The 64,162-nt window shown below is 46.6% G+C and overlaps 1 protein-coding gene across 8 annotated transcripts; it reads right to left on the bottom strand.

Moving 5' to 3' along the window:
- Positions 1 to 4,400: 4,400 nt before the first annotated feature.
- Positions 4,401 to 32,412, bottom strand: STX16 (syntaxin 16). 8 transcript variants are annotated; one of them, XM_063659067.1, is made up of 9 exons: positions 31,446 to 32,354; positions 23,953 to 23,964; positions 15,933 to 16,040; positions 15,411 to 15,551; positions 14,082 to 14,244; positions 12,934 to 13,025; positions 12,240 to 12,383; positions 10,218 to 10,298; positions 4,401 to 7,724 (listed from the first exon to the last, which is right to left on the bottom strand). In XM_063659067.1, the coding sequence occupies exons 1-9, from the start codon at positions 31,575 to 31,577 to the stop codon at positions 7,620 to 7,622; spliced, it is 978 nt and encodes a 325-aa protein (XP_063515137.1). In that variant the 5' UTR covers positions 31,578 to 32,354; the 3' UTR covers positions 4,401 to 7,619. The 8 variants fall into 8 exon arrangements, with proteins under 8 accessions (XP_063515137.1, XP_063515138.1, XP_054322812.1 ...); XM_063659068.1 differs by having other exon boundaries at positions 31,497 to 32,354; XM_054466837.2 differs by lacking the exon at positions 23,953 to 23,964 and adding an exon at positions 16,212 to 16,328 and having other exon boundaries at positions 31,497 to 32,352.
- Positions 32,413 to 64,162: the final 31,750 nt, after the last annotated feature.

The following is a 64,162-nucleotide window of genomic DNA, read 5'->3' as shown; positions in this document are numbered from 1 at the left end:
GGATTACAGGTGTGAGCCACCGTGCCCGGCTGAAGTCTTTTTCTTTTCTTCTTTTTTTTTTGGAGATGGAGTCTGGCTCTGTCGCCCAGGCTGGAGTGCAGTGTTGCAATCTCTGCCTCCCGGGTTCACGCCATTCTCCTGCCTCAGCCTCCTGAGTAGCTGGGACTACAGGCGCCCGCCACCATGCCTGGCTAATTTTTTGTATTTTCAGTAGAGATGGGGTTTCACCATGTTAGCCAGGATGGTCTCGATATCCTGACCTTGTGATCCACCTGCCTTGGCCTCCCGAAGTGCTGGGATTACAGGCGTGAGCCACCGTGCCTGGCCGAAGTCTTTTTCTTAATGCACTGTGAATACACAGTAAATACACACTATAAAGTACTATTTTTAAAACAGGATTTATTTGTTACATTATAAACTCAGCAGCACACAAAACCAAGTAGTGAATACATCTTTTTCCCCCCTTTTACTCAATGCTCTTGGGGCCACAGAAAAGAGGGCCAGGTAGATGGAAGGACTCAGCACTGTGGGGTGGGGGGTGCTTCGGGGAACTAAGTGGAAGAGGTGATAGGGCCGGTGGTCAGCTCAGGGACTCCCCCAGATGGGGTCCAGGGTCTGCTGGTGTATCTGTACCACTGCTGGGACTTTGGTAGTTCAGTGTTGTGCAGATACAAAATGTATGCCTCTGTGAGGCACACGATGTAAGTGCTGAAGTTCTGTGCAAATTTATTAGCACGAACTGAAGGTACTGTCATTGTTTAACTCATCCGACCTTTTAAATGGATAACCAACCTTGAGGCTTAATTGGATTTAAAAAAAAAATCAATTTCTAGCCATTGCATAGTGTTAAAATGAAGTGCTGCATTCTCAGGCAATTGTAAAATCAGTTTTGCTCAGGACTATTTTTTATTATTTACCACTTTAAAATGACATTATCCATCTTGATAAACGTTTTATGTACACACATACCTTTCATAAACAACCACAAACATACACGTACGTACACTGACTCACGTCACAAAAGAATCATTATTTTCTGTTGAGCAGCAGGCTGATTCATCAGCAGCAATCTCTTCACACCAATTACACAAAAAACTGAGCTGGGGATAATGACATACCACTGCTTGCAAATCTCTCTCAGCCTCAGCCGGTCTCATCTTTGTAATAAGAAAAAAATCCTTGAGGAAGCTTTTTACCAAATCGCATCTTGACCATTAAATCTTTCTTGAAGAAGGTCATTTAATTTTATGGGAAGAAATGAAAAATTAAAATGGCATAAGCAGAAATAGTCCTGATCTGGAAATCAGAAAGCTGACGATTCTAGTTCTAGTCCTGTGGCCTTGGCAAGAGGGAAACTTGGGTCTCAGTTTCCCCCTCTGGAAAAGGGGGATGTTGGGATGGGGCGTGTTGTTCTCATTCCCCCACCATTGATGAAAATGGAGGTCTATTATGGTGTTGTGGGTCAGAACACCAAGTTAAAACACACACACACACACACACACACACACAACATTTGATCCCTCAGCACTTCCTCTGAGAAAAAGAGACCAAATGATGCATACGAGGGTCTTCTGCCTCCATTACAACATGTAATCATTTGGATGATTAGCTAAAAGCAATTATAGAATTATAGTTGACAAATTGAAAATGCTAAGCCCAGTGGTCTCTTGTAACTGAGCCTCATTTAAATGTGCATTGTGTTGAATGGAGCCTCATTTAAATGGTCCATCTTAGCCAGATTACGGAACTGAAGTGGAGAACCACACAGTTACCCTGAGCATTCAGGACAATCCAGAGAGCTAATTTGGACAATTGGACAAATGATTATTTTCTTTTGCCTCAATTGACCAGATAATTGTACACAAGTCTCTGCCAGTTGACTCCATGGAATGTCCCTTTGTGTAGTAAGAAAGCCTGGCCATAGACTGGTATCATGACGTCTGTCCGAGGGTGGCATGGAGTTGGGGACAAGACACACGCAGCTGACACCCACTATCTAACTCCGAGTCCTAAATCAGAAGCACTTTCATACGTGCTAAAAGTCTCTGCTTGCACCCAGGGTTCTAATACCCATCACTTGGGAGGAGGTTGTTTTCAAAACAGAATTAAAGAAAACCATCAGGCAACAAGGTTAGAAGTGGCATCTGGGTGGTCAAGAAAATTAGGTTTTTTTTTTTTTTTTTTTGAGATGGAGTCTTGCTCTGTTGCCCAGGCTGGAGTGCAGTGGGAAATCTCGGCTCACTGCAAGCTCCGCCTCCTGGGTTCACGCCATTTTCCTGCCTCAGCCTCCCAAGCAGCTGGGACTACAGGTGCCTGCCACAACACCCTGCTAATTTTTTTTATTTTTAGTAGAGATGGGGTTTCACCATGTTAGCAAGGATGGCTTGATTTCCTGACCTCGTGATCCACCTGCCTCGGCCTCCCAAAGTGCTGGGATTACAGGTGTGAGCCACCGCACCCGGCTTTTTTTTTTAGACGGAGTCTCGCTCTGTTGCCCAGGCTGGAGGGCAGTGGCACAATCTTGGCTTACTACAACCTCTGCCTCCCGGGTTCAAGCAATTCTCCTGCCTCAGCCTCCCTGGTAGCTGGGTTTACAGGTGTGTGCCACCACACCCAGCTAATTTTTGTATTTTAGTAGAGACAGGGTTTCACTATGTTGGCCAGGCTGGTCTCGAACTCCTGACCTCAAGCGATACACCTGCCTTGGCCTCCCAAAGTGCTGGGATTATAGGCATGAGCCACTGCACCCGGCCAAGAAAATTAGTTTTTAAGAGCTAATATACACCAAGATACACAATTCTAGGGATGCATTTATGTGCATGCACAGCACTAGGTTCTGAAGTATAGTTCATGTTTGATGAACCAGGTCTGCCTACCTAAATCTTAGAAGGAATGGAAACTTACCATAACTAATCGATGAATTAGAATCATAGAGAAGCAGGAAGGCTTTGCGATGAGCTGTCTTCTCTACACCCAACTAGGGACATCCCTTCTGTGAAAAGATCTCTCCGCATGGTCCCACATGGCTTGACTAGAGTAAGGGATGCTGATGATCACAATTAAGGCCACATGTAGAATGACATGCTATCCTATTAGATTTAGATAGAAATGGTGCTAGGCTAGGTAAATTTTGTTGTGGCTACAGAACTATGGCAGACGGACCAGGAAGGATTCTAGATTGCCCAAACATTGGATCAGGATCAGACTTCTTATAGGATGGTTGCTAAATTTCACAGAGGAAATCTATATCCAGCCTGTTTACCTGCTGTCAAAGTGAGCATTCAAAGGGACACCCCAGTGGCCCCCCACTTCCAGGCCTCTTGGCAAGTCATGCCTCCAAGTCATTGGTGGCATCCTGCAGCTCTCCACTGACAGCAATGCTTCTTCAGACTGCGTCTGCATACTCTTGTAGTGCGGGTTCAAGACCGGGCCACCAAAGCCTCAGCTGAGAACATAACCCAAGAGATCACCAAAGAGGTGTTGCCACCTTTATGTGGTCCCCTTCGGGATGGAGGATTTCTTCAATGTTATTAAATATCATTGCCGGTCAGAATATTCTTGAACCCTATGGCAAACATCTCTCCCTTGAGAGTGGATTTGATTCTTAGACAGAGCCAGTGGCCAACATGCGAGTTGGGGAAATGTAATTTCTAAACAAAAAACAAGGTGAGAGTGCAAGAGGAGGAGGTTGTTTCTTTTGTGTGGTTTGTCGACAGGCTCTGAAGGGTACTGCTGTTGAGTCGCCGCAGCACCTCAGGACCAAACGCCAAGTGCGCCAAAGAGACTTGGCATGACAGCTACTATTTTTTGTTTGTATAGGTTCTGGTGATGAAACCACACACCCCTACCATCACTCAGGTCCACATCTCCCACCAGCAAAACAAATGCATCAAAGTCAAGTTTCAGGACAAAGGTCCTCCTTGGAGGACCCCAGGACACGCACAATCAAGGGGAAACACAGTCTTGGCTTTGAGTTAAACTGGCAGACACTTGTCTCTGAAGTTTTTGGTGTAACAGAGTAGGAAACAAAGTCATTTAGAAAGTCAAGTCTCCTAGAGCCTGTGTGTAAGAATTGCTTCTCAACAAGGCACATCACAGTTTTATTTGGAGATTTCCAAATGTTTCTTGGTATGTATATAAAGCATATATTTTCATAAGAAAAATAATTATCTGCCTTTTAGGCAGCTATTCTTTTTGTATATCAGATAGCAAATGGATTGTCCCTTTGAAAGCATCCATTAGATAGATCTACTTTCAGACACTGAGGCAAAGCCCTCAGGCACAAAACAAAGATTCAGGGGCCCAGAGGATCACAAAATTGGCCAAGCCTTCCCCTAACACAAATGCACTGGAAGAAAACATGAACCCATTGTTAAAATTAATACTAGGATTGCAGGATGTTCTTTAATCTGCATGATTGCTTTATTGTACAAAAAGTTTCCAGTAACAGTAAATTGGTTTTAAAAAAGGACAAAAAAGTCATTTTGGATAGAAGCGCTTCACTAATTGCTTTATTTAAGCATACATGAAAAAAAGTTTTATCTGACCAATTACATTGGAAGGGTTTTATTACCTTTAAGAAGCCATTAGCTAGGATAAAACACTGAAAGCACTTGTGTCAAAACAAATAAATAATGTAAATAACGCTCTCTCAATTAGCAGAGAAAACAGTGAATCCGTTAAATCAGAGACACACATCACTTCACAAGCATGGCCCAGCCAGCACCACCACCCCCGAAACGAACAAAACAAGAGACAGCAGTTTTCAGTTACAATCTTGGGAAAGATCAGGAGCTTTGGAAAACGCATGGTAAACATGTCTGTTTCTCCTTCTACCTGCACTCAACCTGAGCCACCCCGGACACTTTAAAGGAGGCATGTGTCCAGAGGCTGTATCCAGGGATGCCCAGAGGGAGCCTGCCCTGCTAGGCCTCCTCTCAGAGGACGCATCCCAGGCAGAGGAGACTGGCCTGGGTGATCGTTACCTCCATGGCCCAACAGAGTGCGGAAAAGCATGAGGTGCCCACAGACAATGGCTGCCAGCGAGTAAAGGGAAAGAAACCCTGAGGTACCGTGATTCTTTTCTCTTACTTCCTCAAATGCTACTGATCTCTCCCCAAGTACAGGCTCAACAGAAAAATATAGTGGCTTGAGGACCCCAAGAAATCAGCACACAGGCCCGGGGACAGCTCCAGGCTGGGTCTGTCTCTCTCCCACCTTGGGAAACCCAGCGCTAAAACAATTTTTTTTTTTTTTTTTTTTTTTTTGAGACGGAGTCTCGCTCTGTCACCCAGGCTGGAGTGCAGTGGCATGATCTCGGCTCACCGCAACCTCTGCCTCCCAGGTTCAAGCGATTCTCCTGCCTCAGCCTCCTGAGTAGCTGGGATTACAGGCGTGTCCCACCCGGCTAATTTTTGTATTTTTTGTAGAGACGGGGTTTCACCATGTTGGCTAGGCTGGTCTCAAACTCCTGACTTCGTGACCACCTTGGCCTCTCAAAGTCTGGGATTACAGGCCTGAGCCACCGAGCCCAGCCCCTCCTTAAAACAGTTTCTAATCAGATCCGTTATTTTACCCAAATGGGTTGAGGGAACAAAAAACCAACCCTCATCACCCTATTTGGTGAAAATAAATATAAATAAATGATGATCCTCTCTTAAAGGGTCACTTTCCTTCAGGGGTTTGTAAGACTCAGCACTTTAAAAAGCTTGAACAGAAATCTGGTATTGCCACTGTGGACTGTTTTTGAGGCAAGTTCCCTAATTTGGACAGCCCCACTCCTAAGAGCAGCAGATCTAACTTGGAACGTCTCAACCATGGGTTAAAGTCAGCCGGGATGAAAGAACACCTGCAGTGACTCTCAACAGCTATGGAAGTCTCACATTGCAGGGCTGACGGATGAGGTGCCGGCTTCTTATTCTCCGGCCCTCTTTCCTAAACAATGGTGGTCAGGGAATAACAGGTCTGCTTCCTGAAACGCCAGGGCCCCTCTAGGACCTTATCATTCCACAGCTACATCAGTAAGAAGAAAACCACCAATGGCTACCTGGAGGTGGCACCAACTTGGAAAGGGAAGGCTGGGCAGGGGTTTGGACGTTAAGCCCATGAGCTGTTTGGACAACTTCAATATCTGGAATTGAGTTTAAATTTCTGTAAACAACTTCAAAGTCAATTCTAGAGAGACATTTTATGTGACCGGTCCAAATAAAACATAGTACATTTAATGAGGTCATATTCTTCTTAAACTTTTTAAGAGAAGCAAAAACAATGGAAAAGCCATTAAAATTTACACAAAGACCATTAAAACTCTACTGGTGTCAATTAAAACAAAGCCAATAAAACATGAACAACTTCAAAGTTACCATCACTTTCCACACTATTCTATAGTTATAGGAATATATTCAAGCACCATATTGATGATAGGTAGGTAAACGATGAAGTCCTACTTTGGCGATCTGACCCACGCTAACACAAACGAGGAGCTTCCTAGTCAAGATGCCTCCAGTCCTTGGCAATGTGCCTGCTTCCTGGGCATTGCTCAGTGGCAATGGAAGAGCCAATAAATCAAATCACTGGTGGAATATTTTACTTTGAAATGGAGTGATGTTTGGTTAATAATTTGAGATCCACTAATCCTAAATGGGGTGACCCATTTAAAATGGCCTCTGTGTAAATTCACAGTTCATTAAATAGAGTCTGGTTTGAACAGGTCATTATGTAGTTAGTATATAAAGTAATGGATTGAGCAAGGATGGCTGGGGACACCCATGGGGACACACTGGCTGAGTCTGGTGGCTTTCAGAACACTGTCAAGCTTTCTTTTAATGTGAGATTCATTTAAATCACCAACTTAAATTTAGGTGGTTTTGCTTAATAACCTCTTTTGGTTTACAGTAGAAAATGCAGTGCAAAAATTTTAAATGAGGAATATTCCATTTACAATTAATTTAAACTTATGAAGCTGTTTTAACTGTCCCATCTAAATGTGTTAATTAACATCAATGATGGTTTCTTATTTTTCACACTTTGTTACTCTGATCATTAACAGTGATGGAAAAGCTAAATTAAGTTAATGGGGAACGGATTATAAATTCTTAAAGGACTTCTTAGTTTGTTTTCAACTGGAAAATATATAGAGAAAGATGAAGGGGCATTTTTGCCTCTACTCATCAATTTTTGGTACCAAATTTCTTAAAAACCAGATGGTTTAAAGAAAATTTTTCCAAAAATTATTTTAACATTCTGCTCAGACATGGCTGCTAAAAAAATAGCATATACACATATAATACTGAACAGCTTCTGCAGTGCCTGTAAACTCTCAGCTCATTTTCTCTTTCTAAAAAAAATATATATTATAACTGATCCCAGAACTCAATCTCTATTGTGCAGCAGTATCAAAGGTCCTTAAATTCTCAACAATGAAGGAAAAACAAAAACCCATTCCCCGGACCGCTTGAGCAGGACTAGGGGAGGAGGAGTCCGTGGATGGAAAGGTTCGCTGCCCCGACACCCTCAGATTCCTCGAGGCTGCACCTCTGCGGGCAGCTGGCGGGGCGCAGGCCAAGCCCCTCACACTCGGGAGATCCACACGTGCGGCACACACGAAAACCCAATGCCACTTATCGAGACTTCACGCCAACGAGGACAACAATGAGCACAATGATGATGACAAATAATATTAAAATCACAAGCATCTTCCGATTCTTCTTTTGATACTGTTCGGCCTACAAAAAGAGGAGGGAAAAAAGGCCGTCATTTTCCCCAAAATCCCAAATCAGGTCCCACTCGTTTCCAGAATGAGGCTTCCAGATCTCTCTGCACAGTGACTGGGGTCTCTGCTACAGGCTACATGACTGTAATCCCTCCATCAATCCCAGGGAATTCAATCACCATGAGTGGAAGAGCCCCATGATCCCGGTGCTGCTTATTTACCCTGGACGTGGAAATGGACTTGTTGGAAACCTACTACTAAGACAAAGGCCGACAGGGAAGTGAAAGCTCATGCTTCCGGGTGCAGCTGGGCCTACTTCTCCCTGCTTCTCCTCCTACAGGCCGTGGCAAGCGCCCCTGCAGCACGGGCCGCCTGTTCCCGGTCCGTGTTCCTGGAGCGAATGCACAGTTCCTTCACCGCGGAAGGAAACAACGGGCTGGAGAACCGTACCTGGCAGGTAGGCAACAGACGCCCCAAAGAGGCCCCATTTTGACCTCCCCTAAATTTGGAAACAAGAACTCATCCTTTGAAATAAAAACAGACACGTGTGCCCCATGGATGTCATATGCAGAAAGATCCCTCTGAGGCGCGTCCTCCCAGTGCCTCTAATGATACAGCAAAGGAGCCCTCCAAGCTCAATCTGCGGACGAGGCCGCACCCTGCACATCTCTTCACCTGAACACCGCATCCTGGAAGCTCGGCAGGAGCGGGAACTCCATCATGCCTGGTCGAGAAATGCCAAAGGGCCCCACCTGGCTGGCGAAAGACACACAGCACTGAGAAAAGAGAGCCAGAGGACAGCAGAGTTCAGAGGGCGCCGGGAGGCACGTCCAGGGAGACCATGCGCTGCCTCTTCCAGACCTTGCTATGGCACAGGAGGGAGGAGGAGACAGCGGGAAGGTAGCCCTGGCGAGAATGGCAATCTCTCCTGCTCCATCCTCCGCGGTGGGCTTGTTTCCTAAGTGAGCCTGCCCGCCCAGCTGGAGTAGCCCCTCATCCACCAGGAGGAAACATCAGGCAGGGGACAGCACCGAGAGTCCGGTCATGGGGAGCAGCTCCCGACGCTCAATCACCCTTAGACTAGCCGACTGCCGAGCACGCGGCCAGCCGCACGTGCTGCCTACAGCCTTGTGGCTGGAGGGAAGATGGAGCACGCTGACTTTTCTAATAAGTAACCCAGAACACCAGGGAAGCCAATACTAAATAATATACTGTAAAACCTCTCAAAATGATTTATAAAGTAGAACCTAAAACAAAATTTTTAGTTCCCACTAGATTTGCTCACTCCCGCAGAGAAAGCTTTTCCTTTTATCTGTGTTATATTACAAAACATATTTCACTAGTTTTTATTTAAGAAACTTCAAAACCAATGCATAATTCAGCAGCACATCAAAACCTGGGTATTACAGAGTGAGAAACTTAAGTTAGTTTTCACTTTTAATAGACAGGGCTTGGCAACCAAATTAATCTAAATACCTAAAAAAACCCTGCATAGACGAGGTCAGACTTCTCTTCCCCACCACAGGCTGGAGTCTCATATCCACCCACACGTGGCAACAAGGCCCCTGAAAAGACAGCTCAGGGCTTCTGGTTAGGCTGGTGCAAGGGCTGACTTTTTGTAAACCCAATACTGCTATTAAATGGGGCGATCTCTGGTAATAGGAAGTGACTGATTTTAGAAAAATGGTAGAGTAGTCCAATAATCAATTGGCAAAACACTCATTATATGGCTAGAAACTCCACTGGGTCTCAAAGATACAAGGAAATGGATATTATTTAATTTGTGAAGTATTGTTATATTCCTTTTAAAGAAAATATGTAACCAATTATATATGAGAGTCTCAGCCGTTTATGCATGTTTCTCATAACTGATAAGATTCCTAAGATGCTTTCCATCTATTTTTTTTAAAAAGAAAGAATATCATAAAAACATCCCTGAAACAGCTACCTTATTAGCACAGAATAAAAGAATTACTACTCTCACTTCAACAAACTTCTCTTTTCTCAAGGTAATACAGATATGCTGTGGTAATTAAAGAGAAAATTAGATTTTTATCTTCTCCAGAATGATTCTCCATCAGCAATTCATCAGGAATGTATCACAAGAGAGGACCAAGTCAGCGGCAACACGCAGACAGATTTTCAACACATATTTTAGCAAATGCCCAATTGATTTCCTAAAACAAGCAGCATCAGAAAAGAATGAAATATTTTCTAAAAGGAAGAACTCCAATCTCTTTAGAATTTACTGTCACAAAAAGGAGTTCTTAGCAATTTTGGATTTAAGTGTGAGATACACCTGGAATCATTAACTGCAATAAAACGGCAACAGCCCCCACAATTGGCTTTAAATGAAATGATGACTCCCTTTTTACACTACTGTATTGAGAGTGGACAACACAAACAAGAATGCTGAAGATCGTTATGGTGGAAAAGAACCCTCTTACCAATTCTTGATTATGTGAAAATAGTTCCTAAAATTCCCAAGTCTTGAAAGACATATTACCTTGTGAAGCTGTTTCAAACCATCTTCAGTTTTGATACAGGACTGTTCAACGTTATAGTCAATTCTGTCAAGGACTGTACCCTAGGTAATAAATGACAGTTGCAGACGATCAACAATGGCAACTAGGAAAACTGAACGTCAAAAATGAGATATGCAAATTACAGACATCATCATCCATAAGATGATGTTTTCCTTCCCTGTGTGCTGCAGGTACACACGGAGGGCTCTGGAGTTCACCCTCAAGCAGTGTCAGGAGCTCGATGGCAGAATGCTGGTTAGTGCCATCACGTTTAGCTCACGAGAAAGAAGTACTGACAGACTGAGGTTTCCTTACTGGTTTCAGCTGCCATAGAATATGCCATATTCAGACTTACTGGGGCCTTAAGAAATATGTGGTTCAGTGGACAGAGGCTCTGAACAGCACAGAAGCTCTGTGCCCATTTGCTGCCTACATACTTGGATTCAAGTAAGCAGAGAACACCAGGTAAGCTCGACCCTGTTATGAGTAGACCTGCAAACTGACTATCGTGTCTATAAACGTGGGTCCACATCTCTATGGGTCAGAGCAGGAAATGGTAAACTCCAGTCTACCACCTAAAATTAAAAATTTGGACTCAAGGGGAAGATGTTTAATTGTTTAATCTCTTAATACAAATTGGAAGAAGAGGACACTGGGCTATGAGGAAGAACAGAGCTTTTATTGGAAACATGCTGGATTAGAAGAGATAGCAGTTCACTGGGAACCGCTGGAGTAATTAATGTAACTGGATCTTCCAGAGCCTGAACACTCCATTCTGCAGTTGGTTTCAGGGGGATCAGGACCCAAATCCCTGCTGGCAAGATAATAAAATGCCCTAATCAGATTTTAACGGTGAACAACAATTTAATTCCACTTGAACGCTAGTGGTTCCAATTGCCATTACACAATAAACCTGCCAAAATTAGAAGGGAAATCTTCTACAGCGTCAGAATCATTGCTGAGCGTGGTCACAGTCAACTAGGTCTCTAGAGTAGGGTGGTCACATGAGTACCCTCGAGGCATGGGAAAAGAATATTAGAACTTCTATTTACTTTTTATCAAAAAAAGATTTATTAATATTCTTATAGGGAATGACAGTAGCCTATGTATATAATTTATAAATACACACATATACAGGCTGAGTATCCCTTATCTGAAAAGCTTGAGACCAGAAGTGTTTTGGATTTGGGATTTTTTTTTTAGATTTTGGAATATTTGCATACACATGAGATATTCTGGATGGGACCCAAGTCTAAACACAAAATTCATTAATGTTTCATATACCTTTATGTTTCATATACCATCAATGTTTCATACACATGGCTTGAAAGTAATTTTATACTATATATATATATATATTTTTTGAGACAGAGTTTCACTCTTGTTGCCCAGGCTGGAGTGCAATGGTGCAATCTCGGCTCACTGCCACCTCCACCTCCCGGGTTCAAGCGATTCTCCTGCCTCAGCCTCCCGAGTAGCTGTTACAGGCACCTGCCACCACGCCCAGCTAATTTTTTTGTATTTTTAGCAGAGACGGGGGTTTCACCATGTTGACCGGGCTGGTCTTGAACTGCTGACCTCAGGTGATCCACATGCCTCAGCCCCCCAAAGTGCTGGGATTACAGATGTGAGCCACCATGCCCGGCCACAATATTTTTACTAGTTTTGTGCATAAAACAAAGTTTTGACTGTAACCTGTCACATGAGGTCTTGTGTAGGAATTTTCCATTTGTGGCATCATGTCAACACTCAAAAAGTTTTGAATTCTGGAGCATTTTGAACTTCGTATTTTCTGATTAGGATTGCTATGTATATATTCATAAACATATGTATATGTGTGTATACACACACACACACACAAAAAAAAAAAAAAAAAAAGGACAGGTGCACACACATGTTGGGAGAACTGGCTCCAATTTTTTTCCCTGAAAGGAGTACAGGAAAAAGAAGGAACAGATAGTATGGCAGAAAAACCTATTCACGAGGAAGGCCAGCTCACGTACCTGTTCTACAATCATCGCTCCTAAGTCCCTGAATATTTCATTCAGGTCAGAAATGGACTGTACAATCTGGCGAATCTCTCGCTCCCGCTCTTCCACCATCAGTGTGTTCTGCTCCACCAGAACTAACTGGTCCTCTGTAAAACCCTAGCAAGACAGTGCACAATGTGTTGGATAGAATGTTTTCCCTCTCAGGAACGCTATGGTGTACTTGTTTAGATATAATTTAAAGACAATGAAAATAATTTAAAGAAAATGAATTCTGAAAATATTTCTACAAAGCACAGTAAGCACTTATTTTTCCCTAACAGGAAAGATTCAAATTCCCTAAACCAGCAGGATCTAAAGCTCTGAGGCCATAGCAGGGAAGACAGAAGCCCACGTCTGCCAACTCTGCAAGGGCAGATAAACAAAACCCCCGGGGTAGCCCTCTGTTTCTCTGGGCTCTTCCTAAGAAGGCAGGGTGTTGACCACTTTCCCAAAGGCTCTGGAAAGCAGATTACAAGGTCTCCCTGTGGCCTCTGGAAAGGAAGAAACAGTATGGCTGTTCTTCCACCTGCTGCAAAACAACCTGATGAATATACAAGTCAACTGTACCAATCCACTGACACTGCACAGAAGTTCGAGGTCTAGGAGGTGAAAGAAGCAGAATGGGGTGCACAGACACAGCAATCAGCTTTGCAGCCCCTTCACGCACCCGATGGTAAAGAGTATTATCGTCTCCATCATCCATCAGTGGTACTGATGTGTCGAAAAAATGCTGGGATCTTTCCTCTCGATTCTTCATGCCTATCACAGATAGGAATTCATTTTACTTGAATATGTAAACCATCCTGAGTATTGTTCTACCATTAAAAGGGGGAATTCTAGAGTAAACTCCAACAGTCAAAACTGAGATATTCTTAGCCGCTTTAAAGAAGCCTATCTCCAATGGGTGGAGGGAGAGTAAAGGATTACAAACATACAACAATATGCAGGCATTTGGGATTATTCAAGACAAAGTCACAGTGTAAATGTGCACAATTCACTTGATGCCAAGATAAAAATGACACAACCATCTGAGAATCTCTAAGTGAAGCAGAAATATTTAATCTAACTGCTGTTACAAAACATTTTTAAAAATCAGTATTTCTCTCTAGAAGCATCTCTAGTAAGAATTCCATATGGCCCTAATCAAATTTTGGAAATAATAAAATTAAAATACAAATATGCCAGTTGTCAGAGGGAGGGAGAACTAAAGTTTTTTTGGAGTATGTGGGGACTTTATTGATTGCAATGGCAATTTTTAAAAACCCAGTTTACAGGGTGATTAGAATGAGAAGAGAGCTGAAATCTGGCTTTGCACTATTTGGGAAGAAAAGGTCTGTTGGGTGAAACCCGTGGTGCCAGCAGAGGAAGTGTTTCAAGGACCCTGGGGAGGGTTTCTCAGGTGCTCTCTAACACTTTGGTTGTTATGCAAATATGTGGCTTTTCGTAATAACAACTGCTTTTTACCTATTGAAAAGCAGCTCTCCCAAACCCCAACATCTAGAAAACAACAGGTTTTTAAAATGTGCTTGGTTGATTTTCAAATTCTTGCAGCTTGACGCAAAACAAATTTTGTTTGCTGAGATGCTGAACTATCTTGTGCCCTCCCCCAGCCTTGGTCGGTACCCCACGCTGTGCCTTCATTCCAAGCCAGGGTTTCACATGGGGAGGAGGCTTCCCTTTATTGTACAAGGTATGAACGTGTTCAAAAGCTAACAATGAAAGGTACTGGACTCAATGAAAAAATAGTCGCAAAAAAGAAAACATAAAGTGCTTTTCTTACTCAAAATCCCTTCACTAGGCCCGGGCAGCACTCACGTTTGAGGTAGCCCGACTGTGCGTGCCGGAAGCTGGTGGAGAGTTCCTGCAGGGCCTGCGCCAGCGAGGCCACCACGTTCCCAAGCAGCCGCCCCTCCTGCTCGGAGCAGGCCCGGGCCCGGCTCGGCAGGGCCTGCACGGCACGCTGGCACCTGTGGAAGAGCTAAGAGAACAAGCCCGAGGCTCAGGGCAAGCCTGGGAGAGAAGCCCCTCTGCTAACACTGCCACATCACAAGCCAGAGTGAGAAGTGAGAGGCTCTGTTCACTCGGTCTGGTTTAGAGAAAGGTGAACAGATAAAAGGAATCTGCGGCTTAATTTATATACACAGAAAGATTTCACTAGATTTCAGCTCCTGCTGTGTAGGGCCTGCTGTGTGCCCAGCTGCTCACATATCATCACATTAGACAGGCTGAGTATCCCTCATCCGAAATGCTTGGGATTGGCAATGTTTAGGATTTCAAATTTTGGGAGATTTTGGAATATTTGCAGAATACCTACTAGTTGTTGAGTACCCCAATCTGAAAATTTGAAATCCAAAATGCTCCAATGAGCATTCCTTTGAGTGTCATATTGGCACTCAAAAAAAAGTTTCAAATTTTGGAGCATTTTAGATTTCAGATTAGGAATGTTCAACGTGTATTATCATATATCATATTATTATTGCATTCCTCTGATTTAATCCCTAACAATCATCCTATGAGGATGGTACTATTACTATTAGTCCCATTTTACAGATGAGAACACTAGAGTCAGAGAGATTAAATGAGAATCGTGTAACTGTTAAACTGCTAAGAGCCAGGGTTCAAACATTCCAACACCCCAGGGCTTTTCTCAAAGCACCATACTCCTCTGATAATTAGCACCCAGGAGACTTAAGTTAAAAATGTAAACACTGAAGTTTAAACACTAGTCCTATTATTTTAAAATTAATCAAATTTAATATTTTATAAAAATTTTTTTCTAGGATACTAAGTTGTTTTTTCAATTATGAGAACTATATTTTAGCATTAAAATTCCTTAACACTAGTATACGATATTAGTTATATATTTTAAAATCAAATGATTGAACTCGATAATGTTTGAAATTTCATATTTACTTAGTAAGTTCACAGCAGTATCTGCCAACAATGGAAAAACAGTCCCCACACCTCCAAGGCCTCACAGGTACCTACGCTGACAGCTGGAGGACTTCAGGGCCTCTTGAGGTCCCTCTGAGAACTTCAGGTTGGCAATGAACTCCAGGAGACTGACTGTGAGTAACACTCTAGTTTCTGAGATTGCCATGAGAAGGCTCGCTGGTTTCCCCAGGACTCACTTGCACTCCTCACCTGAGTGATCTCTTGGGTAGTTATCTCAATGGCATGTTCCTCTTCGCTGCTGTCATCCAGGGTGGGTCTGTTTAAATGCTTGTCATGAAGGCTGGCCAATTCTTTCATCTTCTGCTTAATCCGGCCAACATCATACTGAATCTAAGCAAATGAAGTCAGAACTCCGCTGATGCCAGGCAGGCTATGGTCTGCCTCCATCAGCTACACTCAGCATACAGAATTCGGTCTTCAGCAAACTTGTTGGCTTGCTGATGTGTGAGCAGCTTCTAATTCAAATTACCAGAAAATCACATTCTTCCTTGTTGCATGGGGTTTCAATTTCTTCCTATAATTCAGGTAGTTACTACCAATGTTAAAACCACAGCTAAAATCATTAACACACACATAGACAACTTAACCTAAAGTATTTCTAGAAATATACATTCAAGTGTAGCCAAATTCGTTTATATGACAGATATCTTAAAATACGTTGTCATAATTACTTAAAAAAACAAGATGGTATGAAACTAACATGCAACTTACTTCATCCACTCCATCCACCCACTTAGGAGGTGACCGTTTTGTCACACCAATCGCTGCTTCTGGATCTAAGCTGATGCCTGACACCAGTGCCATACGGTCATCAGCAAGCTACAGGAAAGTAAAGGGACAGGAAAAAAATTATTCCAATCCAATTTAGATACAAATACTCTTACTCTCTCTTAAATGTTGCTCCCTGAAAAGATACAGAAAGGAGTGAATGTTTACTCTCTCTTAAATGTTGCTCCCTGAAAATATATAGAAAGGAGTGAATGCACTTGCCTGTATTATAAACTTGCTTTTGATAACTGCTAGGATTTGGATTGTTTTCCTATTTTTTCATCACCAGCTCTTAATTTTCTTGGATATACTTCAGAACGTGAATTTGACTTGATCTGGCTATAGAAATGTAATGAAAAAGTCAACAAAAGATCCTTAAAATAAAGACCTCTTACTACTAGTACTGTGATAGAACGGCATGAACCTCAATGATTCATGTGATCAGTTACAAGTGAAAAAAAAACTAGGCAGTAAATGAAACAACTACAAAATGCTCAATAGTAGCAAGGTTTACTTAAATACACTTAGCTTATTTTGGAAATAGGGCTGATCCAGTTATCTCAGTCACACAATCATTAACCATGTGTTAAGATGTGTGAAACAACTGCCTAAAACCGCTAGCAAATTATCTACCATTTGGCAAAAGCAATCCTTAAGATCTCAATGCAATCTTACACTGTCATTTCTTTTCTTCAGTTAAATGTCCACAGGGAACATTTCCCCTTATTTTGAAATGATATCGATGGTTCCTGTTTAACTATATAACACACCGCAGTAGAAAGCTTTTAAGAATGGGAGGGAAATCGGCTGGGCGCGGTGGCTCACGCCTGTGATCCCAGCACTTTGGGAGGCCGAAGCGGGCAGATCATCTGAGGTCAGGAGTTCGAGAGTAGCCTGGCCAAAATGGTGAAAACCGTTCTCTACTAAAAATACAAAAATTAACTGGACATGGTGGCTTATGCCTGTAATCCCAGCTACTCGGGAGGCTGAGGCAGGAGAATCCCTTGAACCCAAGAGGCGAGGTCGCAGTGAGCCATGATCGTACCATTGCAGTCCAGCCGGGGCAACAAGAGTGAAACTCTGTGTCAAAAAACAAAAACAAAAACAAAAACAAAATAAAGAGGGAAATCATGGGTTTGGCATGGTTAAGCTGTTTTCTTGCCTGCAGGCAGTGAATGGGTTGAAAAGCTTTTGAGGTGCCCTCCAGAACTCAGAATTTTTAAATGCCAGTTTCAAAAGATTCAAATGATGATGAAAATATAATGGAAAATAATCTATAAAAGTCCTTTTTAAAGATAATACTTTGGAAATTTTCTAAATCACACTGTCGAGTTGGGTGAAAAATTCATATTGCTTTTCTTCCCTCTTCCTTGCATTTAACTAAATTTATTTTTTCATTCGTTAAATACTTATTTGCTTTTCTAATAATAAAGGAACAAGACAAAATTTTAAAATCCACAGATGAAGGGGGGAAAATATCATATAAAGAAAAACTTAGATTAAAAGAACACTTCAAGTAATAGGCCCTAAATCCTAAAGAGTTCACAGTAAAATTCCTAAAAGCAAACTGGTATCTTCACCATCAACCTCCCTGCACGCCCTGGAGTGGTTCTGCCACCATCTGCTTCAGGCTTTCTGTGTGCTCTGGGGCACGTGTCCACTCAGGGAGCACATCTTGGGCAATGACCACGCTGGAAGGACTAGGCCCCATTCACTAATCCCAGCGCGTCGAGGAGCCGTGATTAAGCCCACCGGTGCTCAAGCGCGGTACGGATGCTGCAGGGCCAGTGTCATTTCTTAAACAAATGGTGTGTCATCCAAACCTGCACTGTCTGGGGCTCCCAGGCCGTGAAGTGGTAATTCTCCACCACCACTACCTTCTGTTTGGTTTTAAGAGTTCATCAATAGGAATTTTACATTCTTGACATTATTTTAATCCTTATAAAAACTAGGTGAGTTAGAAACTATTATTCTAACCTATAAATATGGAAATTGAAACTCAGAAAAGTTAAGTTGCTTGCCCAAGGTCACAAAGCTATTATGTGACAGACTGAAACCTGGGTCGGCTGACTCCAGAAACCCCTTCCACCCTGGAAGGTGCCACTCACTCCACAGGCCCATTAACTATAACTGCAATTTGCTAAGAAAATGAATCAAGACAAGCCATTAGATTAAAACAACAAAACACAGTAGTTTGATTCATTTCCCACCAACTACACCAGGGACTATACGATAGGCCCCCAGTGAGTGACGTTAGTGTCAGTAAAGATCATCCTCTCTTACTGACCATCCGTGGACAAAGAGGCGCAGACCTCACCCTCTACAGAGCAGGCACAGAGAGGGCCTGTGCCAAGCAATCAGAGGCAGACTTGTTTATTCCTCAACACTCCTGCTCCAAAGTCACCAAGAGGTACACAACTCTGTGGAGGACACACTGACTAAAAAGCAGGGGGACAAACCACAGGCCCAGCTCCCAGCACCTGCCAGCCATACATCAGGTGCTGTCTACAGTACTGCTGGACTGGAACAGAACTTGAACTCCAGCTGTTTATACAAAGTAAAATCTAAAATTGCTAAAGTACCTCTTCATGGGTCCTAGAATTTCCACTACACCAGTTTATTATCGAATCCACTATATTATTACACATTTCAATCAGTAATTATTTATAGTGATTTTATAGTTTTTAAACTCATGATCTTATTTTGTACTGTTTTTACTGTTTACAAATACACATTAAACTAAAGAAGACAGAGAGATGGTATCTATCTAAATTTACCTGCATTGGGATTAGTATCATTTTATCCAAAACAATAAATTATAAACCACATATGAAAAGTCGGTTGAAGTGAATACAACTCTTTGAAGCAGTACTTGATTTTATGCATGTGTTCCCCCCAAATTAGATGTAAATCAAAAGTAGGGAGAACACACTCTTTGTTAAGGGTCCTAAGGAAGCTTGCTAATTAAGAGATTCCTACACGAAGGGCATGGATGCCAGCCTGCTCAGCTGGTACTAGCTTTCCCACACACTGTATCAGAGTTTTGCCGCTAAGATAGAACAGCTGATTCTTTGGGAATGAAAACTTTAAATAGCAAATAATTTGTCTCTTTTATGATACAGTCTATAGCTATATAGACTATATATATATATATATAGACTATATATATATATATAGACTATATATATATATAGACTATATATAGTTCATTATAATAAAGAAACACCACCCTATTGAGAAGAAATGTGTCATTTCTTTTATCAGTATGGATTTGTAATGTGTATCACAGTACGTACTATTAAAAAACAAGACAGTATGTTTTGGGAAGAGAAAACAATTGTTGAAGATAAGCGTCAACTATTTGAAATGGGAACAAATACGGACATAAAAAAATTTTATGTGCAACATAAGCACCCTTTTAATTTCAGAAACCTCACTTCCCATTTAAAAACATGTCTTCTTATTGTTGAAGATCCAGCATATGTATCAATTTTCAAGCTGCCATCCTATTTCATACAGATCTTAAAAAATGGCCAGGTTTCTAATTCTCTCTACTTACCCTTACTGAATTTCAACATGGTGCCCCCTCCAAATATATGATGTTGGTTTGTGCGGCTGGGCACGGTGGCTCACGCTGGTAATCCCGGCACTTTGGGAGGCTGAGGCAGGTGGATTGCCTGAGGTCGGGAATTCAAGACCAGCCTAGCCAGCACGGTGAAACCCCGTCTCTACTGAAAATACAAAAATTAGCAGGGTATGGTGGCATGCACCTGTAATCCCAGCTACTCGGGAAGCTGAGGCAGGAGAATCACTTGAACCCGGAAGGCAGAGGTTGCAGTGAGCCAAGATCACGCCAATGTGCTCCAGCTTTTTATTAAGACAGAGCAAGACTCCATCTCAATAAATAAATAAATTTGTGCTTCTGAAGTAAAAAAAAAAATCTTTCCATATTTTTTAAATAAAAATTGTACTTAAGAGAATTAAGAATTCTTGTCTCTTTGATAAGTAGTTCCTCTCTCCAAGAACTACTGGGGTCCACTCCCCTAACCTAGAGCCATCCTTCCTGAGAGAAATGCAGAAAAAAATCCAACAGATGTTCAAAACAGCACACCCAATGCCTTTCCTGCCAGTCTCACTAAAGTTATCTTTTGCCTTTGATCCACTTCAAATGTTGACATTTGTCCATTTAAAGAGTACCAGCCAGTATGGACAAGTTCTCCATCTATGGAAAGAACATACACATTCTCTCTTATAGATCTTGCTGTTCCAAATCTATGGCCCTCCTACTCTTAAAAACCCTGCCTTTCCCTGAAGGCTGATTTAGTGTAGACTAAGATTACAGAAATAGCAAAGCCTCTGTGGAGATTGGAAAAGTCAGATACACCTCCTCCCCATCTAAAAAAATCAACCAAGTTTAGCCGTAACGCATTGGTAATGAGAACAATACTGATAATTCTGGACTGTCTATGGCAATGAACACTGAAAAAGTCCAGAAGGGACACTGAAAATCAACAGACTGGCAACTCATGCTTCCACGTGAAACTCTGGGAGCCTGTATGATGAAGTCAGACTACTTCGCTAATAGACAATTAGGCTTAAGAAATCTGAGTTGTTGGAGAAGTGAATAAGCATGTGGATAAAAGAAAAAGGTGAGGTCAGCACTACATTTTTCTAAACCTGTAATAATTTTAAAATAATGCTTACCTTTTCTGATTATGAAATTAATAAATGGTCAAAATAAATACTTCTAAAATGGCATAGGATGACGCAGTGGCTCACACCTGTAATCCTAGCACTTGGGAGGCCAAGGCAGGTGGATCACTTGAGCTCAGGAGTTCTAGACCAGCCTGAGCAACGTGTCAAAACTCTGTCTCTACTAAAAAATACAAAAATAAATAAATAAATAAAATAGCCACGCATGGTGGCACGCACCTGTAGTCCCAGCTACTCAGGAGGCTGAGGCAGGAGAATCGCTTGAACCAGGGAGGCAGAGGTTGCAGTGCGCCGAGATCGCGCCACTGCACTCTAGCCTGGGCGACAGAGTGAGACTCTGTCTCAAAAAAATAAAAATAAATAAAATGATACAAAAAATATAGAGATAAAAACACTTGAGAATCACATCACCCTGATACTGTTGTTAAGTTCCACTGATTATCCTTTTTTCTCAAATAACATACACACTCTAGGGGGAAGAAAAAGGAGGCGAGGAATCCGTCCCTCCCTGCCTTCTGTAAGCACTGTACTGAGCACTGCTACTGACCTGGCCCATGCCAGTCCCAACAACAATCCTTCAGAGGGGCGCTGCTCCCTATTTCACCAACATGGACACTGGGGCCTGGCCCAGGCACTCCCAGATGTGCACCAATCACCCGTCCTCCAGGCAGTGTGGTTTGGGGGCTTGATATTTGTTATCTTGTGACTTTTAAAATAATTCTTATCTTGAATTTAAAAACTCCCAAAGATTTCTTTGTCATAAGACGGGAAGTAGATTAAAGACAGAGAACAAAGGAGAGGGCCAGACACTTCCCTGGGTAAGAGAACCAATGGCGGGCTTGGCGTCCTCCTCAGGGAACACCTTACTTAGTGTTTTCTGAGAAGGAAAAGTGACATCTCCAGGGTACTCAGGCTAGAGGAGGAGAATGACAATCAAACATGGGCAGACTGCAGGAAGCCTCTGAAGTGAGGCCGTCAGATGCCTTTACTCTGGGAGATGCAAGTGATATGCACTCAGGGACATCTGCTCAGGCTTCACCTATAAAGGGGTGGCTACCATCTAATCCACTCCGGAGCTGGGTGTTTACTATTTCCAGAGGTGCCAATGTGAGGCCCTGCTTCAGGTTCAAAGAAGCCTCTGGACACTGTCCCCAACCACATCCCCAGCTCCTAGGCCAGTACCTGGCACCTCAGAGTCCTGAACGCACAATCACAACCAGCTGAATGAGCCGACGAGAAACAAGCGGAATGAACGAACGAGGTAAATAAAATGTACGTCGCAGACAATTGTGGAAGCCACACTTCATGAAAAAGATAACCGTGCTGCACAAAAGAGCAAAAAAGGCAAGTGAAACGCACAAGGAAATGAGGTGGCCGTGGGCACCCACGATGAGGCAGCAACCTGCACTTCTAATAGCACTGGGGTGCGCGTGGAGGAGACAGTGCTCTCTACGCAGGGCCTCTGATCACAGAGCGTGAAGACTCCCTTTTAAGCCCTTAGAGGTGAAGCATAAGAAAAGCAAAAGGGCCTGCCAAGTTCATGCAGTGAGTAGCCAGTTTCTGGAACTTGCTGCCTGAAAAAGGAAGTAGGAAAGACTGGAAATCGGTTCAGACAGCAGACCCCGAAGTAATTATGACCACTTACGTGCCCCTCCTTGGAACATCATTCAAATGGTTCTCCAACCTAAGTGATTCCATAATGTGTTACCCTCCCCCGCACCCTATACACTTCCTTTTGAGGTCATAAGCTCCATATCTTCCAACTGTTCAGCCAGTAGCAACATCTATTTTAACTCAGAATGCCTGCTCTCCAAGCCCCCAAGCCCTCTCCAGGGCCCAGTGCCCAGGCGGGGAGCTGGCAGTGAGGTTCCTGAATGGGAAAGGAAACCCCCACACAGGCATGACCATAACACCTGGCTCAGTCAGCTACCAGTTAAGTGTTTTTTTTTTTTTAAACTAATTGTTTTTAGTGGCAAAGTATACATGCACATGGTTTAAAAATATATATCCACCCTAAGAAAAGGGTTTGCAATAGAAAGGAAGTTGTCTATCCCAGATGTTTCTTGGGGTGTATCCACTGTTAACAGTTTCTTGTGTATCTTTTCAGGAATTTTTTAAGCACACACAAGCATAAATATGAGTTATTTTTCCTGAAAACAAAAAACAAAAAACAAAAAGCAGGAATCATATCCATGCTACTCTGCATCTGGGTCTTTCCACTCTGTCATGTGTCTGGGGCTCACTCCACTGCAGCTCTCATGGATGGGCCTCACTATTTACCTGTTACAGAGGGTCAGAGATGCTACACAATTTATTTAACCAGTTCCCAATGAAGGCTATTTAGGCTGTGCTCAGTCTGTTGTCATTATCAACTAGTTAAGGTTTTTAGAATATATAGGTAGATCTGAATCTACTAGTTAGGACCCCACTGGTTTTAACGACAGTGGTCCTCTTAATCCTACTTTACTATTTATACTACTAAATGAAAACAAACAAGAACAACCCTCACCTCTCCATCACTCTATTTAAAAGGTCTATAATCAGGAAAAATATTCTTACCCCCTTCAATGCTGAAACAGACAATAGACACAAACATTAACAACAGTTTTAATCTCACTTTTTCTCAGCCCTTTTACTTGGGCTACTAAAATAAAGTGCTTTGAATATATACTCTCTCCACCTTCTGGGCAAGATGCTAGTAGCTAATAAAAAGGCAAAGGCACCCCCAGCTAGGAGATGCAGAACTGGGCCCAGGTGACAATAGCTCCAGGTGCATCCACTGGGTGTCATCTCATTCCAGAGAGGAGTGACAAGGAAGACCCTCCCACAGTTGCCGTGGCTACAGTCCTTCTCACTTAGGGCCTTCACAGACATGCTGGCCTTCTATACTGTCTACCTGAGGAAGTGCACAACTCACCTCTCAGAAATCAGGAAGCTACAGACATTAATTCCCAAAACATTCTGGCTTCCTTGAAGAAAGTGTTCAACCTTTACTGCTTCCAAAGTCAAGACACTTTCCCAAGACTAGTAAACAATCTTCCCAAAGCCTTTTTCAAATCATCAGTTCACATGGTGTGAAAATATATTAAATTCTACATATTAAACTGTTAAAAAAATTATAAAGTAATCAAAACAAATGCTAAATATGTATAAGCTGTTAGCATTTTATATATGAGCAAAGACTTCAGGAAAAGCAGGTATTTTATAAACTCAAATTACCCAACATATAAAAATATTCAAAACACAATACCTCGTCCAGCTCCTGAAGAGACATGTTGTTCCCATCAGTCCCATCCAGTTAGGGAAAGCAAAAAGAAAGCAGCATGGGACAGACAGACAGACAAGGCATGATCAGTTGAGAAAACACTGAGATTTTAAGCTGACTAAATATAAAGATCCACTAAGCAAGGCATTTTAAAATCTCCTTTTCTTTTTTTTTTACATTAAGCTACATCAATATATGCTTTAATTTTTATTTACTGTGGTTGTTTTGAAAATGAGTTAGGAAACAAGCAAAAAATGACTGTAAATATTAAAATACATTGGAAACAGATAAAACACACTTGCTTTGGTTTCACTAAAATATGCTGTTAATCTGTTTCATAAACACCAAATATCACATACGATACCACATTCTAATTTCCCTTAGGAAAATAAAATAAGAGAGCAGAGCTAAAATGTAATTTTATCATGTTAAATAAATGTATATTTTAACATGTAAATCAGACCTGCAAATGCAACAAAATTAAAAAATGAATGAGCCACAAAAATTGTCTGTAGCTGTATTCAGATAACATGTGAGTGACCACATATGTAAGGTCTCTGCAAATTACATCCCGCAGACACGGCTTCATCCCTGGTAGTAAGAGAGCTGAGAAACCACTCTTTCCCGGAGAGAGACACAGGTGGCAAAATAAAAGAAAAACTCTTACCATCTCTTGGTATGTATTATTATCAGCTAGAAAGCGTACAGTTATTCATAAAGCTCTTATAAAAGCAAGCAAACGAGACAAAACAAAAGGTAAGAATAATTTTTTTCTTTTAAGGGGAGGGGGAAGGGAGAAGCATGACACCAGAGGGTTAAGTTTCAATTGAAAACTAAAGGTTTTTTTTTTAGATCAACATGGAACTCTATCTTCTGGACAGACATTTACTAATGACAGATAATCTAAACAACTAGGTCTTTTTTTGGTACAGTATTGATCACTGAAATAATTAGTGGTGAAATTCAATAATCAATTGTGTTTTTTTATGTTTAGCAGTAAATTTAGAAAATAAAACAACTTTCTTATTTAAAAATAGTGCAAATGAAGCTGCTTTATCAGGGTCAAAATATTATTAAACAATGATAGCAATAAAAATGTAATCAAACTTTACTCCACGTAAAAATTCAATTAGATGACATTATGAAAAGCTGCAAATCCTCTTCATTCCTTCCACAATTTTCTATGAGAGCAAAAAAAGAACTCTATACACACCCTGCCATAATAGTAGTACTAGATGATATTAATAAATCTAATGGAAAGCTGATTTAATTACCTTTTACTTTACAAAGAAAAAATGTTTTTATTTTTTAAAAGCTTAACATTAAGAGAACATTAAAATTTTTTATTAATAAAACATGATGCAAGACAAAATCCCTAACTTGAGTATCTCAGTCTTCTTCCTATTCTGCAGCGGCTCCCTGGCATTTAATCTTTGAACGATGTATTATTGCAAACCTCGGTTAGAATCTCTGCTGCACATGTGCCTATGCTCTTGGATTATTAACCGAGCACACACACCCTGATCTTCTGATTTCTACAATTACTAGTTGATAAGAGGTGAAATCAGAATCATGGGATTCTAGGGCTAGAAATAACTCTTTTCTTACAAATAAGAAAACTAAGCTTCAAAATGTATAAATGCATTGCTTGAAGCCACAGAGCTTGTTAATGGTCAGACTGGGGACAGACCCAGGTGTTCAGGTCTCTTTCCACCCCACCCTCCAGCCTCTCTAATTTTATTAACAATTCAGGGAATTACTTGTCATAGGCAGCTACCACCACATCAGGAATATTAAATTAAGGTCACCTTTTCAAAGACCCTCCCCACCATTCTGCTACTTAAAAATAGAAGGCTTTCAAAACTCTGTCTGCCACCAAATTACCAGGAAATTTAGTCAAGACCTGAATTAAAACATTTAGAATTACCATCAAGAAAGACCAAAATAAAGCCAAATGAAAACACGTTATTACACATCATCACCTTCTAAATCTTTATAATGTCTAAATCTAGGTTTTTGACCTGCCAATGGCATGCAATCAAGCAAACATTGAAAACTCCAAGTAGCATGTGGAATTTATAGTCTAAAGAACTTTCTACATAAAACTGAAAAATAAGTGGAAACCCATCTGTGTTTACTCAGGAAGTCTGGAAAAGTTGAGCAAAATGAGTTGGAAACACAGGTCTATGCTATAGTGATATTTACTTTATTTCCGTTACTGCCAAAATAAAAGCTTGCTTCACTTTTATCCAACAAAGTACCCTTATTCTCAAAGTAAGCCTCACTGCTCCCATGGAATCTTTAAAAGCAGAAAAGCAAGTAGATCTAAAAAGAAATATATAATGATTTCATACTTGGATTCTAAAGACAGAGAACTAATTTTCCAACAGACTCAGCTTGTACTAAAACTTAGAATCTTCAATCTGCAAGTTAAAATTGACTACGTAAGGTTCATAAAGTGAGATAAAGAAAGATGCTAGCCTATTGCAAGAAAAAAAATTGTTTTAAAACAATAGGTCCTTCCATTTTCCAGGATCTGCAGCACAAGTTCTGAAAATGCAGCCAACACCAGAGTGGCCCAGGAGGTGAGCACGGGGCTCTGAAGCCAGGTTTGCCAGAGTTCCAATCACAGCCCCCAACCCATCAGGTGGGTGACACTGGGCCAGCTTCCTACCTCCTCTAAAATCTGTTTCCTTATCTGTATCTGAGAAAAACAATAGTACTTATTTGATAGAGCAGTGTGAAGATGAGCTGAGCTTACACATGGAAAGGCCTTAGCCCAGAGCCAGGCACAAAGTAAACTCTCCATAAATCTTAGCTAATATTGTAGTCAAGCCTGAATAAGGACCTCAGGTTTCTTATAACCATATTTAATCCTTAATTTCCTTTTTTTCCTAAAGCACACATTTTATTAAAAATAATGTGCTTACGTTTCAAACTAATCTAAGACCAATTAACGCTAGCTTCCAATTATAGATTATGCATTATTTTAAAGCAGAGTATAGATTAGGCAGTAAACACTAACAAAGTAGCTCCAACCCCTATATTAGATCCATTCCTGGAGATCGAAGGAAACCACACAAATCCATACAGAATTTCATCAGATCAGAAGAGCATCTCAATATCTACCTTTCATTCGTTTCTTTATGACTTTACAATTTATTTTGAATAATTGTTTAGCTTCATAAATCCATTTCAGTTTCCTAAAGCCAAGCTGCTCGAATGAGTTGCTACCTTAAAACCTGAACTTGGCTGGCATAATAATGTGAAAGTTACTTTTGCACAGTACTGGGGCTACTTCTAAGGATTTCTGTCAGTAACCTTGGACTGACAGCTACAACACTGTTGACTATGAATTTCTCCTTTTCAAATTAAAGCTAAAGTCAGGAGAAACAATGTATTAAAACAGAACTTGAGAAAATACTGTTGAATCGATAGGGCTGCTGGAAATCACCTAACTCAAACCCCTCAGTTTACAAATGAGGCAAAAAATGTCCAAAAAGATTAAAGGCTTGCCTAAGGACACACTCTGAGCCTGCAGCAGAACAGGACTTAGGCCTCAATTCTCAGATTCAATTCTCAGTGCTCCTTCCTTTATTTCATGCTGCCCTGAGGCACGAACGTGATGGGGCACTCAAAACTGAGGCCAGAACAAAATGCATGGGAAATACAACTGCATTTTGTTAGGAGTGTATAAAGTCAAACCTGTCTGTTTTTTAACAATTAGTTTTACTAACATTAATACAACTAAGAACACAAAAAAGTAGAATTTTGCTCGGTTCTGGGTGCTGAAATTTAAAAAGGATACAGAAAAACTAAACATCATTTATAAGAAAAAAGTGTAACCACTCTGAGCCGGGAATGCTAAGCCTGGAAAGAACTCTGGGTAACAAGGCTGCAGGGTTACCAGACAGAAGGAAGACCTGAAGGAACAGAACTAAAAGCAGGACCCCAGGACACAAATAGTTGGGATTAACAGGCAAAGACTTTTTAGTGGTAAAAATCATGGAGCTGCTGGCATTTTCCATCATTGTCATAGAACATGGCCAAATAAGACAGGCATGAGGGGTTATCACAAATGGGGACATTAGGCCAAATGACCTTTAGGTCCCTTCTGGCCCTTGAGGCTTTGTGTTTATCTGGTCACTGCGTATCCTCCTTAAATTCCTGTTTATTTGACATATTTGCCTGAATGCTGCAAAACCCTGTATGCACGCACAGGTACACACAATAAACCCACTACAACAACCAAATTCTAGTTTTTTCCCTCAAACTAGGATGCAAAAAATGCATGTTTAAATTTTTTGAATGACATGGCTTTAGGTGTGCTTTGCTTTGAGGTGTAAGATACACACTACTCTGCAATTAATTTCTGCAGCTTTTTCCTGAAATAAAGATGTCAAAATTCAGGATTACAACTTTTTTAAAAAGTCTGTTATTTTAGGTGTATTTTTAGTTGGTATCAAATGCATCAAGATCAAAGTCTACAGCTTTTTCTTCTAATTAGAAACTTAAAATTCCAGGTTATTATTTTTTAAATTAAGTTAAACTCAGGTTTAATTTCTTCCTTTCAAATTGCCTGAGTGTTAGATATGTATTTACAAATTGCCTCTTTTTAACTGGTTTACTTTACTAAAATATACTTAAGTTTCTATTTAAAAATTTTCAAACATGCAGAAAAGCCTACAAAATGGTAAAATCTCCCCCACATACTCATCACTAGACTCAACAATGAGTAACAATTCGCCTTATTTGCTTCCTCTATTTTTGGAGGGGTTTAAGGACTTAGGTAAGAGGCCTTGACATTTCACCACTAAACATTTCAGTAGGCATCTCTAATAAAATTAACAAATGTAATGTATTATAATTAATTCCTTAATGTCACCTAATACCTAGTCCATATTCAAAATTTGACAGATACGGTATTGTTTGGTTTGCTACATGGCTTTGAAATTTACAAGTCAGAAACAAGGCTTTAAATTTTTTATGAGCTAGATATGCAGTGAAAAGCATTGCTAAGAGTTACTCAATATATTGTTTTTACAAATTGTGTTAAACATGGCTTTTGCTTCAAAATGTTTATAAAGCTTTTCCAACTTCCAGAAAAGTTGAAAAAATCATAACCTCAATTTAGTCTTGTTAGCATTTCGCCGTACGGTGTGCAGAAATAGATTTTGTTAAGAATCACCTGTAAGCAAAGTGAAGCTGTAACACTTCAACCCTAAATACTTCAGAAATTTATGACATGCCATTTTTTAACACAATTAAAATATATAAATCTGTGTTTTCTTTTTAAATTTTAATTCAGGCAAACTATGTTTGTTAGACTGCAAAACCTATTTTTAGATAGTATGAATTGACCATAAGGATATTTTAAATGATATGACTGCTTTCAATGATCTGAGAAAGATTTTAAATGGTCAGACTAATATAAATATTAACATTTTCAATGGTATGACATTTAGAAAACATTTTTTAACGTTCTTAGATATGTATTTTTAGTTGGGTTTAGAAATCTATTTTCAAAAAACTGTGAGTTAGCTAAATGTATCTGTATATACCCTGACATATCTATTTTTCCAAACTGTATACTTTAACTATCCATTTTTAATTATTTTGCTTAGCTTAAATATTTTTTAAAATTGCCTAACTTAGAAAATAATTTTCTAAAGTGGTTTGATTCAGAGATGCACTTTTAAAAAGCTTCCCATCTCAGATACTAGGTCTTTAAACTGTCTGACTTAATCGGGGGGAAAAAAAAACCCCTCGTGTTACCCAAAGGTTCAGGGTATTTTGAACCTTAATGATTAAAAATTGAAAAATAAACAATATGTTTTTCAATCAATTAAAACTGATACCTTAGAAATCTTAATATGAGTTTCAGTAGTTTTCGAGGCAGCACAAAATCAAGTCATTTAAGGAACATGCAGTTCTTATTTAACATTACTGAAGTTCCATTAAGGAATTGTATTCATCCAATTTCTACTCGATTTCTTGGCTTATTTCTTCTTCAAAATTAGCGCTAGAATTAGCCTGTTTCTATGCTACCAGACATCTTTACATTTATTTCAATATAATGTAATTCCTTTCAGTTTATAAATGTAAAAAAAAACCCTTCAACTTCTTAATTAATTGAAATCTCACACACACTCTGTCCCTATTTCTAGGCTTTTTGACCTGAGTTTACATGCTTTTATTCCTGAAACCGCTTACATGGCTTAAAATGACTTTTCTATCAGTTATATGGCCAAAGACATTCTCCACCTGTGACTTACAAAAAGGAGAAACTGTCTTTGTAGACATGATAATCATGACATATGGCAAAATTTTCCTGAAGCATTTAGATAAAGCCATAAAGAAAAAAATAAACTGGCAATACAGTCCCTAAGAAGTGAAATAAATGTTCCAAAATTGCCTAATATCAAGTATAATCCCCAAGAATGTGGTCCTGGGATGGCTATTCCCCGCCTGTTCCAACGCTGCTTCTATTCCAACCTAGCCTGCCTACAGCAGGTAGCCTGAACTACAGCCAGTTTCGTAACTTCACTTTTCAATTGAAGACATTACAGAGCTAACGATCATTGTCTGGTATAGACCATCCAGACTCGCCCCTTATTTAACAGAGCAGTAAACTGAGGCTCAGAAAGGGAAAAATAGCCCCTATTAAAAACAAACTCAAAACAGTCATTTTTCCAGGGCCACCCTTAAAAAACGCTACTGCTAGGCTAACTAAAGATTCTGGTTAATTAAAAAAAAAAAAGTGCTATTTTACGGGGTTAATTTTCACATATACCTCCTCAGGTTGTTTTAAAAAGTTCGAACGGAGAGGAAAGCTTAATTTCTCGTCTGGGAAATGGAAAGTGAAGAGGCTAGCACCTTGAGTCTCACAAACGTAAGCCCCCAGGAAGAACAGTGAGGCAATTATTCACAGGGAACAAGGCCACACAGAAGGCTGCGGGGACGTTAAAAGAAAACGGGCAGAAAAACAAAACAAAACAAAACAACAACACAACTCCCTCCTCTGAGGGGAGGGAGTCGTTCATTTGCAAGGATTTGGGTCTACGATCCCGCGACCCAGCCATTAGGACCAAACTGAGGCTCATTACTGGGAGGAGGGGAGCTTCTAACAAAACGAAACAAAAAGGCTTCAGAAAGGCCCAATGCTTCCCAATGTTAGCGTTAAAACATATGTAAATTACAGGCGGCCTGTAGCGCAGTGACGCCAAGGCGGGGGGTGCGGGGGGGTGCTGCGGAAGTGAGGAGAAGACGAGGCAGAGGTGGAGCTGCGGCCTCACAGCACCGCTTTTTCCCCATCCAGGGTTACAGATGCCCCCTGACTCTAGCCAAGATATCTTATTATTCTTAGTCTTATTATTTTTATCTTCTTTTTTTAAACAGAGAGACAGACAGAGACAGACAAACAGGCAGAGCCGCAGTGCACACGGTCCGTGTGTCGGAGAGGCCGCCAGGAGACTCACCGCAGCAATGCTACGTGAATGCAGAGGGCTGGAGGTGGTGTGACTACTCACTTGCTCGGCTAACAGCTGCCGGTTTTGGATGGAATTATTCCGCAACAACAAGAAAGCGTCGGTTAAACGCCTGGTGGCCATGTCTCACCCTTTGCGACCCCCCTCTCCGGGGCCCCCCGCCCACTTATATTCCTGATTTATTCACTTTCTTTCTCTTGGCCCGGCTGGCCCACCCTTTCACGGAAGCTTCTCGACAAGGCCTCAGGCCTCAAGCCAAAAAGATGCAGCTGTGCGCTTCGCCAAAGCGTAGAGACCCCTCCCCAAATAACTACCTAGGCTTTCCAATTGTCTGACTCCCCCTACCCAGGACAGACTTCGATCTCTAAGCACTTGAATCCCCCCAATCCTTGCGTAGCGATCCAACGTCCCAGAGACCCCACCCCAATCCAACCTTGGATCTACAAGCGTCTAACTCGCCAATCCGGCTCTAGACTGGGAGGCCGTGAAGCCCCCTACTCCCTGAGACCCCCCGAAGGTCTTTGCTCTCTACCCCTAACTTTGGCTCGTAAGCGTCTAGGCCGTGCCCTGAGGTCTGGCTGTGACTCAGTTTCCGCACCAGAGGCCTGGCCTAGGCCCTCTTTGGACAACCGGAGCCAGGCTTGGGGCCTGGACTCGAGGGCGCCTGCAGCTCCCTTCTGGGGACTTGTCTGGGCCTGCTGAGGCCCCGCCCGACCTCCTGACCCCTTCCTTTCCTGGACGGCCTGGTCCTCCACTGCCAGCAGGCTGCTGGCCTGCAAGAAGACAGCGGGGCCTGCCTCCCCGGCTTTTTCACTCCTCTTCTCCGGCTCCCTCCATCCCCGGATCTGACTGCAGCTCAGCCCCGGGCCGTTTCCGTGCTGTGGTCCCGGGTTCTGGCGTCCCCCCTGGCCCTCTTCCTGTCCGTCCCTCGCGACTGCCCCCCTGCGACGCTCGCAAGCCTTGCTCGCAACGTTCCGGGCGCGGGAGCTCCCTGCACTCCTGCCCTGGGGCACGGGAGTGCTCCGCCCTCTCCCGGGGTGCTCCTCGGGCTCCCTGTTTCGCCTCCCCCAACTGGGTCCAGGCACTAGGAGCAGGCCAACGAGTAGGCCTGAGCCTGGGGAGCGTGGCCCCCAGGCTGCAAACCGCTGCCAGGGCCCTTGGTCCCTGCATTAGAGTGGAAGTTGCGCGGCAGGCAAATTTGGGCTCCCCAAGAACCGAAGTTTTGGGCGCGGGGAGTTGGAGCGGGAGAGGAAAAGTTGGAGACGACTGCCTCTGCAGGCCGAGCACGCTCTACTGCAGGCGGCGGCGCTCGCTTTTTTTTTTTTTTTTTTTTTTTCCCACTCTGAAAAAAGATGTATCCGACAAACAACCAGGAGGAAATAAAAGGAAAAAAAAAAAAAAAGGAAGCGAGAACTCCAGGCAGCCTGGCCGCGCCGCCGCCGGCAGTCAGGGGTCGTCGGGGGCACCGGCCCTCCCCAGCTGCCGCTTTCTGTAGGGGGCACTGCAGGGTCGTGGAATCTCAAGTGGAAAAGTTCCCCGAAAACTTTGACACCTCCCACCCCCCTACCCGCGAAAAAAATCTCTGTTCCCTGCCTGGGCCCTGGCCCTGCGACCCCCGCGCCCCCCGCGCCCCGGGCCCGGTTTTCCACGGTTGGCCGGGCCCGGGGCGCCCTAAGCACCTCGACTTGCCGCCCCGGGCCAGGTCGGCGGGGTTCGTGCAGGGGCTCCGCGGGGCCGCGTCGGGCAGGGGCCGCCCGGGCCAGACCACGGCACCCACAAACAGGCTGGCGCCCTGCGACGGAGACCCGGTCCCGGCCCGGAGCCGCCCGGAAGGCTTGAGGCCAAGGACTTGGCCCAGCGCGCGGCCGGAGCGGGTCGGGGGCGCAGAGCTGTGCGGCGGCGCCTTCCGGGCCCCGGGCCTGTGCAGGGCCCGCTTCCCCTTGCCGGGCGAGGCTGCGGGCCCGGCTGCCGTGCGGGATTCCAACAAAGGACCAAGGCCCCAGAAGCGGCCCCCACGCGTCCTTTGTTTCTGCGTGGAACAAACTTTACACACGTGTGTGTTTTCCGAGGGTTTCCCGTGTGCTGAGCGCTTGCAAAGCGGAGTCGCGCCCGGGGAGACGCGAAGCCGGTGCCCGCGGCTCACCCAGGGACCCCAGCCAGACAGCGGCACCCGCGGGGCGCGTGCGGGACCCCCAGGCGACCGGGGGAAGCGCTGGTAACCGCCCCCCACCCGTGCTTTTTCTCTCACGGAGAATGTTCCCGCGCGTTCGTTGTGCAACTAAAAATTAATGTGAAACATATCCATTGAGGCAAATAACAAAATGCATACAACGAAACCCACATAAAATCGGGAGAGCCGCGAGCAGTGCTGGGCGAGTTCACTGTGAGGACCGGCTCTGGCTTCCGCGTGGCGCGGAGAGCAGGGCGCTCGCCCGGGGACGCTTTGCAGCGGTGGAAGATTCGGGCGACAGGGGACCGGGTCGCCGCAGGGACTTGCTGACAGGCCATCCAAAGACAGAGGCCCTGGGGAGGGAAATTCGGGGTGCCCGTGGGCTTAGCGCAGCGCCCCGGGAAATATTTGCCCAATAAGGGAGAGTTCTGTCCCCACACCGCGGCAGAACCCCCCTGCGAGCTCTGACCCCAGTAGCACGGCCAAGCCCCCCCAACCCCGCTCCCCTCTTTAGGGGACAGGTATTTGTAAATAACAACTGAGCTGGTCGTCGGTAGGAGAATCAGATTAGAAACATGGTCCCCACTCTCTTCCTATCTCCCCAGCACTCATCACCTCACAAAGCAGGGGGGGACTTGTTTACTTTTCCTGGCGCTCTCCCCCAGGCTAGAACGTGATCTTCTTCCTACGCAGGGACAGTGTTTTATTCATCTTTGTACCCACTGCCATCTCGTCTGGCTTGGAACAGGCTCCGGATAAATATTTTTTAAATATGTGCATGAATTAATGAGAGACTCGAGATTTAGTCCCCAAACTCTCTGACCTCCCTCGAGTGACTGTAAGCCTTTAGAGCCCTTGTCTGTTAAGAAAGAAAGAAAAAAAAATGTGGGTTTTTCGTAATCCTCGTAATCCGTGCCCTGTCTCCTTCTCTGGGGTTATTGTGAAGATCAAATAAGATAAGTGAAAACTCTTTGTAAACTACCAGGTGCTGAGCAAATACTATATAGGATGGTTATTCATTCATTCCCTCCATTCAGGAAGCTTAGCAAAGTAATTCCTGGTCTTGTGTTTCAGCAGATGGTGGTCGCCTTTCCTGGTCAGTCTTAAATGTTTATTACAGGACAATCTCATTCTTACATTTAGGAGATCAATCAAGCTTCCATTTCTTTGAGCGAAATGAACACTGCTTGCACACAAATAATGGAAGAAAAACCCTGGTATTCCCAAAACAGCCACTCCAAGCAACCCAAGAGCCTAACAGTGGGGGGGTCATGAAAATCCAAGAAATTGGCATAGCAGCCCAAAGGCAGCACCGTGCAGCTCTAACCAGGCCCCAAAGGTAGCACCGTGCAGCTCTAACCAGGCCCCAAAGGCAGCACCGTGCAGCTCTAACCAGGCCCCAAAGGCAGCACCGTGCAGCTCTAACCAGGCCCCAAAGGCAGCACCGTGCAGCTCTAACCAGGCCCCAAAGGCAGCACCGTGCAGCTCTAACCAGGCCCCAAAGGCAGCACCGTGCAGCTCTAACCAGGCCCCAAAGGCAGCACCGTGCAGCTCTAAGCAGGCTGTGTTTAGGTATGGGATTGTGTGCCTGAAATAGTGTTAATCAAGAGGGAGCCCAGAGAGGGCATGCACCCCTGGCTCCAGTCACGTCCGTGGTCCATGTTCGCCCTGACCCACACTGGAAGGGAGTTGGGGAAGGATGTAAATCATTATATTTGAATGTTCCTTGGCTGTTTTATTTTCCTGTCAAGTGATTTAAGCTTGATTTTTTGTTTTTTTTTAAAAGCATTCCCCCATGGCCAAGTATGTGTTTCCTTGGAACTGAAATCTAGGTTGATGGTTTTACATTTTAAAAGCTTTCATTGTGACTCATTGTTGGCCTGGGCTAGGATTCAGTAATACTCCTCGGGCTTGGTGAGGCTCCGTGTCCTGTTTCTTGGGCTTCATACCCACTTTCTAACATTCTGCCAACGAATCCAATAAGTCACTTTTGGGGACAAGTGTTTCATTGTTTTCTTGTCATCTCATTCAGTGCAGGAGGAAGCCCCAGTGAAGCCAGGCCATGGCTTGGCCAGGCGCAGGTTTTCAAGTACTGAGAGGGGATGGTTAGCACAACAGGTCAGCAGTGGGACACACACCCTTTGGTGAAAACAATTTAAATGAGATAGGGCTCGTGAAGCCCTTATACAACCTCAGCATAGAGTAAGTGCTCCACAAATGGGCAATGTGATTTATTACAGCAGTAGTCTTACTGTTGGAAAGCTCACGTGGGCTCTGCTCTCCCTGGAAGGCATCATAAACTCCAAAGAGAATGGCATGGTGTTGAGAACTGAACACTTGGAAATCTAAGCACATTTCCGAGCTTCTTGTTCTGGACCTTGGGAATCCAGATGTGTCTGCAGTGCACTCTTATGTGGAAGAGGGGGCTAAACAGTCTCAAAGACACCTTTTAACATTGGCCTTTCTCCCACCTTTAGAAAGACAGATGGTTGTTTGCTTATCAAGCAGCAAAAGCCCCCAGGCCTAACATATGTCTTGTCTGCACAGATCTGACATAACAGACAGATTCGGGCCAGGTTCGGGTAACAGGAGTTGTGTGTTCTGTGTCCCCAAATAGTTCCTCAAAACCTTGAGTATTTCCAACAACAGAAAACTCCCTACCCAGGTCTGTCTTCAGCTATGATGCCTCTCCCAAGAAGGGAGACTCCGGAGAGAGGCAACACTTTTATTTTGTCTGGAGTCCCGTAGCTTTTAATACCAGACAATTCAATACAGTAGGCATTTCTAAAAATCTACCAGTGGCTGTGCCTATCTCTTGCCAGGCACTGCTAAAAGAATGAAACAGCAAAACTCTTGCCTTCAGGGAATTTGCATCTCCACTGTCTCTACCCAAATTCTGGTTCTCATCGTGTACATTTTCCCAGCAGCCTGCTAAAAATCACCCGTCTCTTCCCTCCTCATCCTGCAGCCACAGCGACCTTTCCAAAGCACAAATCTGATCATGTCACTGCCTGATTGAGGCCCTGAAACAGCTCCCTCTGGCCCATGCCAGCCGATCTCAAATGACGCTCAGCAGAAAACAGGTGCTCTAAGTTGAACCAAGCTGGGCATCACTAATATTAACTAATGATGGACTTTCCTTGGTTGTCAGGAAAAAAAAATTAAGCTAATTAATGCAATAGTCTCCATCTTAAGTGTTTCTCTTCTCGCTTTCTCTTAAACCTTCAGTCCCTGCCACCACTTGGCTGTATTAGAATACAGTATAAGACTAGATCTGATTTATTCCAGAATCATGGATTTCATTACAGTTTTTTCCCCCATAGATCAGTATTTCCTGGAGTTCTGCATTTAGGTTTTCTACGCTTTCCACATGGTGGAGTGCTCCCTGGGCATTCAAAGCCCTGCCCAACAGGCCCCACCCAAATGGTAAGCTTTTTTCTTTCCAGGACTTGGCTCACAGGCCTTTCTCTGCCTGGTGGGGGTAGTGGCGAGGGATGTGTCTTGCCCCTTCTGCTTGGTGAACCCTTCATTCAAGACTTAGCACCCCCTACACTGTCAGGTGTGATAAATGTCTGCGGAATGGATGAATGGATGGATTAATGCACAAAAGGTGAGATTAACTATATTAAGTGCTAGAGAATACCAGACAGTCAAGACTCAAAATGGGTGGAGAGATTAGGGCAGTTCCCTGTCCCCCTCGCTCACCCCTTTTCAGCCACACTAGCCTTCCCACCATTCCTCACACCTCCTTAGCACCTGCTATGCTCTCCTTCCTAGGTTCTTCAAATAACTGGCTCCTTCTCACCACTCTTGTCTCAGACTACTCAATAGAAAGTCATCCTCCCACCCTGTCCACCGTGTGGGGAAAGGACTCTCCTCTCCCAGGGCCCTTATGTCACCATCATACCAGGTGCCTGCCCATGCTTGGTCAAGTTCAAGACTGAAACAATGTCTAACATCGTGGCTTTTGGTCTTTGAGGCCAAGAAGAGGCCTCTTGGGTCACAACACATGCCAGCAAAGCATATCTGCATTTTACTTCTTTTTTTTCCAGGATGATGTTGACACATGTGTACTCAAATAAATCAACCCTCCCATCTTAACCATCTCCCTTGGCAGGAACAATAAGTTAATGTGCCAAGCCAGGACTGACCTGGATGACTCAACCCCTGAAAAACATAAAGGAAATCATTGTGTTTTTCCGCTAGCAGGTGTTGAAACATAGCCAACTCACTCGTTTCTAGTTTCTTTCCCCATGGCCGTGACCACTGACTGGCTCGTGGTAATTTGTGTGATGTGCAAGTGCAGGGCTGGACTCCAGTCTTCTCCAGATGCTGCCTGTGCAAGCAGCAGCCCCTTATTAGCTACGTGGCCATGCATGGCTCAAGACTCCTTTGGTCGCAAGGGACAGAACCCAAATCAAATGGACTTAAGCTTCAAAGCAAATGTGTTGGCCCAAACATCTATGCGTAGCTGGATCCAGAGGGGGAGAAATATCAACAAGGAGTTTCTATCTCTCAGCCCTTCCTTACCCTGTGCTGGTTTCATTCTCAAGCCAGTGAACCCCAGGAGGTGGCAGATTGCTCTCTGGAAGCTCTGCCCTATTATCTCACAGGACAGCAACCCCAATCGATTGAAATTTCTCTTTTCCAGTGGTTTCCAAAGTCCTAGAATGGACTCTCATTGGCCTGTCATGAGTTACAGCCTTATCCCTGAATTCTTTTTTTTTTTTTTTTTTTTTTTTTTTGAGCCAGGATCTTACTCTGTCTCCCAAGCTAGAATGTGGTGACACAATCACAGCTCGCTGAAGCCTCAACCTCCCAGGCTCAGGTGATTCTCCCACCTTAGCCTCCCAAGTAGTTGGGACTACAGGCATGTACCACCATGCCTGGCTAATTTTTATACTTTTTTTTTTTTTTTTTGTGACAGGATCTCACTCTGTCACCCAGGCTAGAGTACTGTGGCGCTATCATAGCTCACAGCAACCTCAAATGATTCTCCCACTTCAGCCTCCCAAGTAGCTGAGACCATGGACATGTGCCACTATACCCTGCTAAGTTTTATATTTTTAGTAGAGACGGGGTCCAGGCTGGTGTCGAATTCCCGGGCTTAAAGAATCCACCCACCTTGGCCTCCCGAAGTGCTGGGATTACAGGCATGAGCTACCACACTCAGCCATAATTTTTTATACTTTTTGTAGAGATGGGGTTTCACCATGTTGCCCAGGCTGATCTCGAACTCCTGGGCTCAAACTATCCACCTGCCTTGGGCCTTCCAAAGTGCTGGAATTGCAGATGTGAGCTAATATCCCGAAATTCTAAACTTAGCCAGAAAGTAGTGATCATCAGATGGGTCAGACCAGGATCACGTGACCACTTCTGAACTCAGGGAGGGTGCCAGGGTCTGATCCACCCAAACACAATGGATTACAAACTCGCCTCTTCTGAAATCGGTGTGTTAGAACCAAGAAAAGCGCTGTTGGGTGCTCGCATGCAACAGATTTCTACCTCGGGTCTGTTTTCAACCCACTTTGTGCCCTTTGCACACTGCTATATGCCTCTCCTTCAAACCCACTCCTCTGGCTTCTGGAACTTTGATCATGCCTGCTTCTCCTCCTTCATAATCCCTCTGAGGCCCAGCCCCCAAATTTTGATTTTCCCCAGTGTTAAGTCCTTGCTTTTCTGTTACCTTTCACCTAACCACAGTGGCAGGTCCTGCCTACCCACGGGCCTCCTGCACACACTCTGCCTCTCATTCAGAGCATCCATGTGGATTTTCCACTGCATGGAGCTGCCTAGGTGTCTTACACGCTCAACAGTGAACCATTGGCTGCCCATCTGAGCATGCTCTTCCTTCTCCTCCTCTATTCCTTATCTTTCAGTGGCACCCCTAAATAGAGCCTTTGGTATCATTTACCATCCTTGCTCCCATTTGCCCCCACCACCTGCCAATATACCACTCAGGACCACAGCATGACAGATTCTGCATCCTAAATATCAACAGTCTGCTCTCCTTTCCATCTTCACTGCTCTTACCACCTCTTTTGCCTGGAAAATCACAACAGACTGTCTAGCTGGTCGTCACACCTCCAGTGCTGGTCCCTGGTGTGGAATGCTCTCCAAACCATCACCTTTCTAAAAATATCAATCTGTTCATGTTCCTTTCCTGATTAGATAACTGCTTTGTCTTCCTACTGCCTATTAGAAAAAATTAACTCTTTAACTTTGCTCTCAAAGCTGGATGTGTCCAGGGTCTTTCTAGCCACCCCTGCCTTGAATCCTGTGCCCTGCAGAACATTCTCTGCATACTCTGCGCTTCGACATTTTTTTTTTTTTTCCAAGACAGGGTCTCGCTCTGTTGCCCAGGCTGGAGTGCAATGGTGCGATCTCGGCTCATTGCAACCTCCGCCTCCTAGGTTCAAGTGATTCTCCTGCCTCAGCCTCCCCAGTAGCTGGGATTACAGGCATGTGCCACCACATCCAGCTAATGAGGTTTCACCATGTTGGCCAGGCTGGTTTCAAACTCCTGACCTCAAGTGATCCACTCACCTCAGCCTCCCAAAGTGCTGGGATGATAGGCGTGAGCCACCGTGCCTGGCCTTCATGTCTTTTTGGTGGAAATCAAGGCTGATTGAGTCGGACTGTGTCACGTTATCTCTGGAAATATGACTGGACAGGGGGTCTGGGTGAGTCTCATTTGATTCTCTCTGGGTGCTCCGTTTCTCCTGAGGAGCTAGCTATTCCAGAATCTGGGGACCCAAGACACATGTTATCTATGTCTTCCAAAGGAGAGACTTCCATAGGATAGATATTTTTGGGGTCCGTAAAGATGTTAGAGTGATAAAACGTGGTGTAACTGAGAGGTTCATTCTTGCAGAAGCTCCAATCTAGGTAGGGTGTGGTAGGAGGATAAGAGGAGCTGCACTCCAGTGGACTCCCCCATCTAAGCGTGCTTCCTACTGTGACGGTTACCAGCACGATGATTTCTGGCACCTCCGTAGTGCCCCAAGGACAAGGTTGTTAACAGTCGGTACCAGGATCTGACTCAATCCATGAAAGAACCAGTTGACTGACCAACACAGAAGTATGGAGTAGCTACCATGAGCCCAGCCTTGTGGGAGATGCAAGAGTTTATAAAGAAGTTCTGCTCTCAAAGAACTCACAGTCTAGCTGGGGACACAAAACCAACAGACGGGAAACAATTAGTGAGCAATGGAGCTTAAAAAAATATGCCAAAGTGACTATAAAGGCAGCAGCAGTTCAGAAAGGGGAGAGATGATATTTCAATGAAAGCATCCTTCATGGAGGAGGTAGGGGAAGACCTGTGCCTTGAAGGATGGAAAAGGACTTCAGAAAGGGAAGGGTATTCCAGACAAGAGCAAACAGTAGGAGCAAAGCTGAAGAAGCAGGGCTAAGAATAAGGCAGGCGAGAGAGCCTGACTGATCTGTGCAAGCCTGGGCAAGGTGTGGACACATAAATTATAATGGAGCAACCAGGCACGGTGGCTCATGCCTGTAATCCCAGCAGTTTGGGAGGCCAAGGCAGGCGGATCACCTCAGGTCAGAAGTTCGAGACCAGCCTGGCCAACATGGTGAAACCCCATCTGTACTAAAAATACAAAATTTAGCCTGGCGTGGTGATGGGTGCCTGTTATCCCAGCTACTCAGGAGGCTGAAGCAGGAGAATGACTTGAACCCAGGAGGCAGAGTTTGCGGTAGAGATGGTGCCACTGCACTCCAGCCTGGGGGACAGAACAAGACTCTGTCTCAAAAAAAAAAAAAAAAGAACGAAGCAAGATTTGGAGGCCCCAAGAGTTAGGGGTTTAAATTTGATGTGTATTGAATTCACAAACATTGATTATCTACTGTGTGTCAGGTACTGTGAAACTGTGCAGGACGTTCACAGACGAACAAGTCACAGGGCAAGTCAGACACATCAATATCTCATGGTAAGTGTTGCAGTGAAAGTAGCTACCTAGGAGGCAAAGTGGGGCAACTGGCCAACCCAATTTAGGAAAGATTTAGGTGGGCTTCATGGAGGAGGTGATATTTATGTTAATCCTATAGAGCACTGGAAGTCGGCCAGGTGTAGAAGGGGCAGGAGCATGATCTAGGCACGTGTAAGGATGTTCACTGCAGTGTTATTTATCCCAGTGAAAAATGAGAAACAATTTAAACATCCAGCAAAAGCAACAAGTTAAACAAATTTGGTCCACCCACATGAAACTTTAGGCAACCTTTAAAAACAAAAAAGAATTTCTGTATATTTTGATTTGGAAAGATCTTCGAAATATAGTGTTAAGAGAAAAAAATCACAAGATCCAGGAAAAATATATTGTATGCTATCTTACATGTGAGAAAAAAAGAAATATACATTTTGTTGGTAAATGACTAGGCCATCTCCGGAAAGAGACACGAGACATGTGGATAATAGTTGTTTCCAGGTAGGAGAATAAAGAGGGGAGTACAGCTGAGGCTGTGACTCAATCTTGATGTGAAATGACTCCAAAAGGAGGTATTGCTTAAAGCTTGAGTCTTAGAAGGTGCTGAGGGTTACCCAGGCAGATGGGCGAGGAATAGGGTTCTGGACAGAGGGGACAGTCCAAATGAGCCCAGGGGTTTAGAGACCCTGATGGGGGTTGGAAAGCAGATGGACTTTGGATAGGTGGCTGATGGGCAGGCAGAGGCTGGACCCTGAGATTTGTGTGCCAGATAAGGAGTTCACACTTTAGTCTAAAACCACTCCCTCTCTTCATCCATCAGCGTTGATGTGGACCTATGATGGCTTCAGAGAATATTAACTTGGCCAGGCTCAACTGCATTTCCTGGAATTATCTTTCCTGCATGTTTGCAGTTAAGATGGACCACAAGGAAGATTCTTGCAAGATTCAGAAGGCAAGAGAGGCTGCAGCCATGTTTTGCAGTTGACACACATTGCTGCCGATCTGCTGACTCACCTCACTGGAGTGAAGCAGCCTGCCACAACACCCGCAACCTTCCCCGGCATCTTCTTGCTACTTTTCGACTCCCGGCTGCGTGTATGTGTTCAGCTCTGTGATGAAGGGCTAGGCTTCTGCAGGACAGCCTCATCACTGTGGTCAGAGGCAACAAGAACAGCCACGGGCTTCAGGCTGCCATCCTGGGGCTCTAGCTTGTGCTCGTGGGTTCTTGCTCTCCCTACTTGACATCTGCCTTTCCTCTCGACTGCCTATCCTGTGGATCTGACACCAGCATCAGACTTGACATGCAGCCTTACAAAGACTGCTTACCCGGTTCCCACAAATGCATAAGCCAATTCTCCGTAACAAATCCCGTAAAATAATTTACATGTATATAACTCCTATTTCCACTTTTCCAGTTGAACTCTGGCAGATTCACCCATCCTGTGCTAGGCGCTGTTGAGGACTCTGAGGATACAATGATGAACAAAACCAGTGTAATTCCTGTCTTCCTCTCCCCCACCCCACCATTCACTTTCTAGGAGGAGGAATCAGAAAATAAACAACGAATAAATAATGCAATCCCAGAGAGTGATAAATGCCAGGAGAAAACCAAAAAGAGTGGCCTGCTTGGACCAGGGGTAGTTCAGGGATACTTCTCAGAACAAATGGCATTTGAGCTGAGCCCTGAAGGGAAGGAAGGGACAGCTATGCAGGAGCACTCTGGACAAGAGGCACTTCAGGGTGATGGTCCCAGGTGGCATGAGCCTGGAGTCTTTGAGGAACAGAAAGGAGCCAGGCGGACTGGAGGGCCTTGAGGAGGGAGTGTGCACAGGGTAAGCTGGAACCCAAGGCTGGCTCCAACCTTGGTGGGCTTGGAAGACAAGGCAGGGAGTTTGGATTTTATTCTAAGAGCATCCTGGAGTTAAGGGATCTTTTAAAGTTGGCCGAGTGAAAGCCCACACACGACTTTGCCCTTGAAAAGTGGGGACAAAATGTGGTCTTGCTCTGTGTGTGTGTGTGTGTGTTGGGGTGGGGGGTGATTTGTGTCTTGGTTTTTGCCTCGGCGTGACTTACAGACCTTTCCATTCTGCATCGGTGCCGGGAGAGCCCAGCTCCCTGCTGCTGTCACCAGAATTCCATCTTTCCAAGGAAATCAGGCTTTCTCCTGCTAAGGAGTTCTGTCCAGCCCTCTGATAAAAGCATTATGTGAAGCTGAATAACTCGTGTGATTTTACACTTCATTTCCTTGGGATGCCATTAGGAACATCAAGCACTTCTGTCTTTATTTGACACAATTTCCTACCCTGTTCTGCCTTGGAACAGAAGAAAAATGAAAAGAGAGAAATGGTATTGGGAAGTTGGGTTGGGAGTGGTAGGGCAGCCGTTTCAAGGCAAGGCTTTTGGAGTCCAGCAGAGGGAGAGGCTCCCGAAACAGGACAGATGGCAGCCACCTTCCCAAGGGGTCATTGGTCAGCCTCTCGTTCTCTGGCTCCTGTTCCAAGCCTCAGCATTTCTGTCTAATTGATTTAGAAATAGCGTATTTATTGGACAGATGCCTAGAGATCATGTAGCCCAGAGAAGGGAAGCTATTTGCCCAAGGTCACACAGCAGCTCAGTAGCATAGTTTGGCCTTGCAGCTAGTTCTTTTGACTGCCAGAGCAGCCCGGAGCACCCCTTAGAGAAGAGTTAGTGTCTTCCCCAGGTCCCCTATAAAGATCAGTACATCCTGCGTTTGGTTCTCTGGGACAATTGGTGTCTTTTCTCACTGTGGAGATGCGATCACTTAGATCTTGATTTAGTTCACAAGCAGGGGTGGAGCAGGGTGGGCTGCACGGGCTGGAGGGAACCAACGCAGGAAGCATATGGCAGGGTAAAAACATAGTCCACCCGGCATGCAGTGCCATGCGCCCTCACTGCAGCAGTGGATGAATGGGCCAGTAGGTGGATGGTGGTCACACATGAGTGCTGGCTTCACTCTCTTCTCTCCCATAATTTAAAGCCCTGCAGTTTCACCTCCAGGAAGACTTCCTGGACTAGTGGAATGGAAGGTCAATCTTTGGGCTGAACCAGTTGCCTAAGCAACTTCCACTGTTTCTGGACTCATGAGTCCTTCTAGTAAGGGTCCCAGGACTGAGTCTCAATGGCCTGAAGCGAGTCATGTGCCCATAACTGTGACCACTTAGTGGCTATCACCAGGGGTGTGAGGCTCATCTGGTCTAGCCTGGTCACCTGCTCACGACAGAGCTAGAGCTGGACCAGGCCCTCCAGATTTGTAGACTGAAGCAGTAAGGTGCTGTCCTGAGGAAAATCAGGGTGCTGTTACCAGAACACCCTGGCAAGCAAGAAAGAACGGCGAGCCCTACAGACGGCAAACAAGGATTTCCTTATCTCCTGGTCAGAACCACTAAGAACCATGGAACCATGTGTACTTAATTCATGTCTGTACTATCCTCACGCAGAGTGAGGGCTTTGTAAATATTTGCTGAGTGAATGAAAGAATAAATGAATAGTAAATGAATGAATGAACCTCCTGAGTGATAAAGGCGGTCTTTACAATGGGCACGAGGCAGGGACTACTGTGCGCAGGGAACGGCCGTGGGCTCCACACTTGGTGTGATTGGCCGGCGAGACAATCTCGGGTGCCCAGGCTGTTTGGACAGTGTGCAGGGCCACAGCAGGCAGGATGGCACCCCTGCCAAGGGCACTTGGGCTTGAAGTTAGAGCAGGGAGGCTGGCGTGCTGGTGGCAGGGCTGAGGCTCAGGGTGCAGCTCAGTGTGAAATGAGGGCTGCTCTTCTCAGACATGTCAGCCTTGGCCAGCGGCCCTCGTCCTAGGGAAACTTTGGAGGCAACAGATGGATCTGGAGTGATAGGAGAGAGCCCCTGGCCATGCTAATTTCCCTCACTCCACGGAGGCTGAGCCGGCGCAGATCAGAATGGAGAACCGATAGGCATTTCTGCTGGGATGGGGTGGTTGCAGAAGGCCCGTAGCACATCCGGGAGTGAGGATGGGGCAGCATCTCTATCTACCCTGGAGGAGGGCCTCAGCCTGGCTGGTGTCCCCTTGCTGTCTGGTGTCCCCTTGCTTTCCTTAGTCCAGCCCTCCAGGTCCCAACCAGCAGGGCTGGGCCAATGGCAATGGCAATGGAACTGAAGATTTTTGTTTTCAACGCAGGAAGCTCCAACAGGCAATCTTCAGCCTTGGGAAGGGGTGGGCAGAAGGGGCCACCCATGTCCGAAGGCGAAACAAGGCTGCTTTGGGATGCGTTTCACGCAAGTCATGTGATTGAGTTTCCCATACGCAGGGAGCAGCTTTTTCACAGCTTTTGGGTCTTTTAAAATGAGAGGCACATGGAGGGTGGAAGAATTTGGTGGTCCCCAACGACCTACTGGGAAAGAAGCATTCCCAGGCTCTTGGCTCAGGCTGATGAAGCATCCAGTTTTTCAAGAACCGGCCTAACTGGGCTTCCCCTAGTGGGGAGGCGGGATGCCGCAGTTTCTTCTGTGCTCAGCACCGAAAATGGTCTGTCTCACTCAGCTCTCTCTTTTACAGACAAAGAAGCCATTTCAGAGAGCTCAGGTGACCTGAGGTCGTGGAGAGGCAGAGCCAAGATGGAATTCAGGTCAATCTGGCTCAGTGCCCACCTCCTGGCCACTCAATCATGTTGATTTGGGGGAAACCTACCAGCATCACCCATGATAATCTTAGTTAAGGCCACTCAGCTGAGAGCACCTTGTAACCAAGTCCTTGGGGACCTCACAGATCTGCCAGGAATAGGAGCTGGACTCAACCACAGACAGATATTGACAGAGCAGCTACTATGTGCCAGGCAGGGATCTGGCTGCTGGGGATGCCACTGGCAGCCAGACATAAGTTCTCTGCCCTATGACGGACAGGAGACACACACGAAGGCTGATCAGGGAAGGCTTTCAGGAGGAGGTGACATTGATGCAGAGACCAGTAGTAAGCCATGAAGCTGTCGCAGGGAAGAGTATCACAGGGAGTGGGAAGAGCAGGGAGGGGAGGGAAAGCCGTGAGGCTGGAGTGTGGCAGGGGCCAGAGGGGAAGAGCCTGCCAGGCCGTGAGGACTTCGGGTTTGTTGAGTGTAGTCAGGTATTGCTGTTTCCTGGAGTGTCTACATGTGGGCGTCTCAGGGGCTCCCTCTTCGTCTCTGAAATGCTTCAGGCCCCTGAAGTGCTATGGTTCCTGAAGGGAGCAGTTCCTCCAGGCCAGACACAGCCATTCAGGCCTTCCCAGCTACTGCTATGGAGGTTTGGGGTGGCCTTTCCTTTTAATGTCAGTCTGGTGAGCTCCCACCAAATGGGCGGTCTCATCCCTACATCCTGATGGTCACCTGTGCTTGATACCACTTGGGATGAAAGGATTCCAAAGCCCTTCTCCTGAAACTTCTACAGAACATCTCTCCGTGACACACGCACAGAGGGCAGCCAGGGAGATTTACCAGGGAGATTTACCAGGGAGAACCCTGCTTCCTTCCCTCCCTCCTTCCCTCCCTCCGTTCCTTCCTTCTTCCCTCGCTCTCTCTGTCCTCCCTCCCTCCCTCCCTTCCTTCCTTGCTTCCTTCCTTCCTTGCTTCCTTCCTTCCTTCCTTGCTTCCTTCCTTCCTTCCTTCTTCCCTCCCTCTGTCCATGCTCCCTCTCTCCCTCTCTCCTTCCTTCCTTCGTTTCTTCTTCCCTCCCTCCCTCCCCTCCTCCCTCCCTTCCCCCTCCCTCCCTTTCTCTCGCTCTTTCTTTCTTTTCTTTCTTCTTTCCTTCCTTCTTCCCTCCCTCTGTGTTCCCTCTCTCCCTCCCTCCTTCCTTCATTTCTTTTTCCCTCCCTCCCTCCTTCCTCCCTCCCTCCTTTCCTTCCTTCCCTTTCCTTCCTTCCCCCCTCCCTCCCTCCCTCTCTCTCTTCCTTCCTTCCTTCTTTCCCTTCCTACCTCCTTTACTTCTTCCTTTTCCTCCTTCTTTCCTTCCTTTTCTCCCTCTCTTCTTCCCCTCCCTCCATCCTTTCTTTCTTCCTCTTTGATCTTTTTTGTCTCTCAGCAACAATGGACCTCCAGTCGGCCCTGCTTTTTTTCCAGGAATGTTTATGGCACTCTTTCCCACTTGTTTTTATTTCCAAACGTGTAACAGGCCACCCATCAAAGGATGGAATAGGGAAGAAAGTGAGAAGAGAGAGGTCGAGGGAGCAGCCATCCGGTAGCTGCTCCTGGCCTTTGAGTAAGCCCTTTGCCCACTCGATTTGTCAGTTCGTTTGGCCCTCAATGGGGAGGCATCCATCCTTGACCCTCGGAGAGTCCTGACCCACGGAGAGGGGTTCTCTGTGGCAGCGAGGGGTTCCCTAGCAGGGAGCCTGGAGAGAAACGGCTCCAGACCAGGCTTTCCCGGCTTGGTGCTGCTGACAGTGGGGCTGGTCTGCTGCGGGGCTGTCCTGTGCACTGTAGGATGTCTAGTGACACCCCAACCTTAAACTGTGACAACCAAAATTGAACCCAGACTTGGCCAGGTGTTCCCTGGACACAAAATCACCACTGGCTGAGAACCACAGGTCTCTGTGTCCAGAGTGTGACACCTGCAGGGTGCCCCATGGCCAGTGGCCGTCTGGACTGGGTGGCCTATAAGAGGCTCTTGGTGACGCAGGGCTGCAGCAAATCACACGACATGGAGCAGATCCGCCAGCGAGGCCCCGACCCAGGAGAGACTCTGCCCCACAGCAGCAGGTGTGAGGCAGCCCCCCACTCCCGGGCCAGGAGTGTCATCGCCCGGGAGGCCCGTCTGGGTGTCCTGGAGTGGGCGTGGCCTCCTCTGATTACTCAGAAAGGCAGCAGAGGTGCAGAGGAGCCTCTGGGGCCTGCTGTTCTGTGTCCTGTAGCAGTATCAGCCCCTGCAGCAGAGGGAGAGATGCCGGGACAGGCAGTAGTGTGAGTGTTTCCAGCCATCAGGTTCTGTAGCGGAGCACACAGTCCCAGGGGAGGCCCACTTGGGTCCCAGCGGACCGTTAAGAAAGCTCTCCTCTATGGCTCTCTGAACTGTGGTGGGTATGGCCTGACCTTGACTTCCTGTACACTTTCATTTTTCATTTTTTTTCCTGGTTCTTGGCTCTGGAAAAAGTGGGAAAACATATACAGTGACCATACTGTTGACGTCTCAGTCAGAGAAGAGGAACGATTTCACAGTAGCTGGGGGAAAGCGCCGGATACCACGTGCACTCATAAATCACGCCCACGTTTAGGCATCTGCGGGTGTGGGGCCGCAGATATTTTTCCTTTCTCAGGAAGAGAATTTAAGCTCTAGAAACTCTGACAAGGCCCCAGTAAATGGGGGCTTTTCTCCTGCCTGCTAAGGGCGGTTTTCAGAAGAGCCGTTTGTCAAATGGAACCCGAGTCACCTTTTCCTGCTCTGTTGGATGGGCAGGAGCCGGGCACACGGGGGCAGGAGTCTCCCCTCTGAAGACCTGACCCCTGGGGAAGGCAAGCAAGGTTTTCTTGCAGAAAGTTCATGGAATTAGAGACAAGCAAGGTGTCTTCCTGGGGACGCTCGTGGTACCCTAGCAGCAAGGGCAGTGGCAGGCAGAGCATAGGGACTTGACAGGCATTGAACGAGTGACTTTGTGTTCCCAAATTGGCAGGATGGTTGACTTCTGTGTGCAGAACATTTCCCATCGCCCAACTGGCAGCCACGTGCTTCTACCCCGTCACTGTCACTCCCTCTCTGAGTTGAGCTCGCAGTCACTAGGCTGCGAAATGACTGCTGAATACACTATTGATCAAACAGCACATGTTTTGAACATCTATCATGTATATGCCACTGGGTTAAGACCTAGAAAGTATATGGGGCTTTGGGGAGGGGAAGGAAGTTGTTTAGGAAGGAGGGCAAATTCATGGCACACCTAACCCCATCCTCCCCTCCCATGCTCCTAGCAGACACTGCTAAACCATCACCACATGTGGAGCTTCAGAATGCTGGTTGACAGAGAGCTCTGGGCTGCTCCTCCTTGGGAAGGGCTTTCTGTGCGTAGCTTTGGGAGGTAAGGGGTCACCCACTTGACTAGCCAGATGTGCCACACGGATCCTGGTGATCAGTGGTGTAACAGACATCATAGACCAATCACCCACATGTCACCCTATTCTGCTATTCTGAGTATTAGAGACCTTCAGGAGGTCATTACAGCAGTGGCAGTGGGAGAATTAGAGGCCTTTGGGAAGACACCCACCCCTCATAATACAAAGAATCTTAAGAGGCAAAGTCACAGAGGATGACGGCCAGTTGAGACCATGACAGTAGGCCCAGGCTTTCTTTCTGTGGTATGGCGGCTCACCTCCACAAAGGCAACCCTGAAAGACTTCCTGGAGGTGGTGATGTGCCATTGTGTTAGCAGTTTCACCTCTCCTAGGTGAGACAGTGCCAAATTCCTACTCCTTACTGGAGCCTTCCAGACCTTACTGTTTTCCAGCCAGAGTGGCCTTGGGCACATGCCTAGAACTGGCCAAGCCCTTCCCCACCTCAAGGACTCTGTTCTCTGGCTGCCTCGGCCAGGAATGGTCTTGCCCTAGCTCATTTGATGGCTGGCTCCTTCCTGTCCTTCAGGTCCCCAAGTCCCTTCCTCGGAGAAGCCTTCCAGCCACACTGTCTCCTGTAAGTCTCTGTCCTGGTACCTTGTTCATTTCCTTCATATGTGTCTCTTCTACTAGGATGTGAGCCAGCCTGGCCTGCTCACCATGGTGGGCCTAACATCTAGTGTTAGGCATATTTAGGTCCTCCATAAATATTTGTCCAAAGAATGAAGAATGAGTGCACCTGCGGTGGTCTTCATGGGAAGTACCGGCCACAAGGCCAGGGGTCTCGGGTCACTATAGAGCAGTACTTTGCGTTAAGTATTTCACCGAATCCTGGTTGCTACTCTGAAGTTGCCCATAACTCTTCCCCTGTGGAAAGCCGCACAGCAACTTGCGTCCCCGGCATGAGCTCATCGGTCCTCTGCGAAGTTACTTCTGCATCTCCCCCGACCCTGATCAGTGGGGGCTCCACTTTCCCTAGGTAAGCACAGGAGGCAAGGACTGGTGTGGCCAACCCACTGGCTGGTGGCTAGAAAATCATCCATGAATCATGTATCGTTGACATGGAAAAACATAAACATCAACGTATTCACTTGGCCCAGGCCCAGTTCCAGAAACCTAGAAGTCTGAAATCGAGGTGTGACCACGCTCCCTCCCAAGGCTCTAGGTGAGGATCCTTCTGGCCTTTTCTGGAGTGTGCTGGTTCCTGGTATTCCTTGGCTTCTGGCCGCATCACTCCCATCGCTGCTTTGTCCTCACATGGCCCTCTTCCCTATGTGTCTTGTGTCCTCCTCTGTTCTCAGAAGGACACCATCATTGCATTTAGGGCCCACCCTAAAACCAGGATGATTGCGCCTCAAGATCCTTTACTAATGACATTGGCAAAGAACTTATTTCCAAATAAGCTCACTCTGAGGTTCCAGTGGACATGGAATTTGGAGGGACTCCCAGGGTCATCAGGGCATTGGCTGGCTATGGGCAGATGTCTCTGGGTACCCAGGACTTCCCGCAGGCCCAGAGGACCCCAGAAGAGAGGCCAACATAGGCAGCCAGACTGCTGCTGTTCAAGTCCTCCTGGTGGTCCTCACGCCTCCAGCCCTGCTCCTCCTTGGCATGGAGCTCCTTCTCAGTGGGGTCTGCTTGTGCCCCCTCACTTTCCGGAATAGCTTTAGAGAGGCCACACATTGCATTTCTTTTCTTTTGGGGCCCGGTGAAGATAAGGTCACCTTGGATTCTATCATCTCCATCACCATCATCAATTTTTGCTTTGTATTTTGTTGTGTATGTGTGTTTTAAAAATTTGTTTTGTTTCTTAAAAGGCTCACTAGGGCCAGAGAGTGTCTTTAGGGCCTTGTAACATTTGCTGCAGGCTGACAGAGGATCCATTGTCCACAGGGCTGGGGTCTTCTGGGGAGATGTAGGTTTCCTTTCTCCTGGGGCCTGGGGCTGGTCTCAGCTGCTCTCAAACCAGGCTTTGCTGGGAAGTGGGCTGCAGAGTGGACTCAAAGAGTCATAAACCCCAGGCGGGAGTACAGCATCGGTCAGAATGCTTGGGTTAGAATGGAACAATTGACAGCCTGGGAGATCAGCTTTCTCCTCTCATTCCAGGCCTGGCTGTCACAGGCCGCAGATGCAGGGACTGTGAGGAGCTCAGCCCGGAGGGTACGCAAGACCAGGCCTCCTTTTCTTCCTGCTGGGGTCAGTGAGCAGGGACAAGTAAACCAGGGCTCTGCCCTCATGGAGCCCCCCATCCATGAGGCCAAAAACACGCAAACAGGAAGCCCCGATACAGGGCAAGGAGGACTGGGGACAAGGTGAGTGGAGGGAGTGGAGAGACCCTGAGCTGGGGTCCAGGGGGCCGGGAGGAAGGCTTCAGAAGGTCCTGGCTTTTCTTGCTCTCCTTTGCCCTGCCCACCCACACCTCCCTGATCCAATCCAGGTCATCTGGGCCACTGTGAAGCCCCCCCCACTGGACTTCTGGGTTCCCTCCTGTACCCCTAAACATTCTCCACACAGGAACCAGAGGGAGCTTTTATAAAGAAGGTGGAGGCTGGTGTGGATGAAGTTATATCAGATCGTCTGACTTGACGTGACCACAGCAAAGTTTCCATCTCTGTATCTCCCTAAGTGTACCCAGCTCTCCCACCTCAACCTTGTGTACTGTCTCACCTTATTCCTTGGCCAGGGAGAGGAGTCGCTGGGACACGAGTGAGTTCCAGCCACGGTGGGCACGGTTTGCTCCGAGCTCCCCCAGGCCAGCCCACCCCCCTTTGGAGAGCTCCTTCTCTTCTGGCATTTCTCTGACTACTTTGGGGGAGAGGTTGACAAGGATCTCCGCCTACAAATCCTCTATTCTGTGAATAAAGTATTTGTATTTGTATTCACTCACCACTCTGGAGACCAAAACAACCAACTTCACCTAGACTCGAAGGATCCTTCACACCGACCAAGGGCCTTTGAGGAAAAGACTTCTCGCCGAGGGGATACTTGTCTCCCTTCAGTAGGAAACAGAACTAGAGTTTCCCACTTGATTCCAGATGGCCTTGGGGAAATTCACAGGTACCATTTCCAAGCGGCTTCAGCAGCACCAGGCACAGTGTCCCGCACATGGAGGGTGCTCATTAGCTATTCTTGTAAACCAGATAACAATATGAATAACAAGGTAAACACTAGTGGCTCTTTCTTGGGCCCTTGTGAGGCGCCAGTGTCTGTGCTGAGCATTTTGCATGCTAAACACTTTACCTGTAAAGGCAGGACACAGTCCTACCCTGGGATGGTGCTGACCAGACGTGTACGGACCATGGGCACAGGAGACAGACATGGGTGGACATTTGCACAGCCCTCTGGAAGCTCACATCGAGTTAGAAAGACAAGATATCGAAAACTGCACTGCTGATAAGGGTTAAACAGCCGTTTGATACAATAGAAGAGATATTCAAGGCAGGGCATGATTAATTGCCTGGCAAATCATAGGGATGATATATGTTTCAAGAACTCAGAGGAGGAAGCCATTTCTCCAAGCAGGGCAGAACAGACAGACACCAGGGGGGTCACTGTGCCCTTTCAAAGGGGGCCCATAAGGCTGCTCTCTGAGGAGGTCATTGTCACACAGTGGGGGTTGGAAGTGTGCCCTTTGACCTTTTTTTCTTTTTAAGGACTAGGTCAGTATTCGGTTGCCCACTTGCCACAGTCTACCCACACTGGAGTCTTCAGGAAACCAGCTAGTTCAGGGAATTGGAGGAAGAGAGAGAGCATGCTCTTTACTTCCTTTCCCACTGTTTCAACCTCTCCAGGACAAGCTGTCCATCTGCAATCTCCCCTCTAGAAAGTGATACTGGAATTTGGTGTTCACATTATGTGAGAAAAGGCTGAAGACACTGGCTTAGAGCCCCAAAAGCATCTGGGGCGTCTCTCCCTTGGCAGATAGATAGGTCCCACAATTTTACAAAAGCATATCATTTTCATGGTAGTGGTAATACTGATACGTGTTTGGATTTTGCCCGAAATTTCAAGAGGCTAGAGCTGAGAAGTTCCTTTGAAGCTCTCAGAGCCCTGAATTGTGTTCCGTTTGGGTATCTATTAAGAAAACAGCCATTTCATCACGGCTCGTAACATAAATTGGTTCATGGATGCCCAAGGCTTTATCTCATTAAATCCTGTCGCTATCTGTAAATGGTGTTCAGGCTGTTTCTCTATGAGCAAGGTTATCTGACTGTTTAGAAACTCCAACCCTGGATGGTGAGATGCTGCTATCTGCAGATTTGGGAGAGACGACTGGCATTTCCCAAAATGCAAACAATCTCAAAAAGCTCATAGGCCTGGAAGTGCGGCAATGGGGCAAGGGGCAGCTGCTGCCCAGCCCAGTGGGGGCTGCTCTGGGCTCTGGCTGTCCCCAGCAGTGAGAGCAGGTGGCTGATGATAAATCACAGGGCTGTCATCTGCAGAGGCTGGCTGGTGACATCACAGCTGGGGAGGGGGCTTCTGGAGCCAGAAGAGGCCCACGGAGAAGTGTGTTGGTGGCTGAATTAGACATAATGGCTCTACACACACTGTCTCTCTCTTTTCCTCTTTCCCCCTCAAATCTGACTCGAATTTCTCATGAACAAACCAACATCTGCAAAAGCACATCCTTGTCGCCAACGTTAAGAGCAAGTAAATGATCCTGGAGCCCCTCCCCGAGCTGTGATGCAGTCTTAGAAAGTGGCCACCATGGAATCCTGGCCAGTGCAGTTCTAGGGGGCAGTCAAGGGCCAGGCTTTGGGGTCAGAATTCAGGTCAAGTCCTGCCTATACCACTGGACTTTGGACGAGTTACTCAGCCTCTTTGTCTTAGTTTCTCCACATGTAAAATGGGCTTGCGATGAGGACAAAATCAAACAGTGCATCCCAGGGTCTGGACAGGAGCAGCCATGAGTGGGGTGGTGTCTGCAGGACGAGACCCTCACACTCTGGGAGGCTTCAGCCTTGCTGGGACAGCAGGTACTGTTCGACTGAACCCCCTCTAATTTTTGTCCAAACCATCTAAAGATTTGGGCCATGCTGTTCTTTCCCATAGCCCTCCCAAGAACAGGCAGAGGACAGCTGCTAGAGAAGGGAGTGGCATGGGTTGGCTTGCCTAGAAGTCAGAGGGATGCAGGGGGCAGAGATGGGGAAGGCTGAGGTGCCTATGGGCTTCCTTGGTCTGGCCAGGACCTTGGCTTGGCCCCTGAAAATGGCCCAGCAAGAATTTCCAGGCTGGACACAATGGCAAAGCTGAGAGGTAGCAACAGCCTGGTGTTTACCGCATAGCCAGGAGCAGCGGTGGGAGGCAAGGAGGGGAGGGGAATGGGGTTGGGGAGTCTGTTGTTCTTTTAAATTAAAAATAAGTTCCACATGTTGATGGTCCCCAAGGAACACAGACTTGGCATTGAAGGCCCTGGCAGCCACGTGAAGGCAGGCCCTCGGGAGGACAGGTCTTAGGGAGAACAAGGCACCAAGTATTTCATCGGTTGTCTGAGTCGTTAGAGGAAAACAATATTACGTGAGCCCCCTGGCACACAATGCCATCAGGACATGAGGCTGGAAGGAAGTAAGAAGAGAGCCTTCCAGAAACCCTAGACAGGATGCTCCCCAGTGATGAGGTTGGGGAGAGAGAGAGAAGTTCCTAGAAATAGGAGCAATAGTGGCTGCTCCACAGCCCCCAAGGCCCTTTGCCCCACTGGCCACCAGTAATGAGACTGGACCTGGTCTGCACAGACACTTTCAGAGGCTACCCACCCCTTCTCCCCTCCTGCCAGGATAGAGCCCAAACCCCTCATCTGGCCCCCGAAGCCCTTCAATAGGGAAGCAAGAACCACAGTGAGAGGAGCATGGCTCCAGAGCTGACATGCCCAGGAGGACGCCGGCTCCAGGAGCTGCTGGGCGGCCGCTTTCCCTTCAGGGGATCCACTTCTTCAGCCATGTAGGCATCATGGTGGTGAATCTTTCCCATTGAGTCCTTGTCATAAACACTGAGTGGCAGGACACCCACGGCTTGTAGAACGCTGCCTGGCACATATAAGTGCTCATTAGCACACAGTAAGTGCTCATTAGCAACAGCTTCTAGGATTACCTTTCTAGGCTTTTCTGCACGCCCAGCGATGTCACATGCACAGCTTGCCTCTGTTGGCAAGTTCATAAAGATATCACAAACCACATTCTGAGGATACGCCAGGCAGGGGACAAACACACAACAAACGTCATCTTATGTCATTCCTTTGCAAGGTAGGTCCCCTTTCACTTGCCAGAAAACAGGATCCAGAAGTGGAAGCAGCTTGAGCAAGGCCCCATGGCCAGAAAGCTGTGAAACCAAGATCTGAACCCAAGACTAAATCTTCTTATCCACTTCCCTTTTTTACCTCCTCCTCAAATGACTTTCTCTGCCCCGTCACCACTGCCATACCCATGAGCATCTCCCCCACTCAATTGTCCTGGCCCACTCCAAGGCCAACCCCACCTGGTGCCATCTTGGTTCACTCAGCTGGAACTGGGTGTCATTCTTCAGCTCCTTCACTGGCCTTGCCCTCCTCCATCTTGCACTACGGTCTCCTGGGGCTGTGTCTGGCTTCCTTCCAAGAAAAGGATCCCCTGGCAGGTAGCTGGCACCCAACCCATAGTGTTTAGTGGAATTAGGAATCACATGAGTCTCATGGTCTCAGTGGGCCTCACTCTGCTGTTGTCCATGGGTGCCACAGACTCTTCCAGAAGAGCCACTTCCACAGATGCAACAGGCCTTTTGAAGGAGCCCAGTTCTTAGCAGGAGCCAGGATAGTCAAAGTGAGAAACCCTATGAGCCCACACTTCTCATTTCCTTAGAATTTCCTGGACTCTGTGAAGAGGAAGGAAAGGAAGAAAAAGAGAGGCAAGGAGGAGAAGAAAGAGCAAAAGAAAGAGAAAGAAGATGAGGGAGAGCAGACACAAGGGCAAAGACATAGCGGGAGGGAGTGAGAACAAGAGAGTCAAGAGGAAAAGAGACAGCGAGAGAGACAAAGCAGCCTCCGACTGCGGAAGCGCCAGCAGCTCATGCACCCCCAAGAAACCCGGACCTAACACCAAGCTTCAGTCAGCCTTGAGCTGGGAGCCTGGGGGGGTTCTGGCTTGGCTACGGAGGAGAAAATCACCCCCAAGTTCTCAGTCAAGGGGGGTACCAAGCCAAGGGGGGCGTGCATGGCAGGGAGGCTCAAGCCACCGTGTGGCCTCCTCACGCAGCACTGTAAGGATGCATGGAGCATTGATTCCCAGCATGGCATTCCCGATCAGAAATAGCCAATACCCAAACCTCTTAAAGCTCCTGCCTCTAATAGCAGCATTTCTTCCACTGTCGTCAGTGGTAACACACTGATCTATAAAAGGTTTTAAAAGTGCTACAAATAGCTCCTCCAGTCCCCTGAAGTCAAGCTCATTGGGGGAAATGGCTGACTTGATTGCTCCCTGTACAGTGGCATCTGGATGTGATGAACAGAGTGAGCTCATCTCAGGACTTTTAGGGCAGCCTGGGTACTTCCGGAGTTGGGTGGAGAGCCCCCTGGGCTAGGGGCTGCCTGGCCACTGTCCCTCTGCCCTTCACTTCCTTCCTCTCTGGGGTGGGACAAGGGCAAGGCAAGCAAGGCATCATATTTAAGGTGGCACTCACTCACAAGGGGTGCTGGCACAGGGTTGGACTCTGAAGGTGAGCACCCCCTTAAATTAGTACCCTGGGCATCTCACTTGAGTGGGAGAGAAGGAACACAGGACTCTGCCACGTGGCCTCACTTTCCTCATCCATAAAATGGGTTCACCTATCCCCATCTCGGCAGCTGTTTATTGACCTCGTACATTGCATCAGATACTGTTCCAGGTGCTGGGTTTCCAGAGACAGGAAGTACATCTGCACTCAGAGCTCACAGCCCGGTGGAGCAGGCAGAGGGAGGGAGGGACCCTAGCCAAGCATCACTGTGTTGCATGTGAACTCCAGTTTAATAGGTCCAATGACTGCCAGGTGGCCAGGGATACAGGCTGGTGCCAACATCTGTAAAGCATGTGGGAAGGGTGGGGAAACCGTGTCCCAGCAGTGATAGAAAAATACAGGGACATCGGCTGAGGGGAAGCCAGTGAGGCCGGGCTGCAGAGGGGGAGGGCAGGGCAGGTCACGCCACCCAGGAAGGTGGGCCTGCCTTGGGTCACACTGAGACGTGCAACTTAGGGGCCCCTCTCCGCTGTCACCCTTAAGGCTCACAGCCACTAGGCCACTTCCCAAACAATCTGTGATCGGGACAATTCTGAGTTGTGTCGCATCCAAACCTACCTCTCCCATGTCACTGGGTGCCTAGTCTCTTGCTAAGTGTCGGCAACACATTTTTACCTACACTAAAGAGTCATTATGCTGCTACTATTTATTCTAGAAAACATAGGTCCAGTTTCAACAGGGCAGGCTTTCTGCCTGCTCTCTCGTCTCCAAAGGAGGCCCCTAATGATGGAGATGTAAGTCTGGTCTGGGCTCAGCCAAGAACAGAGGGTTCACATTTACCATGCTCTTCCCAGCTCCCTGGCCCTCAAGGGTGTTTCCAAACTTGCTCTTCTTTTCCGAGCCGGCCTCTGTCCTGCTGGTGGGCACGTTAACACCAGCTGACAGATAACAGGCATGCATGTGGAATCTCACCTTACTGCTTTCTGAGGATGGACAAGAGTCTGGGGCTGGTGCTCCATGACATCTTCCTCTAGAAGCTTCTGGGGCCACATCTAGAAGAACAACCCATCAGGAGGAGAGAATCAAGATCCACCCTCCTGATCACAGCCCACAGGTTCATCTCTGCAAGCGCACCTCTCACCGCCTCCCCCTGCTCTCCAGCCCTGCTGATCTCCCTAGAATATGGAAGCACGTTCCTGCCCCAGGGCCTCAGCTCGGGCTGCTCCCTCTGCTCAGACGCCCTCTTTCAGCAGCTCTCCCAGTTGCTCTTTCTTGCACCATTGCACCTACTTTTCTGCCTTGCTCTTCACACGAGCCTTCACTCAGCATGCATCTGCTGAGTGCCTACTGTATGCAAGCCCTGTACTCGACACAGAGACACAGCAAGATCAGCATGGCTCCAACCATATGGGGTTTGATTCAGTACACAAATAAGCGTGGATGGTCATTCCAGGCAGTCCTAGCAGCTCTGAAAACACATGGAGCACAGCCCCTTGATATCGGCTCTGTTTCTTATTATTTGTCTGTTTCTGTTTGCTGTCTGCCCTCCCCCTGGACCGTCAGCTTCATGAGGTCGGGGGTTGGTGCTGACATTTCCTCTCTAGAAGCTTCTGGACCATGCCCAGAAGAGCAACCCATTGTGGAGGAGGGCTGCCCCTGGTGGGGATGGGGGCAACTTTTCCCATGAAGAGCCTCCCAGAGTCTCAGGCCTCAAGCAAGGCCGGAGAGGCCCCACTGCCCGTATCTGGGGGACACCCCAGAGACATGGACTGGAAATGGTTTGAGCCTGGCCCACAGCCCACGGAGCTTCTGAGAAGAGCAGTGCTGGGAGCACATCTGCCTGCCCTTGGACCCCCGGGTTCCAGCTGGGGACAGCGTCCACTGGCTCTTCAATCCCTTTCCCATCCTCCTCAAGGAGAGGAGAGTTTAATTCCACAACGGCCCTAAGCATAGGTGTGGGTGACTCAGAGCGGGCGGATGAGAACAGGAGGCCAGCAGGGATTCCGGCTGAGTGCGGCCCCCGCAGCCTCCAGCTCAGCCAGTGACTCACTCCAGACACTGCGTGAGTCAGCGGCTCTGCGGCTCCGGCCAGCTCTGACGCCCTCCGCACACTAATGAGACCCCAGCAGGACAGAGTACATGGAGGATGGGGCGCTCAGGCAGAGGGCATGGGAGGGCACCCCCCTCAAATGCACACACGTGTGTGCACACAGTTCACACACACATCACACACTATCACACACACTCGTACACAGGTGCACACACACACCTTCCAATGCACACATGCATGTGCACACACAGTATACACACACATCACACACCATCACACACACTCGTACACACATGTGCACACACACCCTCCAATGCACATACTCATGCACATGGTTCACACACACTTCACACACTATCACACTCACTTGTACACAGGTGCACACACACACCCTCCAATGCACACACTCATTCACACAGTTCACACACACTTCACACACTATCCCATGCACTCGTACATACACACATGCACACACACCCTCCAGTACACACACACATGCACACAGTATACACACATCACACACTATCTCACACACTCATACACATGTGCACACACCCCCTCCAATGCACACACATTACACACAGTTCACACACATACCCACCCATATACACACATCACACACACTCATGCACACGTTCACATCCACATTCACAAACACACCCTTGAATGCACACACTCATATGCACAGGGTTCACACCCACCTCCATACACCCTCATACACACTTATGTTCACATCCACATTCACACACATGTGCATACACACCCACATCCACATCCACACTTACTATACATACATTCTCATATGCCTACGCAGCCCCCTCCCTCTTTCCTTCCTTCCGTCCTTCCTTCCTTCTTTTCTTCTCTCCCTCTCCCCACGCCTTCCTCCTTTTCTTCCTGGTTAAGCACATGGGTTTTGGGACCAAGGTCATCCTACCCCAGCCCTGCCAACCAGCGGTGTGACCACGGACGTGTGGCTGTGCAGCTCTGTCTGCCTTGACTCCTCATCTGTGAGACGTGGAGACTATGAATGCCCCTTCCTAGGATGAGCCTCCATGTGAAGTGCTGATCGCAGCTGGACACACCACAGCACACAGCGTTGGCTCTGGCCCCTGTGGTCAGGATCAGTCACTGAGCTGTGCATCCGACGAGCATCTGCTGGATGCACAGTCTGAGCTGCACAATCCTCCTCTTTGTAGACCCGGAGTCTGGGAGTAGAGACCACAGGTACACAGATGAGTTACACTCCAGACAGCAAGTGAGCCACAGAGCTGGCACCAAGTGGGGTGGGCGTGGGAGGCACAGAAGGCTTGGGTTTTGGGGAAGAAAACCATAGGGGTAATGTGGAGGAAGGGTTGACGATGATAAACAGCCGTTCAGCTTTCTAGTTACTGCTGCCAACAGTTCAGGGAGGGTGGTCAGCAGGGATCTGAGAGCTGGGGAGTGGCCTTCAGCCAGAGGTGACCAGCGCTGAGCAGGAAGAACCACTCAAAGGTTTTTTGTTAACCTCTGGGTGGAGGAGAAGGATGTCTTCTTGTACTGACAATGCTCTTTTGGTTGTCAAGAGCAGAAACCCACTTCAGTGTGGCCCCAGGAAAAACTGGGACTTTATTAGCTCATGAAAGTGCATATCTGTGGTGATAGGGTGGATTTCAGGCATGGCGAGACCCAGGAACATCAGAGCTGCCACCAGGAATCTAGGTCTTGCTCTACTCTGAGCTCTGGTTTCCTCCACATTGGCTTCATTCCTACACAGGCTCCCCCTGTATGGGGGATCATGATGGGTCCCGACTTGCAGCCACCCCAGTCTGCCTTCCCACAGAAAAAGCTTGTTTCCCTACAGTCCTTCCCAAAGCCATGATCGCATCTTCTTAACTCACCGGCTCAAGTGCCCATCTCTAAGTCAGCCCTAGTGGCCAGAGGATAGAATGCTCTAATCAGCTCTGGGTCATGAGCTTCACGCAGACATCATGGGTTGAAAGCTGGGGAAGGGTGGTCCCTAAAGAAAAACCAGCGCACTGCCACCGGAAGAAGGGGGAATGGATGCAGGGCTGTTGGAACAACAGAGTCCATCTTCTTTAGTAGCAGGGCCTAGGATGCCTGCTCTGTAAGAGACAGAGAGATGGTGACTGGTGGACTGGGGGAAGATGGGCTGAACTTGTGAGTGGAGAGCAATGGGGAGATGGGGACAGGCTACGTCCCCATTTAGAGACTAGATTTCACCTGGACAGATTTCAAGATGTGGGTATGAAGCGTTAAGGTCTGTGGTTGGTGGATGGAGCTCCTTGGGGTGGGGGTACTAGACTCCATAAGGAGGATGTGTTAATTTTCTGGGATTACCACACCAAATTGCTACAAATTGGGTAGTTTCAAACCACAGAAATTTACTGAAGTCCAAAATGAAGATGCCGTCCAGACCGTCCCTCTGAAGGCGGTGTGGAAGGACCTGTCCCTCCCAGCTCTCTCCCAGTGTCTGGTGACTGTGGGGATCCTGGCATTCCTTGGCTTGTAGACACATCACCCCCAGTCTCTGCCTCAGTCTTCACACGGCCTTCTCCTCATGTCTCCTCCTTTTTAGCTTCTCAAAAAGACACCTGCCATTGGATTTAGGGCCGTCCCCAATGTAGGATGATATCATCTCCAGATCCTTACCTTAATGACATCTGCAACGACCCTTATTACAAATTAGGTCACAATCCAGGTGGACCTGTCTTTTGGGGAGAAACAATTCAGTGCACTTCAGGGGGCTTGATTTTTGAGGGGCATCTACAAAATGCTATGTTAGCGAGAGATCAGAGTTCTGTGGTGAGGACAAATGAACACACCCACTTATTTACTGATTGATTCTAAATGTTTATTAAGCATCTGTCAAGTGCCAAATGTTCAGTGATGTGACGGCATCCTGCCCTCGCACTGCTTACTGTCCAGCTAAGACACCAATGACACAGAAACCGGCAATGACACGGCTGAGTGGACGCCATGCACAGATGGCGCCTCCTCCAGTGAGGTGGGAGGTTGGTACAGAGGCCAGTGAAGAGTTCCTGGAGGAGGAGATGTGGACCATGACCATGTGTTGAGGGACTGGATGGGAAGGGCTGATGGGGAGAGCATTCGGGGAAGCCCAGGAGTTAAAGTCAGGCTGCACCCACCAGACGCAAGCAGCAGCTGCCTGTGCATCTCCCCAACGCCCACAGCTCTTAACTGATCGCAGCTGTAAAGCACACGCTGGTACCTGCATGGCCATCCCTTCCCACCACCAAGGGACACCTGTGTGTGAATGTGTGTGCACGTGTGTGCGTGTGTATGTATGTGTGCGTGTGTGTATGTGTGTATATGTGTGTGCATGTGTGTGTGTGTGTGTGTGTGTACGGGATGCTGTAGCTCAGGGGCAGGGTTTCTGTGTGGGGTGGGGTTCCTAGGGCTTCTGGCCCAGACTCCAGGATTTAGGCATTCCCATTTGCTTGCTGACATATTTCATTGTCCCCAACCAAGGGAACGCATGCACAGAGGCTGTGTCATTCCATTGCTATCCAAATGGTTTGAGAGCACAGTTGTCCTCAGTGGCCCCTGTAAATGTCTTGGCTTCAATATGGAGCCTGAAGGATGTTGGAGTGGCCAGCTCTGCCAGCTAGACCAGGCTCTGTGCCACCGTCCCCAAGGCAGGAGTCCAGGGGCCTCACTGGGGACCTGCCTGGCAAGCTCGGCTTCTCCCACCCCAGCCTCATCCTGGGCAGCATGGAGGGCACACATAGGACTGCAGAAGGCTGCTTTGCAGGGTCCTACCAGCTGGGGCTTGAGGGGCCCTGAGGGTTGGTTTCTGTCCCAGGAGGAGGCTTGGCATCTCTGTGCCTTCATTTCCCCAGCTGCAAAGCATCATGCAGGGCATGGCCCCTGCTTGCGAAAATGCTTAATGCTACTCTCACCACTAGCTCGGCTCTCCCAACCAATCTTGAGACCTCGGGCAAGTCCCTGAGCCTCTCTGTGCCTCAGTTTCCTCATCTGCAAAATGGAGATAATGACAATACTTACTCATACAGTTCTTCTCAGCATTAAATAAGCCAGTCCATACAAAGTCGATGTATATTAAGTGCTTACCATGCCATCAGTGAAACACTCAAAAAATTACTATGATGATGATGATGATGATTATTTTTACTGTTGCCCATCCTTTAGGTCTTGGCAAAAATGTGGCTGTCTCCAACCAGTTTGTCTAAAATAAGTGGGCTTTGTGATTATCTCCCATCATGTTCTTTTTTTTTCTTTCATGGTTCTTGCACATTTGTAATGAGATATTTACTGTGCAATTCTTTTATTTCATGTGCTTCCTCCACCAGACTGTGAGCCCCGAGGGGTGGAGGCTGAAATGTGCTCCTCATGGCAAGCTCAGGGCCCTGTACAGCCCTAGCAAGCGGTAGAAATCAATAAATATCGAATGAAAATAGTCCTTGGATGATCGAATGGCTTTTGATCTGGTTTGATCAGGCAGCTGTGCCTTGCTGCACAGTGGCTGCGCCTGGCCCCTGCAGTGCTCCGCCAGCCCCGCCTGTGCTAAGGGATGGGGCTGTCGGAGGAGCCGAGAGCTACAGGAAGGCCCTTGCTGAGAGGCTGAGAGGCTCTGGCCCACCGCTGACCACACATGCTTCCGGCCTGCAGGAGCGGGGACAGACTCTGACCCCAGAAGGCAGTTGCTCCTCCGTCCTCCTGTCCGAGCTTCATGGGGAAAGTCGGGGCAATTTAAGCCTGTCTGGCGGCAAGGGTTTGGGTCAGGCGAATCCAAAGCTGCTTCTTCCCTGGGGGTCTGCTGGGACACAC

This window comes from Pongo pygmaeus, chromosome 21, assembly GCF_028885625.2.
Source record: "Pongo pygmaeus isolate AG05252 chromosome 21, NHGRI_mPonPyg2-v2.0_pri, whole genome shotgun sequence".
Classification (NCBI taxonomy): domain Eukaryota; kingdom Metazoa; phylum Chordata; class Mammalia; order Primates; family Hominidae; genus Pongo; species Pongo pygmaeus.
Note: the sequence above shows the minus strand (reverse complement) of the source record. Positions and strands in the feature narration are given on the sequence as shown.

What these genes read in the sequence shown, in the direction of transcription:
- STX16 (XM_063659067.1), bottom strand. Translation starts at nt 31,577, where the DNA reads ATGGCCACCAGGCGTTTAACCGACGCTTTCTTGTTGTTGCGGAATAAT. An exon ending in GGGTGGATGGAGTGGATGAA is followed by an intron (nt 15,552 to 15,932) that starts GTAAGTTGCATG and finishes TCATTTGCTTAG; the next exon opens with ATTCAGTATGATGTTGGCCG. An exon ending in ACAGTCGGGCTACCTCAAAC is followed by an intron (nt 13,026 to 14,081) that starts GTGAGTGCTGCC and finishes TATCTGTGATAG; the next exon opens with GCATGAAGAATCGAGAGGAA.